Raw genomic sequence first — 72,089 nt, 5'->3', positions numbered from 1 at the left:
AATGAGAGAAGGGATAGAAGTAGAAGAAAATACAACAAACTTTTTATCATAATGCAGTAGGTGAGTGTTAAATGATACTGGAGGAAAAAATGCATAGACCAGAGAGTAAAGTTAAGAAAACAGGTGGTTCAGGATGATTTTAAGAAAGCATTAAACGTGACCAAAAACATGTCTTAATGATAAAAGCCAAAACTCACAATGAAGATATAACCCTTAGGAATATTTATGAACCAATAACAAACAAACACCTTTATAAAGCGAAAATGCAAGGAGAGGTAGATAAAATAATAATAATAACAGGAAACAGTAACACTAGGAGATTTAATACACCAAACTCAGTCTAAGGCTGATCAAGTTATATAAAAAAGAGAAAGCTAATCAATAATGTTATATAGGGAATATATTCTTGTCAAAAATGGATCATAATTATCTCACAGAGATTAGATAATTAATTTCTATAAAGTAGAAATAGTACAAACAATCCTCTCTAACTCCAATGCTATAAAAGTTAGTAACAAAAATTGAAAACAGAAAGGCCTTTCCACCTGAAAAAAATTTTTAAAGCTTCTCTTAAAAACTGTTGAATATAAGAAGAGATGCAAACTGAAGTTGTAAAGAAATTTTTTAAAAGATTGACTGAAAAACTACATATTGGCATCTATGGGATACATTTAGAGCAGTGATCTGAGGCAAATTCACACAGTAGGCGCTTTTATGAGTAAAAATGGAAGAATGAAGATTAATTAAAGTATGGCCTCAAAAAATGAAAAAACAAAAGCAACTAGGTAAAAAAGAACAATTAAAGAAAGCAAAACATAAAAGCAGAAATGAATGAGATACAAAATAGAAAAATGAAATCTTGTTTTTCAAAATGGACAAACCCCTAGCTGGCTCGATGAAGGAAGAAAGGGAGAGATCACACATACACAAAATAATAGACAAAGGAGAAATAATCATTGAAACAGAAAAAAGAGGAGATTACTTTGCCAACATCTATGCAAATAAACTTGAAAATCTATATGAAATAGGTAACTTCCTAGATAAATACAAATTACCAAAATTCTGATTCTAGTGTTAGAAGCTTAAATTAGGCAATTTTCATAGAAGAAATAAAGTTATTACAGCAATACCCCCAAGAAGCACCTTGCTCAGATGGTTTTACAGGTGAATCCTAGTAAACCATCAAAGATCAAATAGTACCAAAGCTCTATGAGTTATTAAGAACATTAGAAAGGAAGGAAACTTCCCTAACTTCTTATATGAAGCCAGTAGGATGCTCACAGGTAAAAGGTAGATACCAAAATACTAAATAGAATATTAGCAAACATCCAACAATACATTTAGAAACTAATATACTGTGATCAAGTGCAATTTATTCCATTAATACAAGGCTGGCTCTATATTAGGAATTCCATTGATATCATTCACCATCGTCATATAATTAAGGACAAATATCATATGATTAAAACCACAGATGCCAAACAAATCTCTGGGAAACTTCAACACCCATTCATGTTAAGAAAAGAAAAACCTCAAGAAGTGGGAAAGAGGGACGCATTCTTAACATGATAAAAGATATATAATTAATTCCTCATGCAAGTATTTTATTTAGTGGGGGACTACCAGAGGTTTTCCAATAAGCTCAGGAATAAGAAAAGTATGCCCATTATATCATTCCTGTTCAGTCTTCAACTACAAGCATTAGTCAGTTGACTAGAGAAATCAATTAGATTTCTGAGAATGAATAACAAGAAGTAAAGCCACCTCTGTGTGCAGATGATATTACCGTACACCTGAAAAGCCCTATAGAAACAATGACAGATTGAGTAAAACAATAAGAGAAATCATCAAGGTAGTAGGATATAGTTACATACAAAAGTCAATGGTCTTTGTGTGCGCACACACACACAGCTGGAGGACACTTTAGTAGAGAAAATTCCATATACAATAGCAAAAACAAAGCTTAAATGCATAGAAATAAACGTAATAAGAGCAGCTATGCAAGGACAATTTTTAGACACTCCTGAACGACATAGAAGGAAACTTGAATAAGTACAAAGACATTGGTCAATGTTCTTGGATAGAATAACACAACATTAAGAAGATGTCAGTTCTCCCTAAACTAATGTATAAATTTAATATAATCTCAAAAATACCAGCAAATGTTTCTATGGAGTTAGATCAATGGATACTAAAATTAATATATTTTTTAAAAATCATGCAAGAATAGCCAGGATATAAGTGAAAAAGAAAACCTGTAAATGGGGAGTAATGATACCAGACATTAAAGCATGCTATAAAGCCTCGGTAATTATAACACTGTGGTACTGGTACATGAGTAGACAAATAGTCCAGTGAAACAGAATAGAAAACCCAGAAAAACGAGAATAATATATGGAAATTTCAGTATATGATGAAAGGGCATTTAAAAGCACTGAGGCAAAGATGGACGTTCAATAAATGATGCTGGAACAAATGAGACATCTGGGAAAAGAATCAATGTAGATCCATACCACACACCATACACAGAAATAAACTGTAAACGGGTTAGGAATCTAAACAAATGAAACCATAACAAAATCTTTAAGAAAATATGGCAGGACTCTGCTTTAACCTCAGCGTAGGGAAAGGCTTTCTAACTGTGACTCAAATTTCCAGAGGCAATGAAAGAAAACAATGATCTATGTGACTACGAAGGATTTTTTTAATGTACGGCAAACACATCATAACTAAGTCAAAAGGCAATTGACAAACTGAGATAAAGTATTTGCACATGCCTCACGGACAAATGAATAATAGTCCAGGTATATACAGAACTCTCAAGTATTGAAGGACAAAAGGCTAATATTTCTACAGAAAAATGGGAAAAGATATGAACAGATAATTCACAAAAAATATATAAAACAGTCCTCAAAATATAGTCACACTTTCTCATAATTAGACAAGTGCATACTAAGACAATGCCGAGATATCATTTCTCACCTACCACATCAACAAAGGTCACAAAAGTAGGGCAACATGTTCGGTTAGTGAGTCTGTGGGGAAACAGTCACAGTAGCTAGTGGGAGTGAAAACCAGTACAACCCTTCTGGAGAGAAATTTGGAAATACCTAACAGAAATACACATGCACTTAACTTTTGGCCCAACAATACTACTGCTGGGAATAAAACTTGAAGATCCATTTCCACCAACACAAAAATACTTATGCCTAAGGTTATTCACTGCAGCATTGTTTGTAGTTGCAGAATGTTGAAAACCAGTTAAATGCCCCTACATATGTCAGCCGAGTCCAATGCAGCTGTATAAAAAGAGAAACAAAAACAAAAACAAAAAAACAGTGAAGCCCTCTATGGCATAAAGAGTTTTTTTATGGGATGCTGTTAACTGAAAAAGGAAAAGTGCAAAGGAGCATTATAAAATGCCGTCCTTCATTTAATAAACAAGGGAATATAAGAACACATATATGTATCAGTTCATTTGTGCAGAGTAAATACAGGAAAGATTAAACCAGAAGCTAACGAGATTGGTTATCTACAGGGGGAGTGTGGGAAATAAGTGGCGAATGGGAGGGGCTTAGAAGGCATGAGGAAAGAGTGACACTTGTCTAATAGATGTTTCTGTGCAGCCCTGACTCTTTGAATCACAGTAATATTTCACATACCCCAGAATTAAATAAAAAATTAAAATCAACTAAGATGTGGGGAGGAGGCAAAGTCAAATACAAACACCAACAAATTAACCTAACTATATTACAAATGAATGTCTTAACCACAGCTGAAGAGGTGAGAAAGAAAATAGCTAAGCTAAGCAACTTAGGGAAATAGTAGTTCTTTGACTGCATCCTCTGAGGCCTAAGACATAAAGAACTGTACACAAACACAAGTTATCAAATCTGTTTCTAACAGGCGTATTGGGTAGCCTTTCTGCAAGTACTTCATGTATATATCAGGAATGAACAAGTAAGTAAATATTGAAGATAAGGAGAGCCAGGTGAGACAAAGAAGTTACAAACAAGGCTACAATGGATTAAAATAAGAAGTATCAGTATGAGCTCCTGGCTTTCAGTATCTATACATATAGGTAGAGAAATTGAGAAGTATCTGTAAGCATGAGTATATACATACAATATATTTCCTTCATTTGTGGACGGAGAGGGAGGACTTAGCAGCAATGAAACCGCAATAGCAATGAACACACACTGAGATATTGGTTTCCAAATGTCATTTTCCAAGAAAAGGAAACATGGCTCTTTGCAGAAGTGTTTTGATTTCAGGGCCGTGGTGGGGACAAAAACACAAGATGAACAGGAATACCTTACAATGCCAGCAAGGAAGTACACAAAAAAGGATCAGGTCATGCTGAAAGAACACAGACCCCACCAAAAGGAGCTTGCAGTCACCAAAGCTGGAACAATTCAAGAAACTAAATAATGATTTAATTTGATTATAAGTCACAATATAACATAGTTATTCATGATTCAATACTGACAAATAATTTGATTAGCTATTTGATTCAATAATTTGAAATAAAACAAGTTTTATAAACAACTTGAAAATTTATAAATAAATAAATGGGGGAGAAAAGACAGCTCCTCAGAATTCCAATGAACCAATGTAGTAGGAATAAGGAAATAGAAAGTCACCATTAAGTCATAATTGTTGTAGGCAAGATCAACAGATGGATTTTAAAAGTCGTGAATAACAGTCTGAGAAGAAATAGGATATTTTCATGGTCTGAAAGTATTTCCTACACGATATTTAGTACTTACAAATAGGAAAACAGTACTATTACAATGGAGCAACACAGTTGTCCCTACCTTAATCAAGTGTTGCAAATGAATATCATCATTAATACAACATATGGACATCATGTAACCCCTCACATGATGCTTGGAGCAAGGAACAGAATTGCTTTTGCAGCGCCGTGGTATAAGACCGAAAATTAAGGCACAGTGACACGTATGCCTTGACATTTGGGGGAAACCCAGAGGGTCTCAAATGGACTAACCACAAGTTCCCATTCCCCTTTTGTGCTGCCGGGAGGAAGGTCCCCTAGCCAAAGAACCAGCCTTATCATGGGAACTAGCCACAGTGCCTGCTCGCCCCTGACTATCAGGTTTCAGTTCCCTACCAGCTCACAGAAGTATTCAAACAAGCCAATCACATCCTCCCATGTGAACCAAGGGTCACCTCGTCCTCTTGCTACTACAGACTGCCCCCCACAGCCCCTGCTTGTTCACTCTCTTCCAGAGAATGACTCCTGTGGGGCTCTACCTGGCCAGTGGTGTCCTCCTCCCCAGGCTGTGAGTAAACGTTACTAATAAGCTGCCATGGGTAGTATCTGTCCAGTGTCAGGTGTCGTGTGTTCAGCCACCCCCATAACACAAGGGTGGAAATTCCTCCATCACCAATGGGATGAAGGGGAGGAGAATAAAACAGGTACTGTTGCCAAAAATGTATAAGTTCAACCAAATCACAAGAACACATCAGACAAACCCAAGTTGACACACATTCTATAAAATACCTGACCAGTATCTTCAAAAGCGTCAAGATTGGGAAACACCCAGAAAGCTTAAGGAACTGTCAGCCTGGAGGAGACGAAGGAGAAATGATGGCCAAATGCAATGTGGTATCCAGAATGGGATGCTGGAATAGAAAAATGAGATTACTGGGACAAATGGTGAAATTCAAATAAAGTATGTAGATTAGTTAATAGTACTGCATCAATGTTAATTTCCTAATTTTGATAGTTTTTCTTTGGCTGTATAAGATGTTAACATTAGGGAAATCTGGGTGAAGGCTTTCTATACTACTTGCAAAGTTTCTGTGAGCCTAAAATTATTTTAAAATAAAGAATTAAAAAAATCACTGGTTAAAGGAATGGTTATTGTATAAACGACATTGTTTAATAAGAGTTTAACTAATTGAAATACAGTTAGGAGGATGGATAAATGCTCATGCCGCATCATCCATTAAAAAACTATTTAAAACTGCTTTAGAGAGCCCATTAAAATAAATAAAAGTGCAGTCATCTCCAAGATGTAGATGAGTATTTATCTGCTCTTCAGAAGGTAACCATTTTAAGTATAAAAGAAATGAAATACCATATATATATATATATAGAGAGAGAGAGAGAGAGAGAGATAGAGAGAGAGAGAGAGAGAGAGACCAGAGAGAGACAGAGAGGTGGGGGAGGGGGCAGAGAGAGACATACATTTCAATACTTACAATTTAAAGTCTGGGATATCAAAACAAACCGCAAACAAAACTGAGGTGCAAAGGAGAAATACAATTTTTTTTTTTCCCGGTACGCGGGCCTCTCACTGTTGTGGCCTCTCTAGTCACAGAGTACAGGCTCCGGACGTGCCGGCTCAGCGGTCATGGCTCACGGGCCCAGCCGCTCCATGGCATGTGGGATCTTCCCTGACCGGGACACGAACCCCTGTGCCCTGCATCGGCAGGCGGACTCTCAACCACTGCGCCACCAGGGAAGCCCCAACTTTTTTTTAAGAAGCAGAAGGCTGATCGAGGGATTTTAAACAGAGAGCAGGAAATGATTAGCCACACAACTGAAGCGAATCACAGCTGAGGAAAGAGAAACGCATGGAGCATGGACAGGACAGTGGACCCAGCAATCCGTTCGATTGCCTGTCTTATTAACCCCCAAACCTTGATCCTGGGTAATTTAATTTAGGTCAATAGAGGCGTAATTTATAGAAAGAATGCTGTTGTAATTTACCTGATTGGAACAAGAGTTGGAAAAAACTTGAGCTGTCCAAGACCCCAGCAGTAGGAGCAGGTTCCTCCCTCTCCAGAGCTCGGAGCGGAGAAGCCTCAGTGTTTCCGGAACTGGGCGTCTTAACGGGTCCCTCTCAACGTTAAGCTCACCGGAAGAGGACTTTGATTGGTGCAGCTCAGGTCACATGACCCTCTATCACTCAATCTACTCTGTACTGGGAGGAGGGGCCAGATTCCCGACCCCACCCAGAGAGCCGAGGGGAGAGAGCCTTATGCAGGAGAGGGTTCTTCTCAGGCGCCAGCGCCACTCTCCTACATCTCCTTGGCACAGTGTCTCTCCTTGTCACCTGGGCACCGCCTGGCCAGGGTTACTGCCAGGCCGGGTCTCAAACCTAGAGAACTGACGTCCAAATTGATAGTCTACACAACAGAGGGTGTGAACTTAAAAACGAGTGGCGGGCTTCCCTTGTGGCGCAGTGGTTGAGAGTCCACAGCCAATGCAGGGGACACGGGTTCATGCCCTGGTCCGGGAAGATCCCACGTGCCGTGGAGCGGCTGGGCGTGTGAGCCATGGCCGCTGAGCCTGCGCATCCCGAGCCTGTGCTCCGCAGCGGGAGAGGCCACACCACCGAGAGGCCTGCATACCGCAAAAAAAAAAAAAAGAAAAGAAAAAGAAAAAAACACGAGTGGCCAATGATGACAAAAAGCCATCAGACTTTAGTGTCCCTGGGGCTCCACTATATTAAACAAGCAGTCGAGTCCCCCACCAAAACATAGGAAAAATGTATTCTTGCCTCTGTGCAGTAAAGCCGGCATAGCATTTACATTGATATTTGACAAAAGCAACGTAATGGAGAAAACTGCCACCCACTAATAACTCTACTATCAATTGCAAGGATAGCTAATAGTATTTGTTTCCAACCCTCTCCCTGGACTCCTGCTTCCACTTCTTCCCTGTCTGCTTCCTTTTCTGATCCCAATTGTTTACCACCTTTTGGAATACAATACACTTTATCCATATGCAATTTTGTAAATTGGCCATCTCCCTTGATGGAAAAATATAAATTCCAGGAGGGCAGGAATCTTTGTTCATTAACATATGCTAAGTGCCTATAGTAATGCCTGGTTCAGTGGATACTTGAATATTTGTTGAATGAATTTTTCTCCAGCCACACTAGCCTCTTTTCTGTGCCTCTAACCCTAACTCACCAAACATGTTCTCCTACAATTATGTGTTTTCCTGTAACAGCCTGCCCCAGATAGCCCTATAACACCTTCCTTACTAAACTCACATCTCTGTCAACTTATCAGACAAGCCTTACTTTTCTTCATGACACTTAGCATTTGATCATAGCTTTTCTGGGTTTTTCGTTTGTTTATTTGTTTTCTTTTTTGTTTTTATTTTGCTTTTGTTTACTTTTGTTTTTCCTGTTTCCTTTCTTCAACACTTTTTCTTTTTGTTTTAATTTATTTTTGGCTGTGTTGGGTCTTTGGTGCTGCGCGTGGACTCTCTCTAGTTGCAGCAAGTGGGGGCTACTCTGCATTGCGGTGAACAGGTTTATCATTGCAGTGGCTTCTCTTGTTGCGGAGCATGGGCACTAGGTGTGCGGGCTTCAGTAGCTGTGGCACACGGGCTCAGTAATTGTGGCTCATGTGCTCTAGAGCACAGGCTCAGTAGTTGTGTCGCATGGGTTTAGTTGCTCCGTGGCTTTGGGATATTCTCAGACCAGGGCTTGAACATGTGTCCCCTGCATTGGCAGGCAGATTCTTAACACTTGCCCCACCAGGGAAGACCAACATTTTTTCTTATACTCTTATTGTAGATAAAGAATTAGACCAGCCATGGCCATTTTAATTTTTGCAGTACAATGTCATCTGTCAGTAGATGGGGTAATGACATCAAATAACTTAAGACTGGATCCCTGGTTTTATGGCTCTACCACTTAGTGGTACCACAAGTTGCATGACCTTGGCCAGGCACATCAACTCTTCCAAGATTTCATTATCCATATTCAAAAGGGGAACGGCAATATATTTTTAAAAATTTATTTATTTTCAGCAGGTCCTTATTACTTATCTATTTTATACATATCAGTGTATACATGTCAATCCCGATCTCCCAATTCACCCCACGACCACCCACAACGCCCAACCGCACTTTCTCCCTTTGGCGTCCATACATTTGTTCTCTACATCAGTGTCTCTATTTCTGCCTTGCAAACCAGTTCATCTGCATTATTTTTCTAGATTCCGCATATATGTGTTAATCTATGATATTTGTTTTTCACTTTCTGACTTACTTCACTTTGTATGACAGTCTCTAAGTCCATGTACGTCTCTACAAATGACCCAATTTTGTTCCTTTTTATGGCTGAGTAATATTGCATTGTATATGTGTACCACGTCTTCTTTATCCATTCATCTGTCGATGGGCATTTACGTTGCTTCCATGACCTGGCTGTTGTAAATAGTGCTGCATTGGTGTGCGTGTGTCTTTTTGAATTATGGTTTTCTCTGGGTATATGCCCAGTAGTGGGATTGTGGGGTCATATGGTAATTCTATTTTTAGTTTTTTAAGGAACCTCCATACTGTTCTCCCTAGTGGCTATACCAATTTACATTCGCACCAGCAGTGCAAGAGGGTTCCCTTTTCTCCACACCGTCTCCAGCATTTGTTGTTTGTAGATTTTCTGATGATGCCCATTCTAACTGGTGTGAGGTGATACCTCATTGAAGTTTTGATTTGCATTTCTCTAATAATTAGTGATGTTCAGCAGATTTTCATGTGCCTCTTGGCCATCTGTATGTCTTCTTTGGAGAAATGTCTATTTAGGTCTTCTGCCCATTTCTTAATTGGGTTGTTCCTTTTTTTAATATTGAGCTGCATATGCTGTTTATATATATTGGAGATTGATCCTTTGTTGATTCGCTTGCAAATACTCTCTCCTATTCTGAGGGTTGTCTTTTTGTCTGGTTTATAGTTTCCTTTGCTGTGCAAAAGCTTTTAGGTTTCATTAGGTCCCATTTGTTTATTTTTGTTTTTATTTCCATTACTGTAGGAGGTGGATAAAAAAGAGCTTGTTGTGATTTATGTCAAAGAGTGTTCCTCTGATGCTTTCCTTTAAGAGTTTTATAGTGTTCGGTCTTACATCTAGGTCTCTAATCCATTTTGAGTTTATTTTTGTGTATGGTGTTAGGGAGTGTTCTAATTTCATTCTTTTACATGTAGCTGTCCGGTTCTCCCAGCACAACTTATTGAAGAGACTGTCTTTTCTCCATTGTATATCCTTGCCTCCTTTGGCATACATTAGTTGACCATAGGTGTATGGGTTTATCTCTGGGCTTTCTATCCTCTTCCATCGATCTATATTTCTGTTTTTGTGCCAGTATCATATTGTCTTGACTACTGTAGATTTGTAGTATAGTCTGAAGTCAGGGAGTCTGATTCCTCCAGCTCCGGTTTTTTTTCCTCAGGATTGCACTGACTATTCAGGGTCTTTTTTGTCTCCATATAACTTTTAAGACTTTTTGTTCTAGTTCTGTAAAAAATGCCATTGGTAATTTGTTAGGCATTTCATTGAATCTGTAGATTGCTTACGGTTGTATAATCATTTTCACAATGTTGATTCTTCCAGTCCAAGAACATGGTACATCTCTCCATCTGTTTTTGTTATCTTTGATTTCTTTCATCAATGACTTATAGTCTCTTGAGTATAGGACTTTTACGTCCTTAGGTAGGTTATTCCTAGGTATTTTATTCTTTTTGTTGCAGCAGTAAATGGGAATGTTTCCTTAATTTCTCTTTCTGATTTTTGTTGTTAGTGTATAGGAATGCAAGAGATTTCTGTGCATTAATTTTGTATCCTGCTACTTTACCAAATTCATTGATTAGCTCTGGTAGATTTCTGGTGGCATCTCTACGATTATCTATGTAGAGTATCATTTCATCTGCAGACAGTGACAGTTTTACTTCTTCTTTTCGAATTTAGGTTCCATTTATTTCTTTTTCTTCTCTGATTGCCTTGGCTAGGACTTCCAAAACTATGTTGAATAATAGTGGTGAGACTGGACATCCTTGTCTTCTTCCTGATCTTAGAGGAAATGCTTTCAGTTTTTCACCATTGAGAATGATGTTTGTGGTGGGTTTGTCGTATATGGCCTTTATTGTGTTGAGCACATGCCACAGAGCAACTAAGCCCGTGCACCACAACTACTGGGCCTGCATGACACAACTAATGAAACTCGTGCATCTGGAGCCCATGCTCCGCAAAAAGAAAAGCCACCGCAAGGAGAAGTCCATGCACTGCAATGAAGAGTAGCCCCCGCTAGCCGCAAGTAGAGAAAGCCCGTGTGCAGCAACGAAGACCCAACGCAGCCATAAATAAAGAAATAAATATATTAAAAAAAATAAAAATAGGGGCTTCCCTGGTGGCCCAGTGGTTGAGAGTCCGCCTGCCGATGCAGGGGACTTGGGTTCGTGCCCCAGTCCAGGAAGATCCCACATGCCGTGGACCAGCTGGGCCCGTGAACCATGGCCGCTGAACCTGCACATCCGGTGCCTGTGCTCCGCAACGGGAGAGGCCACAACAGTGAGAGGCCCGCGTACCGCAAAAAAAAAAAAAAAAAAAAAAAATTAAAAATAAAAAAAAGTAATTAATTAAATAAATAAAAAAAGAAGAATTGAAATCTTGCAGAGTGTGTTTCCTGGCCACGATGGAATCAAATTAGAAACCAGTAATAGAAAGCAAAAAGAAGAATCCCTAAACACTTCTTCAAGGGCTCTTTAAAAGTCAAGACTCAGTAGCAGGGGCTGGCTGAGCCTTAGGGCTAAGGCAGGCACTGTGGAAAGGTGTTTTTCATTCTTTCTCCTAATGAGAATATACATATCTTTATGAAGGAAGCAAATCTCTCTCTGGTATGCCTTGAGTTCAAAGTTTTAAAGACAGATTTTGCCATTTTACACGCACTCATTTGTGTGTTAGAACACCTGTGCATAATACTTATATATATCATTCCATGCACTTTTACCAGCAGTGTAGGTGTTCTAACTATCACCACAAACAAGATCAAAAACTGTTTCATCACCACACGTTTCCCTCATGTTAGCCTTTATAGCCACACCCACCTTCTTCCTGATCCCACATCCCTAAACTCTGTCAAACACTCTTATAATTTCCTAAATGTCATAGAAATGGAATCATATAGTACACTACCTTTAGGAATGGATTCCTTTCACTCAGCATAATTCTCCTGAGATCCATTCAAGTTGTAAAGTGTGTCTATCGTCTGTTCCTTTTCATTGCTGAATAGGATTCCACGGTGTGAATGCACCACAGTTTGCTTACCCATTCCCCTGATGAAAGACATCTGGGCTACTTCCACTTTTTAACCATTGTGAGTAAAACTGTGATGAACTTCATGTAAAGGTTTTTGTGTAAACATAAATTTTCATTTCTCTGGGTAAATTGCCCAGAGTGCAACTGCTGTATCATTTGGTAATTGCATGTTTCGTTTTGAAAAACCTGCCAAATTGTTTTCCAGACGGCCTGTACCACTTTGCATTCCCTTTGGCAATGTGTGAGTGACTCAATTTATCCAGTGTTGCCTGCATTTGGTTTTGTCACTTTTTTTCAGCCATTCTAATAGGTGGGTTTAAAATTTCATTGTGCTTTCAATTTGCATTTGCATGATGGCTAAAGATGTTGAATAGCTTTTCCTAAGCCTATTTGCCCTCTGTTCATGTCTTTCATCCATTTTATAATTGGATTAAGAGGCAAGAAGTTACCTCTAGAGAGCTGCCCTGGCTCTGGCTAACAGGCAGAGTAAGAGAATGTGAGGCCCCTCGAGACTCACTTTTCTTGACAGGGAGGGCAGAAGTGGGGCTGAAGCTATTAAATGTTCCTTAAATTAGGACTGAACTTGGATATGGAACAGGATTAAGAGATGGGGGCATCTCTGGGTCCATCTGTGGAGATCTGGATAGGGCAGAAAAAGAAGGAGGATATGGGGTAGAGGAAAAACAGTGGAAGGAGGGAGATACCGGGGGATGCCTTCTAAATGATGCTAGATTCACCACTCTCAGCCTGCTCAATGGAGTGCAAAAAACTATTCTCCTAGACATGTGGTTTTCAACTCTGGATATCCATTAGGATCCCCTCGAATGCTCAGATTCAACCAGCTGAATCAGAGCCTCTAGGGATAAGCCTAGTCATCAGTATCTTTAAGGTTCACCCCAGTTGATTCTAATGAGCTGTCAAAATTGAAAACCTTATCGGATGGTGTATTAGGTTGCTATGGCTGCCATAACAAGGCACCACAGGCTGAGTAGCTTAAACAACAGAAATTTATTTCTCACAGTTTTAAAGGTTGGAAGTCCAAGATCCAGGTGTCCACAGGTTCGGTTTCTTCTGAGGCCTCTCTCCTTGGCTTGCAAATGGCCTCCTTCTTACTCCTTCTTCACATGGCTGTCCCTCTGTGCATACACACCCTGGTTATCTCTTTATGTGTCCTAAACTCCTCTTATAAAGAAACCAATCATATTGTATTAGTGTCTACCCTAATGGCCTCATTTTAATTTAATCACCCCTTAATGGCCCTATCTTCAAACACAGTCACATTCTGAGGTACTGGGGGTTAAAGCTTCAACATATGAATTTGGGTAGGACACAGTTCAGTCCACAACAGATGGTATGAGAAACACCATGGTCTGAGACATTCATCTCCCTTTTAGCTACCTTCCTGGAACTACTATACAACACTTCTGCCATCACCTCATTAGGTAGAAGTTGGTCATGTGACCATTCTTGGCTGCAAAGGAGGCTATAAATGTGGTCTTTTACTGGAAACATTACTGTTGCAAATAAATTTAGGATTCTTTTATTAGGAAAGAAGGAGAATAGGTATAGAACATATGCTACACTTTCATACCCAAGGCAGCTAGAAGCACTACCTCCATTATCCTGTTCTTTCTACCCAGTTTTCCAACCACAGTTTTCATGGGTTCAAACAAAACTGCTGCTTCAGAGACACCTGAGCTCACTCTCCCATCCTCCCAAATCCCATGTCCCAGACTATGCCTGAGTCCTCACAACTTAGCATGCTTAATCTACGTCATTCACTCAGTCAGTCATTCATTCAACAAATATTTATTGGTTACCAGTGATATGTGAGGCACTGTGATAGGCACTGGAGATAAATCAGAGAACCTGACAGACAGGGTCATGGTTCTCATGGAGCTCACATTCTACAGGGGTTGATACACTCAAGATTTGAGAGCCATTAAGAAAATAATATGGGAAAATGTGACAGAGAATGACTAGGGTGGGGAAGGCAAGGAAGGATTTTCAGAAGACGTAACTTAGATTTAATATTCAAATAACAAGAAGTACACAGTCAGCAGTGGGAAGATATAGGATCTGAGCCCTCGAGGCAGAGGGAAGAGCAAGACGAAAGGCCCTAAGATATGGGCAAGCTTGGCAGTTTTAGGGAACAGCTTGTATGCCAGTGTGTATTGGGAGGACAGTGTTAGAAAATGATGTGAGAATGGTAGGAGGGGCCCAATAACAGAAGGTCCTGTGGGCCATGGGAAGGACTCTGGGTTTTGTTCTTATTATGATGGAGCCATTGGGTGCTTTCTGAAAGGAAGGGAATTATTATTATAATCTACCTTATTAAAGCTCATTCTAAATGTTCCTTGGAGGACAGACTGAAATAGAGCAACTGTACGATCAAGAGACAAGATTAGGAGGCTACTAAACACATGACAGTGAGAGGTTACAGTCTCGTAGACCACAGCCGTAGCAATGGAAGGCGAGATATGGGGTTTGAGATGAGCTGTATCTTGGAAGTACTGAACTTGTTGATGAAGTCCACGTTTGTGGTAAGGGATATTGAGGAATTAAGTGTGTCTCTTGGAATTTGGATTTTTGCAGCTGGGTTAGGGTGGTTTTCTTCGATGAGGAAATGAATGGAAGACCAGCTTCGGTGCAATGCCAGGAAACTGACCGTTGTGTTTTGACCATGTCGTTTGTGGAGCCTATGAAAAATCTGGGTGGGGAGCATGTGGTTGGATGTATAAGTCAGGAGATCCTGAGAATATTCTTGGCTGTGGCAAAAAAAAAACCCAAAACAAACAAACAAACAAAAAATACAAGCATGCAAGCAAACACAGAAAAAGCCAAACTGTACAGTTCAATCTGAAAATACAGGTTGATTCCACATATGAGCATGACACAGCTCTAGATTCTGGAAGGGATACAAAGACATATTAAAAACCAACTTCACTGAGCTATGATTTGTGTTCAACATAATGCATCCATTTTTTTTTTTTTTTTTAGCTGTGCTGCGTGGCTTGCAGGATCTTAGATCCCCAACCGGGGATCGAACCTGGGCTGCCAGGGGCTACTAACTGTCAGAGAAGAAAGATATATGTGTGGAATATAACTATCATTCATCCACTTATTCATCCATTCATGCACCTAGTGCATGTCAAGCTTAGTGCTAAGAAGGGAAGATAGGACCATGAAAAAATTCAGACAATGTCTCTGCCTTCCTGAAGATTAGGAGTCGAAATAGTGGCTCTGGTTGCTAAATAGTAAGGGAGGTATTTGGTGAGATAATTGGGCCCCCAAAAGGTCTAACCCCAGTGCACAGACTCAACTCTTCCCCTTCTGCATGTCTCATTGACAATGCTGTGGCATAACCTAGAACATAGAGCTGTTAGAATAGAATAAGCCTGAACATTCTGTGCATAAATGGCTGAGGAAACACCTTTCCAAACTTTCCATCCAGCAATCAGCCCTGATTATGTGCAGAAGTAGATCTCAATTTCATTTAATTCTCACAGTTGGAGTTGTATGACTAATTATTTTGTCTCTGTATCTAATTAAGAAGCTGAGGTTAAGAAGGGTCAAGTGTCTTGGAAGAAAATAGCAGATCTATTGATAATAGGCAAGTGTTAGATTTTAAGCTGTGCGCTATTAACTAGTGTGGAATACTAGTTCCCATCCTTTAGGTCCAGGCTGAGGTAGTAGCAATGCAAATTTCTCAGTCAAATGCCTGGGATTCATTGGCCATTCGAGAAATTTAGGAACTGGAGAAGCTATAGGAAAATGAAAGCCTAACATATCATCCTCCTGACTGCTCCGCATCATTGCTCCTGCCTCTGCTCTCTTGTTTTCTATGGTAACGTCATCTTAACATTAGGTTCTGTTATTGACTGAACTGTGTTCTCCCAAAATTCATATCCTGAAGCCCTAATTACCAGTGCCTCAGAATGTGACTGGATTTGGAGATAGGGCCTTTAAAAGGTGATTAAGTGAATTTAAGGCTGTTAGGGGATACGTTAATCCCATCTGACTGGTGTGCTTATAAGAAGTGGGGTTTAGGACACACAGAGAGACAGCAGAAGTGTGTATACAAAGAGGGACAACCATGTGAAAAAGCAGCAAGAAGATGGCCATCTTCAAGCCAAGGAGAGAGGCCCTAGAAGAAATCACCCCTGCTCACACCTTGATCTTGTACTTCCAGCCTCCAGCACTGTGAGAAACAAATTTCTGTTGTTAAGCCTCGTAGTCTGTGGTATTTTTGTTTTGGCAGTCTGAACAGTCTAATGCAGGCATTATGAACATGTTTCAGTAGCTCATATAGCAGGTAGAGTAGACTGTCAGAAAGGATGAAAATAAAGTGATGGTAAAAAATACCAATGGTCAGTAAAACTGAAAGAAAGATGGTTAATTTGTATTACTATCAGGCAAAATAGACATCAAGCAATTGCAACCAAGAAGTCTACTATCAAACCATAAAAGAAAATGTGTTGAGAAGATTACAAATTCTGAACTTACATTCACCCGATAACATATCTTCAAAAACATATATAGCAGTAAGTAACAAAGCTACAAGTAACAGAAAGTAAAATCCACTTCTGTGTATACGATAAGGAAAGATACTGGCTTATATAACTGAGAGCCCAGAGGTAGAGGAGACTTTAGGTTAGTTGATCTAGTGGCTCAAAGATATAAAGACTCAGGCCCAATCTTGAACCAATGACTGTGGCTAGGGACATAGGATTATTGCATGAGATCTAGAGTAACTCTGGTCTCACTCTTGGAACTAGCAGGCAAATTTCCCCCAAACATGTGACTGTATGAGGGAGGAAATGCACTAATGAAAATTTGAGACCACTTAGGAAGATGAGGAATGTATATTGTGTAGGTAAACAAAAATATTCACCTTCAGGCACCATTTGAAAGCACAATTATCAATATGAGCATAATACCCACAGTACTCAAGCTCAAATGGTTTTCAACTACTATGCCTTTCCAGGTAACAAATACTTCTATTCAGGAAATACCTACATTGAATTAGTGAATGGGTAGCTACAGAGCACTAGAGCTCTCACCCCTGCAGTAAGTTTAGGAAGGACCACAAAGGCATCCATGGTAGCGTACTTAAATCTCTTTTTCTTTCTCAAATTTTTGGCAAAGCTTTTTCTTTACTATCGTACTTTGATATTATTGTGTCAGGATAGTTTGACTAGAAGGGAATGGATTCTTTATAGTTACAATTTCATCAAGTATTACCATTCTGTACACATACAACACAGAGTTCATAAAGGTATGAAAGGTGAGAAGCAAGAAAATTGTCAACATTTATGATCAGCAACAATTTTCTTTAAAGAGCACCATTAAATTTCAATATGGAATATCTTTAAAAGCTTCAAGCTTTTAGAAGAAATTCAGTCTCATGAAAATGTAATAAAATTAAAGAACATCTTCTGTTAATGTACATATTTGTAAATATGCAAAAAGGAATATTCCTCTGGGAACACTAGCCCAGGAACCACCAGAGCCCTGCCGCCTGGCATACCAGGACCCAGCCCATACACCAACAGGCTGGCACCAGCTCTGGGACACATTGGGCCCCTCAACAAGCTGCTCCTGGATCTGGCCCCACTCACCAGTGGGATGATGCCATCTTTAGGACACCCCCGACCCTATACCCAGCCATGTCAGGAACTGGCCCCACACACCAGCAAACAGGCACTAGCCTCAGGAATCCAAGGCCCTGCAGCCAGAGACCCAGGGACCTGGCTCTGCCCACCAGCAAGCCAGCACTAGCTCCAGGACTCCCTGGGCCACAGCCCCACCCACCAGCAGGCCAACACCAGTTCCAAGACACCCTTCAGCCAGCTGCCCTGGGATCCAGCCCCACTCAACAGTGAGCCAACACCAGCTTTTGGACACCCCCAAACCCGGCAGCCAGCCATGTGGAACTGGCTCTGCCCACCAGCAGGCTGACACTAGATACAGGACCTCTAGCCCCACCACCACCCACTGCAGAGCCTAGCACCACCCACCAGTGGGCCAGCGCTAATCCCGGGACTTCCTGGGGCACTGCAGCCAGCAGCCTCATGACCCAGCCTCACTCGCCAGTGGCCACCAGCCTCTGCACAAGGCAGGGCCTGGCAACCCACTGGACCAGGGGCCAGCCACACCTACCACACCACCCACAGTAGTGTGCTGGTCACAGCAGAAGGACACATGCAGCCCTAACAGGGGGCACCCTTAGAGCATATAGCTTTGGTGACCAGAGGGGAGAGCTCGGCTGGGTCACACAGGACGTCTCCTACAAAAAGCCACTTCTCTATGGTTCGGAAATGGAGCCAACCTACCAGACACAGAGAAATAAAACAGCAAATTGGACAAAATGAGGCAACAGAGGAATCTATTCCAAACAAAGGAACACGATAAAACCCCAGAAGAAAAACAAAGTGAAGAGGAGATAGGCGATCTACCTGATAAAGAGTTCAGGGTAATGATCATAAAGATGTTCAAAGAACTCAGGAGAAGATTGGATGAACAGAGTGAGAAGTTTTTTTTTTTTTCACAGTGAGAAGTTTTTAACAAAGATTTAGAAAATATGAAGAAGAACCACACAGAGAAGAATACAATAACTGAAATGAAAAATACACTACATGGAATCAACAGTAAATGAAATGATGCAGAGGAATGGACGAGCAAGCTGGAAGACTGAGTAGTAGATATAACTAAAGCAGAATAGAAAAAAGAAAAAAGAGAAAAAGAAATAGGACAGTTTAAGAGACCTCTGGGACAACAGCAAGTGTACTAACATTTGCATTATAGGGGTCTGAGAAGGAGAAGAGAAAGAGAAAGTGAAAGGGGCAGCGAACATATTTGAAGACATGATAGCTGAAAACATCCCTAACCTGGGAAAGGAAAGAGATATCCAGGTTTAGTAAGCACAGAGAGTCCCAAACAGGGTCAAGCCAAAGGAGACCATACCAAGACACACTGTAGTTAAAATGGCAAAATTTAAAGATAAAGAGAGAATATTAAAAGCAGCAAGGGAAAAGCAACAAATAACATACAAGGGAACTTCCATAAGGCTATCAGAGCAACTGGAATGAATCCAACTGGATCACGGTGTATGATCCTTTTTAATGTAGCATTGGATTTGGTTTGCTAATATGAGGTTGAGGATTTTTGCATCTATATTCTTCACAAATTTTGGTCTGTAATTATCTCTTTTGGTAGTGTCTTTGTCTGCTTTTGGTATCAGGGTGATGGTGGCTTCATGGGATTAATTTGGGACTGTTCCCTCCTCTTCAGTCTTTTGGAATAGTTTGAGGAGTATAGGTATAAGTTCTATATATGTTTGGTAGAATTCACTGGTGAAGCTGTCTGGTACTGGACTTTTGTTTGCAGACAGTTTTTGTTTTGTTTTAATTACAGATTCTATTTCACTTCTGGTGATTGATCTGTTCAAATTATCTGTTTCTTTTTGACTCAAATTTGGCAGGCTGTATATTTCTAGACACTTGTTCATTTCTTCTTGGTTGTCTAATTTGTTGGCATATCACTGTTCATAGTATTCTCTTATGTGTTTTGGTTTTTGTGGCTTTTTTTTGGTTTGTTGTGGTATTGGTTGTTGCTTCTGTTTCATTTCTTAGTTTGTTTATTTGGGCCCTTTCTCTTATTTTCTTGGTGAGCCTGGCTAGAAGTTTGTCGATATTCTTTGTCTTTTCAAAAATCTAGTCCTTGGTTTTATTGATCTTTTCTATTTTTATCTCGATTTTATTTCTTTCCTCTGATCTTTCCCAAAGAAGTGACTTTGGGATTTTTTTGGTACTTCCTTTTCTAATTCTTTTTCTCTTTCTGTTTATTTGAGATTTTTCTTGTTCCTTGAGGAAGGCCTGAATCGCCATGTACTTCCCTATGAGAACTGCTTTTGCTGCATCACATAGATTTTGTATGGTTGTGTTTTCATTGTCATTTGTTTTGAGGTATTTCCTGATTTCTTCTTTGATTTCATCATTGACCCACTGGTTTTTTGGTAGCATGTTATGCAGTCTCCATGTATTCGTTGTTTTCCCATTTGTCTTTCTGTGGTTGATTTCTAGTTTCATAACACTGTGGTTATAAAAGATGCTTGAAGTCATTTCCGTCCTCTTAATTGTGTTGAGGTTTGTTTTTTGACCTAGTATGTGGCCTCTCCTAGAGATCGTTCCTTGAATGCTTGAAAAGAATGTGTATTCTGTTTATGGGGGTGATGTAGTTTCCTGTAGATATAAATTAAGTCCAAGTGGTCTACTGTGTCATTTAGGGCCTCTCTTGCTGTGTTGATTTTCTGTCTGGAAGATGTGTCCATTAATGTCAGTGAGGTGTTAAAGTCTCCTAGTATCATAGTATTCCTGTTAATTTCTCCCTTTATGTTTACAACTATTTGTTTTATATATTTAGGTGCTCCTATATGGGCTGTATATATGCCAACTAGTGTAATATCCTCTTCTTTATTGATCCCTTTATCATTATATAATGTCCTACTTTGTCTTTATGGACTTTGTTTTAAGTCTATTTTGTCTGATATCTGTATTGCTAAGCCCACTTTCTTGTTGTTTCCATTTGCATGAAATAGCTTTCCATCTCCTCACTTTCAATCTGTCTGTGTCTTGTGCCCTGAAGTGAGTCTCTTATAGGCAGCATATTGTACATTCTTGTTTTTTTTTTTATCCATTCAGCCACTCTGTCTTTTGATGGGAGCATTTAGTCCACTGATATTTAAAGTAATTATTGATAAGTATGTACTTACTGCCATTTTAAACCTTGTTTCCCAGTTGACTTTGTAGTTCTCTATATCTTTCACTTTGGCCATTTTAATTATGCTACGTCTTGGTGTCACTCTATTTGGGTTCTTCTTGTGTGGGACCCTCTGCGCTTCCTGTACCTGGATATCAGTTTTCTTCTTTAGGTTTGGGAAGTTTTCAGCCATAATTTCTTCAAATACATTTTCTATCCCCTTTGCTCTCTCCTCTTCTTCTGGTACCCCTATTATGCATATGACTGTGCACATTATGCATATGATTATGCATATTACGCATGCTTTATATTATCCTATAGATCTCATATGTTTTCTTCATTTTTTAAAATTTGTCTTTCTGTCTGCTGTTCTGATTTGGTGATTTCCATTATTCTATCTTCCAGATCACTTATTTATTCTTCTGCTTTGGTTAGTCTGCTATTTATTGCTTTTAGTTTGTTTTTTATCTCGGCAATTGAGTTGTCTAGTTTTGATTGATTTCTCTTTAGAGTTTCTAGTTCCTTGTTGCAGGGATCTGCATTTCTATCAATAATCTTTCTTAATTTATGTAGCCTTTTTTTTACCTCCTTTCTGAATCTGGGGACTAGTAGACTGGTGAGGTCTCTTTCATTATTTGTTCCTTCAGGGGATTTCTCTTGTTCTTTTTGTTGGGAAGAGTTCCTCTGTTTTTCATTCCACTCAACTTTCTTTCTCTCTGAATTTAGGAGAAGCATGAATCTACTGTGTTCTTGAAGGGGTGTTTTGAGGTTGGAGGATCCCTGTGTAGACGGTATGAGTCCAATATTTTTGGTGCAAGGGCTGGTTTTGGTGTGGGTGCTTGCCATGTATTTCCTTAAAGTGTGCTGGCTCTTGTTCCCTTGATAGGAGGTGTGTTTGAAGTTGTGTTGACCAGAGCCTGCACTGGTTGTTGGCTGGGGCCTCCTCTTTGCTCTATGGCTGTCACAGCCCTGTTGGGGCTGGGGCCTGCTTCCCAGCTGTTGGAGTAGAAGCCCTGAGGGTCAGGTTCAGTCAGGTTCCATTGCCCCTGAGCACACGCCCTAATGCAAAGGAGGTGACCACTGAAGCTAATGAGGTCCGTGTGGTCACCACAAACCTATGTGCCTCCCGTGCAGACATCCATGGTTCTGCCCAGAAGCAGCCCAAGGTTGCATCCCTTTCTCTGTTGTGTTCATCCCAGACCTAGTGCTGGGCTGTGGTGTGGAGTAGGCTGGTGCTGGCGGCCGGGGCCCTGTGGCTGCAGGAATTGAGGTGGTTGTGCCGCTGCCTGGAACCTGGGCTGCCTCTGTGGCAGACCTCTCCCAGGACCTGTCAGCTCCAGATCTGGCTCCAAGCTATGGTGTAGTGTGAGCGGAGCAAGTGTGCTCCCACCGTGAAATGAACGGCTGCATACTCCTGCACAGAGCCCGTCCAACCGAGATGCAGTGCCCAGCTGCTGTGCCTTTCCGTGGTGCCATCTGGTGCATGTGCTGGCAAAGTCCACCACGGCCAGACCTGCCCCCACTGTGTGCACACTGACAATGGGCACTGTGGCAGGACCTGCCCCCACTATGTGCGGGCTCACTATGGGCTCCTTGGTTTGGCCCAGACCGTACCCCAGGCCCTCCGGGCTGTCTCCACACATCTAGATCAAGTCCTCTCCCCGGACCTGTGTACCTAAGATTCAATGCTCAGCTGCTGTGTGCATCTGAGGCCCCGCCACCTTGTGTGTGCTTTGGGTTGGGAAGTGCAGCAAGGCAACAGCCGCCAGAGCCGGTCTCTCTCTGCCCTGATTGTTAGCAAGCCAGCACGCATGGACTCCTTGTGAGTAGATTTTAGGCTTTTGCAGCCCCTCCAACTATCCCAGCGGCTATTCCAGCAGGCAAGGGGGATCCCCTGGGCAAGTGTCTGTCTATGTGTAACTTTCCTCCTTTACAGATCTCTCCCAGGGGTGCCAGGACCGTCCTCATGCCTTTAAAATTTTTTTCTGTCCCTCCTGGATACGTAGAGACATTCCTTGCAGCTTTGGTTCTGTAGGAGATCTTCTGCCAGTTTCCAGTTGGTTTTCTGTGAGAATTGCCTCATATGTAGGGGTATTTTTGATGTGTTTGTGGGGAGAGGTGAGCTCCACATACTCCTCCTCCACCATCTTGATCCCCCTCCCCATTTGGGAGACTTTGAACTGCATCAAAGTGTCCCATATAAAAACAGATACACTAGACTAAATTAGAATTTCAGAATCCAGTGATAATCAACTATTGCAAGTGCCTGTCAGTTTTTAGAGAGCACAGTATATGACATGTTTTTCCAGATTTTGTGGGGAAAAAAAATGTGGAGCATCATGTACATTTTAGATTATCATTGGACCCAAAGAGGCTACATGAAGTAGATAATTAAAAATCATCTGGTGATGTTATGGAAATGCAAAGTTCATTGATAGAACTTAGTCCTCAAAGCCTGCTTTTATTCTAAAGAAAACTGGCAAAGGTCACTCATTTACATCATATGGGAACATACCCACCAGCAGTAGATGGCAGTGTGATATCGTAACAAGAAAACAATGTGGCTGTTTACGTAGAAACCCATCTCACAATACTTTCAAAGACTATAGTTAGAATTTTTGGGGGGGGTGTGGCAAAATATTACTTACAATGAGTGGATAACAAGAGCCAAGCTAGGACCACTTCAATTCTCCCTGTCTACTAATTTTTAAAGCCTTGAAACTGTAGTATGCATGTGGCCTTCACTGTGGCATCTCCCTCCTCTCTCGTTGCCTCGGATGGTACAGGAAGAGCTGTAGGGGCAATGTGGAGAGAAGAACCACAAGCTAAGACACTATCCTATTCTTTGAGATTCAAGTGGCATATTATTTTAAAAATATGACAATTTTTTTTTGTATTGCTTACATGTTGAAGTGATAAACTGCATTTCAAAAACAGAGAAAATAATGTAAAACTTAATTAATAATTAATAAAAATAGTTAATAACTTGTTGTTACCTCCATTTTGCTACTGCATTTCTGTCTTAGAAAGATAAACATGTTAAATGAATTGTATATGTTGTTGCTTTTTTGAAATGATAACACATGGCATTTCAAAGACATCATAAAATAAGAATGCAACAAGGCCACCGATACCCTGACACCAAAGCCAGACAAAGACACTACAGAAAAAGGAAATGAGAGGACAATATCTTTGATTAATACAAATGAAAAGGTCCTGGACAAAATATTAGCAAAACAAATCCAACAATATATCAAAAGGACCATACACCATAAATCACATAGGATTTATTCCAGGGTCACAAGGATGATTCAACATTTGCAAATCAATCAGTGTGAGACACCACATCAACAAAATGAAAGATAAAAATCACATGATTATCTCAATAGATGCAGGAAACTCTTTTGACACAATTGAACATCCATTCATGACAACAACTCTCAACAAAGTGTGTATAGAGGGAACATGTCTCAACATGATAAGGGCATTTACGACAAACCCACAGCCAACATCATAGTGAATGGCGAAAAGCTGAAAGACTTTCCACTAAATTCAGGAACAAGGTAAGGATGCCCACTCTCACCACTTATATTTAACATAGTATTGGAAGTCCTAACCACAGCAATCAGACAAAAAAAGAAATAAAAGGTACCCACACTGGAAGGGACAAGGTAAAACCGTTACTCTTTGCGGATAACATGATACTTTGTATAGAAAGTTCTAAAGCCCACCCAAAAACTATTAGAACTAATGAATGAATTAAGCAAACTTTCAGTATCCAAGATTAACATACAGAAATCTGTTGCATTTCTATACACTAATAATGAAATATCACAAAATGAAAGTTTTCCTTTTTCATCTTTATTGGAGTATAATTGCTTTACAATGGTGTGTTACTTTCTGCTTTCTAACAAAGTGAATCCGTTATACATATACATATGTTCCCATATCTCTTCCCTCTTGCGTCTCCCTCCCTCCCACCCTCCCTATCCCACCCTTCTAGGTGGTCACCAGGCACCGAGCTGATCTCCCTGTGCTATGCGGCTGCTTCCCACCAGCTATCTATTTTACGTTTGGTAGTGTATATATGTCCATGCCACTCTCTCGCTTTGTCACAGCTTACCCTTCCCCTTCCTCATATCCTCAAGTCTAAACTCAGTTTAAAATCACATTGAAAAGAATAAAACACCTAAGAGTAAACCTAACCAGGGACGTGAAAGCCCTATCTGAAAACTATGAAACACTGATGCAGGAAACTGAAGATGAACAAAGAAATGGAAAGATATCCCATGCTGTGGGATTGGAAGAATTAATATTGTTAAAATGTCCATACTTCCCAAAGTAATCTACAGATTTAATGCAATCACTATCATATACCCATGCCATTTTTCACAGAACTAGAACCAAGAATCCAAAAATTCATATGGAACCACAAAAGACCCCAAATTGCCAAAGCAATCTTGAGAAAAAAAAGGAATGAAGCTGGAGGTATAACCCTCCCAGACTTCGGACTATGAAACAAAGCTAATCAAAACAGCATGGGCCTGGCGCAAAAACAGACACATCGATCAATGGAATAGAATAGACAGTCCAGAAATAAACCCATGCACGTATGGTCAATTAATCTACAGAAAAGGAGGCAAGAATATACAATGGAGAAAAGGCAGTTTCTTCAATCAGTGGTGTTGGGAAAACTGGTCATCTACATGTAAAACAAAGATTAGAACATTCCCTCACACCATACACAAAAATAAAATGGTTTAAACACCTAAATGAAAGACCTCAAAACATAAAACTCCTAGAAGAGAACATAAGCAGAACACTCTTTGATAAAAATCATACCAATATTCCTTTGGATAAATCTCCTAAAGCAAAAGGAATAAAAACAAAAATAATCTAACGAGACCTAATTAAACTTAAAAGCATTTGCACAGGAAAGGAAACCATCAACAAAAATGAAAAGAAAACCCAAGGATTGGGATAAAATATTTGCAAATGATGTGACCAACAAGGGGTTAATATCCAAAATATATAAACAGTTCATAGAACTCAATGTCAAAACAACAAACAACCCAATGATAAATGGGCAGAAGACCTGAATAGACATTTTTCCAAAGATGTACACATGGTTAACAGGCACATGAAAAGATGCTCAGCATTGCTAATATTTAGAGAAATGCAAATCACAACAACAATGACATATCACCTCGCACCTGTCAGAATGGCAATCATCAAAAAGTCTACAAATAACAAATATTGGAGAGGATGTGGAGAAAAGGGAATCTTTGTATGCTGTTGGTGGGAATGTAAATTGGTGCAGCCACTATGGAAAACAATATGGAGCTCCCTTAAAAACTAAAAATAAAACTACCATATGATCCAGCAATTCCACTCCTGGATACATTTACAGAAAAATAACAAAAGTGTTGATTTGAAAACATACACACACCCCAAGGTTCATAGCAACACTATTTACAATAACAAAGATATGGAAGCAACCCAAGTGCCCATCAACAGATGAACTGATAGAAAAATATGGCATATATACACACACAATGGAATATTACTCAGCCACAAAAAGAATGAAATTCTGCTCTTTGCTGCAACATGGATGGACCTAGACAATATTATGCTTAGTGAAATGTCAGATATAGAAAGACAAATACTGTATGATACCACTTGTATGTGGAATCTAAAAAATAATACAAGTGAATGCATATGCACAATGGAAACAGACTCACGGATATAGAAAACAAATTTTTGGTTACCAAAAGGGAGAGGGAAGGTAGAAGGGACAAATCAAATTAGGGGCATGGGATTAAGAGATACAACTATTATGTATAAAATGGGAAAGCAACAATGATATACTGTATAGCACAGGGAATTATAGGCATTATCTGATAATAACTTGTAGTGGCGTATAATCTGAAAAAATGCTGGATCACTCTGCTGTACACCTAAAACTAATATAGTATTGTAAATCAACCATATTCCAATTAAAAGAAGAGAAAGGATACAAAATTATTTAATAATATGTTCATATTGCTTACATATTGAGATAATGCACTGCATTTCAAAGACTTACCAAAAAAAAAAAACCCTACAATTAATTAACCATGGTGGTTAGCACCATGCTTACATAAAACATCTCTAGTTACGTCAGTCTGCTTTAAGATGATAACAACTTAACTTTGATCATATGCAAAATCGCTACACTTTTACCTCTTCCCATCTCATTTTATGTTATTGATGTCCCAGTTTGTATCTTTTATATTGTGAGCACTAATGAATTAGTGCAACTGTATTTATTTTTAATACTTTTGTCTTTCCGTTTTTATACTAAAGTTAAAAGTGTTTTATCCACCACCATTACAATGTTGGAGTGTTCTGAATTTGACTATATGCTTACTTTTACGTATGAGTTATATGCTTTCGTAGGTTTTCATGTTGTTAATTTTTTGTTTTCACTCAAAGAACTCCCTTTAGCATTTTTGTAAGGCAGGTCGAGTGGTGAATAACTCCCTCAGCTTTTGCTTGTCTGGGAATGTCATCATCTATCTTTCATTTCTGAAGGACGGCTTTTCTGAATAGAGTATTCTTGGTTGTCGGTTGTTTTCTTTTAGCATTTTAAATATATAATCCCACTCTTTCCTGGACTGCAAGGTTTCTTTTCAGAAATCCGATAGCCTTATGCTGTTCCCTTGTATATGACAAGTGGCATTTCTCTCACAAACTTTACAATTCTCTACTTGAAAAGGGAACCCTCTTACACTGTTGGTGGGAATGAAAATTGATACAGCCACTATGGAGAAAAGTATGGAGGTTCCTTAAAAAATTAAAAATAGAACTACCATATGACACAGCAACACCACACCTGGGCATATACCCTGAGAAAACCATAATTCAAAAAGCACATGCACCCCAATGTTCATTGTAGCACTATTTACAAGAGCCAGGACATGGAAGCAACCTAAATGTCCATCAACAGAAGAATGGATAAAGAAGGTGTGGTACACATATACAATAGAACATTACTCAGACATAAAAAGGAACGAAATTGTGCCATTTGCACAGACGTGGATGGACCTAGAGACTGTCATGCAGAGTGAAGTAATTCAGAAAGAGAAAAACAAATATCATAATATATACCTTATATGTGGAATCTAGAAAAATGATACAGATGAACTTATTTGCAAAGCAGAAATAGAGACACGGATGTAGAGGACAGTCATATGGATACCAGGGTGGGAAGGGGGGGTGGGTTGAAATGGGAGATTGGGATTGACATATATACACTACTATATATAAAATAGATAACGAATGAGAACCTACTGTATAGCTCAGGGAACTCTACTCAATGCTCTGTGGTGACCCAAATAGGAAAGACATCCACAAGAGAGGGGATATGTGTATGTGTGTATATATATATATATATATGGCTGATTCACTTTGCTGTTGAGCAGAAATTAACACAATATTGTAAAGCAACTATGCTCCAATAAAAATTAACTTTTAATAGAGATGACAAATTAAGGAAACTAAGATTAATAATAGACATTAATAAGTTTGTTGAGTATAAGACTAATATACACAAAATAATTGTAACAAATAGAAAGTACCGTTTTCATTCGGAATATACCATTTACAGAAGCAAAAATTATAACGTTCTATAAAATCAACTATGAATCGGATTCCATTGGCAACTCTTCTGACATACATGAACACTCATGAGCATTCCTGTTCTTTAGTGACCAAAAAACTAAAAACATGAAACCAGTGTGTGTGTGTGTGTGTGTGTGTGTACACATTAACCAGAACCCATTGCAGTTTCCTGCATCAGTGTTTCATAGTTTTCAGATAGGGCTTTCACCTCCCTGGTTAGGTTTACTCCTAGGTGTTTTATTCTTTTCAATGCGATTTTAAACTGAGTTTAGACTTGAGGATATGGGGAGAGGGAAGGGTAAGCTGTGACAAAGCGAGAGAGTGGCATGGACATATATACACTACCAAACATAAAATAGATAGCTGGTGGGAAGCAGCCGCATAGCACAGGGAGATCAGCTCGGTGCCTGGTGACCACCTAGAAGGGTGGGATAGAGACGGTGGGAGGGAGGGAGACGCAAGAGGGAAGAGATATGGGAACATATGTATATGTATAACGGATTCACTTTGTTAGAAAGCAGAAAGTAACACACCATTGTAAAGCAATTATACTCCAATAAAGATGAAAAAGGAAAACTTTCATTTTGTGATATTTCATTATTAGTGTATAGAAATGCAACAGATTTCTGTATGTTAATCTTGGATACTGAAAGTTTGCTTAATTCATTCATTAGTTCTAATAGTTTTTGGGTGGAGGCTTTAGAACTTTCTATACAAATTATCATGTAATCTGCAAAGAATAACGGTTTTACCTTGTCCCTTCCAGTGTGGGTACCTTTTATTTCTTTTTTTGTCTGATTGCTGTGGTTAGGACTTCCAATACTATGTTAAATATAAGTGGTGAGAGTGGGCATCCTTACCTTGTTCCTGAATTTAGTGGAAAGTCTTTCAGCTTTTCGCCATTCACTATGATGTTGGCTGTGGGTTTGTCGTAAATGCCCTTATCATGTTGAGACATGTTCCCTCTATACACACTTTGTTGAGAGTTGTTGTCATGAACGGATGTTCAATTGTGTCAAAAGAGTTTCCTGCCTCTATTGAGATAATCATGTGATTTTTATCTTTCATTTTGTTGATGTGGTGTCTCACACTGATTGATTTGCAAATGTTGAATCTTTCTTGTGACCCTGGAATAAATCCTACGTGATTTATGGTGTATGGTCCTTTTGATATATTGTTGGATTTGCTTTGCTAATATTTTGTCCAGGACCTTTTCATTTGTATTAATCGAAGATATTGCCCTCTCATTTCCTTTTTCTGTAGTGTCTTTGTCTGACTTTGGTGTCAGGGTATCGGTGGCCTTGTTGCATTCTTATTTTATGATGTCTTTGAAATGCCATGTGTTATCATTTCAACAAAGCAACAACATATACAATTCATTTAACACGTTTATCTTTCTAAGTCAGAAATGCAGTAGCAAAATGGAGGTAACAACAAGTTATTAACTATTTTTATTAATTATTAATTAAGTTTTACATTATTTTCTGTTTTTGAAATGCAGTTTATCACTTCAACATGTAAGCAATAAGAAAAAATAATTGTAAAAAATTTTTTACTGAGTCTTTAAAATGTGTGTGCTATCATTTCAACAAGGAAACAATGTAAACAACACTCATTACTTTTACATTCTTCTTTCTTACTAAGTCTTTAAACTACAATCTGTTTTCACATCAACAATGAAAATGCAATCTGTTTTCATTTCAACAAGGAAACACTATACACAAAATACTGATTATTTTTTCCATTCTTTTCTGTTATCGTTGACATTTTCTATGTTACCATTTCAACATATAAACAGTAGGAACAACCTATTAACTTTATTTTCTCTCAATTAGTCTTTGGAATGCAATGTTTTATCATGTTGATATGTAAACATATAAACACGTAATTATTATAACATTTTTCTTACTAAGTCTTTGAAATACAATGCTATCATTCTAACATGTAACTATATAAAGAATTTAATTTACATTCTTTTATCTTTACTGTCTTTGATATGGAGTATGTTATCATTTCATCATGTAAACAATACACGTAAATTATCAATTAGTCTACATCCTTTGTTTCTTACTAATTCTTGGATACACAGAGAACATTCAACACCTAGGGTACATCACATTTGAGATTAGCCAAATTTCTAGAGTTCAGAAGCCACATATGGTTAGTGGGCACCATACTGAGCAGTGCAACTCTAGTGGAGGGGCAGAGGGAGCAAATACATATGTAACAATGTGTACCATGAAGGAAATATGCATGGTACCTTAAGCAAAAGCAGCAGCAGAATAAATCTGCTTAAATGGGGAAGTAAGAGAAAACCTATCTGAGGAGGTAACATTTAAGCCATGACCTGAGGCCTGAGCAGCTACCCAACAGCACAAAAAGACCAGTATCATTTGAGCAGACTATGTGAGGGGAAAAAGTGAGAAAAATACTGTGTTATGGGGGAATAAATAATTTCCCAAGTCTTCCACGAAAGAGTAGAGAAACTGATAAATCATAGGAATGTCTACACTCTGAGTGAGATCAGGGACTTTATCTTTCTTAGCACCTGGAAAAGTACCTAAATCATAACAGATACTTGGTGAATGTGTGTGGAATAAGGAATAACTGAGCCAGGGGTCTGAGACCTGGGAAATCAGGTAGCAATATGCTGATGAAGATACCAGTAGGTAGTTGACATTTGTTTGTTTGTTTCCTTTTAGTTGCATACGGTTTCTCATAAGCCACCTGAGGAAATCAGAAATACAAGAAGTTTGCAGGTCCCTAGAGGGTAAAATTATTCAACAACTACCACCTCTAGGAAGAGTTTCAATTGATCTGACTTGTGTCAAGTGCCCATAAATGGATAAGTGAACCAATCAGTGTGGATAAGGAAATGATGTACCATGACTGGGTCAGCTTACGTCACATACCCAACACTGTGGATAGTAACCAGAAAATGTAGAGGGCAGTGGGCAAGAGATCCAGCGGACATTTCAAATTCCTCTATTTCCTTTTTAAAGTTCTTCTTTTATAGAGATCAGTTTACATATCCAGTGTTCCTAACCCCAGTTTCCTAGAACAGTAGAACTTTATATATGTGTCTCTACAAACTTGGGTTTCAGGCAAGAAAAAAAAAAAAGTGAACACTTTCATGGCCACACATCGTGTTGAAACACCTCCCTGTGCTGTGGAAATCACTCTAAACAACTGACCCATTTCATGTCATTCCTCTGTGCCCCGTGCAGCATCGCTTCCAACTGAGCCTGAACTTCAGCAAGTTTCTGTCGGTCCAAACGGTCATGAAAAATCCATTCCTCGTAGCAATGGACAGGGACAGGATAAATCACATACTTCAGCTTCATCAAGGAAGTCAAGTGCTGCAGAAGGCTCTTGAGCACAGGCATTGTAATGGGATTGAAGGCAAAGCTAAGGACATGGAGCTGAGTACAGTGGCTCAGGGCTGGGATGACGGCAGAGAGAGTAGAATCAGTTATCATACAATTGCTTATCACCAGATGTTGCAGGGTGCTTGAGACCTTCTCCAGCAGAGCCTGGAAGGGCTCATAAACTTCTGAGAAGATGTGGTTGTTACTGAGACTCAATACCCTTAGGTGGGTGGCCTGAGAGCTCTGGGACAGGACAGTGACATCTCTGTGAGAAAGCTGACAGTGAGGTAGATACAGTGAATCCAACTGAGGTGGCACAACTCTACAGAGAGAAAAATGTAAGGTTATTTCAGAAGAATGAGGGCAATGAGCCCCAAATTTTAGGTACCTAAGGCTCTAGAGTAAACTACTGTGTTCATGGTTTGCAATAAGTGGTTAACAATGTGGACTTTGGGATCAGACCTTATAGATTTGTGACCCTGAGAAAGTTACTTTACCACTCTGAGGTACAGGGTTTTAATCTTGAAAACGTGCACAGCAGTCATTATTATACAGAATTGCGGGAAAGATTAAGTGAAGAAATTGCATGCACTTAGTATATACGACATAATCAGTGTTGGATCTGATTCACTTATTTGGCGAGGATGGGTCTGGGAAAACAGCCAACTGAGGGTTTCCTTTGACTAGTACCCAGATGACAAGCTCTCCATTCAGGGTGTAAGCCTGGGGGGAAATACAGGAGCAAAATTATCTGGCAGTGTTAACTATTGGGGCCCATCCATGGGCATGTGCATTAGTCCTATAGCTTAATGTTTCTCCATCTGAATGCCTCCCCTTCCTCTCTAGAGAGCTGTAAAATCCAATAGGAGAAGAATTGAGTCTTCTTCACCAATATATTTACAGACTTCTTTTAGGGTCTGCCCACAGTCACTGAATGAATGAATGAGCACAGCTTCCTTTTCTAACCTCATCTTCTGCTCAACATAAGGTACCCCTCTCTCCCCCAGCTATGTTCAAACTCCCAGCAGTGCCTATGCTGAGGCAAAGAGAGAAATGGATTACAAGGAGCTTAGGAAGATCCAAGCATGGTCTCTTCTGTGTTAACAATGAGGTGATCAGGGAACCCAGGTTCCTCCCCACCCCCTCACCTGAGCAGTTTGTGCAGTTGATCTGTGAGGCAGAAGAAAGACAAGCTGAGCTCCTGGAGATGGTCCAGCCGCTCAAGGCAGAGGAGAAAAGATCTGAAGTTCCTTCTCTTAAAAGATTTAAAGGGGATGTTACACAGAGTAAGGCTGTTCAGGTGGATCACCTGAGCCAAAAGGGTGACGACTTCACTCAGATTAGCCTGATCCATTTCCAGGTTCTCAATGCACCCCAGATCCAGAAACTGCAGGATACTTTTGTGCCCAGACATTCTATCGATTTGCAAATCTCTGCAGCAGACGTGCAAGGACCCAACGTTCTGCTGAATCTTACTACAAAGGAAAGAAAGAAATTGCTCTGTTCTCAAGGTACTATTGAGGGAAATATCCACTAGTAATTCCATGGGTTCCTGAGCTGACTGAGGCTCAGACCCAGAATTACCAATCCCGAGGCACCTGACTCTATGCTGAGCTTCTTCTATCTTAAGGATAGAGTGCTGAGAGTAAATGCATGACTTAAAACAGAAAGGGAATGCGGTCTCAATCTCAGAGCATATTGTCTCACAGTCCAGGTCACGTCTTAATCTAGGATCCTCAGTTTGGGCCCCCTGTAAGGAAAGGAAGAGACAGAACACATGAGAGATAGCTGATTTTAATATAACCCAGCAAGATCAATGATGAGAAGCAGGGACAGAACACTTTAACCCCGGTTTTCACTTCATTGCCATTCACCAAGAAGTTCTTTCCACACAAATGCAGCGTCTTTCATCCTTTCCTCACCCCCTCCTTCACCTCCGGTCTTTCCCTGTCTCAATGCCCATATTCCACTTCTGTGTAATCACACTCAAATCCATTCATAGTATCCTCAAACACCTCTATTCTATAATCAACACTCTAAGGCAATAGAGTCCCAAAGGTGACCCCAAGTGCTGACCGACAGCTCTGCAAAGACTGCAGTATTCACCATTGGCTACTGTTGGGAGACCGTTAAGTATTCCCCTGCCCCAGGATACAGCATACACTCCTGCTTACTCCCTGTGTCTCTACTGGTCATAGTCTTACCAAGAGGAAGAGTTCTGGGCAGGGAGGATCTGCAGACCATCAATCATGGCTTCCAAGATGTCATAATATGACTCCTGTGTGTTCAATGACCCATTATGGAGAAAGCGAAAAGGCCAAACCCTAACCGTTGCCTTTATATCATCCTATGCCCACCCAAGAAGGCAGCGTTGAACAATGGAACAAAGAGGTCTTTTGGGATTTTGTCCAGGGCATGGATAGCTGCAGGCTCATTATTCAGCAGACTCTTTGCAGCAAGCTCAAGGAGGGTGACTGTGGTCTTTTGGTCCATCTTCAAAAACCTGCTTCAGAGTGGAGAATTTTTAGAAATCCTGAGAAGGTATCTATAGGCACTTGTTTGCTTCCAGGGTTAGCTATGGACAAAATAATTATTGAATAAGAATGTGGTGAATCATAGGGCCAACTCAAGTGACCTCTACTATAGGATTAGAATGAAAATGGACTTCTGTGTATATTTCATTAAATCTGTGTAGACACACACACACACGCACATGCACACACACACACACACACACACATACACAGACACACACTTACATGAGATAAAGTGCCATTAGAAATCAGAGGTAAGTTAGCAGAAGACAATGCTGACCACCTAGCTGCCTTCCTCAAATTATTTCCTCCTGAGGAGCTTCAAGATGGCAGAAGAGTAAGACGTGGTGATCACCTTCCTCCCCACAAATATAGCAGAAATACATCTACATGTGGAACAACTCCTACAGAACACCTACTGAATGTTGCCAGAAGTCCTCAGACCTCCCAAAAGGCAAGAAACTCCCCAAGGACCTGGGTAGGGTAAAAGAAAAAATAAAAAACAGAGACAAAAGGATAGGGATGGGACCTGCACCAGTGGGAGGGAATTCTGAAGGAGGAAAGGTTTCCACACACTAGGAAGCCCCTTTGTGGGCAGAGACTGCAGGTGGTGGAGCGGGGAAGCTTCAGAGCCACGGAGGAGAGTGCAGCAACAGGGGTGCGGAGGGCAGAGCTGGGGGATTCCCGCACAGGGGATCGGTGCTGACCAGCACTCACCAGCCTGAGAGACTTGTCTGCTCACCCGCCTGGGCGGGCGGAGGCTGGGACCTGAGGCTCGGGCTTTTTAGGTCGGACCCCAGGGAAAAAACTGGGGTTGACTACATGACCACAGCCTGAAGGGGGGTAGTGTGCCACGGCTAGCAGAGAGGGGCTCTGGGAAAACGTCTGGAGCTGCCGAAGAGACAAGAGACTTTTTCTTGCCTCTTTGTTTCGTGGTGTGCCAGGAGAGGGGATTAAGAGCGCTGCTTAAAGGAGCTCCAGAGAAGGACACGAAGAAATAGTTAATCAAGTCCAGGAAGCACAGAGAGTCCCATACAGGATAAATCCAAGGAGAAACACGCCAAGACACATATTAAGCAAACTATCAAAAATTAAACACAAAGAACAAATATTAAAAGCAGCAAGGGAAAAACGACAAGTAACACATAAGGGAATTCCCATAAGATAAATAGCTGATCTTCCAGCAGAAACTCTGCAAGCCAGAAGGGAGTGGCAGGACATATTTAAAGTGATGAAAGAGAAAAACTACAACCAAGATTACTCTACCCAACAAGGATCTCATTCAGATGTGAAGGAGAAATTAAAAACTTTACAGACAAGCAAAAGCTAAGAGAATTCAGCAGCACCAAACCAGCTTTACAACAAATGTTAAAGGAACTTCCCTAGGCAAGAATCACAAGAGAAGGAAAAGACATACAATAAAAAAAAAAGAACCCAAAAGAATTAACAAAATGGCAACAGGAACATACATATCGATAATTACCTTAAATGTAAATGGATTAAATGCTCCAACCAAAAGACATAGATTGGCTGAATGGATGTAAAAACAAGACCCATATATATGCTGTCTACAAGAGACCCTCTTCAGACCTAGGGACACATACAGACTGAAAGTGAGAGGATGGAAAAAGATACTCCATGCAAATGTAAATAAAAAGAAAGCTGGAGTAGCAATTCTCATATCAGACAAAATAGACTTTAAAACAAAGACTATTACAAGAGACAAAGAAGGACACTACATACTGATCAAGGGATCTATCCAAGAAGAAGATATAACAATTGTAAATATTTACGCACCCAACATAGGAGCTTGTCACTACATAAGGCAAATACTAACAGCCATAAAAGGGGAAATCAACAGTAACCCAAGCATAGTAGGGGACTTTAACACCCCACTTTCACCAATAGACAGATCATCCAAAATGAAAATAAATAAAGAAAAACAAGCTTTAAATTATACATTAAACAAGATGGACTTAATTGATATTTATAGGACATCCCATCCAAAAAGAACAAAATACACATTCTTCTCAAGTGCTCATGGAACATTCTCCAGGATAGATCATATCTTAGGTCACAAATCAAGCCTTGGTAAATTTAAGAAATTTATAATCGCATCAAGTATCTTTTCCGACCACAATGCTACGAGACTAGATAGCAATTACAGAAAAATATGTGTAAGAAATACAAACACATGGAGGCTAAACAATACACTACTAAATAACCAAGAGATCACTGAAGAAATCAAAGAGGAAATCAAAAAATACCTAGAAACAAATGACAATGAAAACACGACTACCCAAACCTATGGTATGCACCATAAGCACTTCTAGGAGGGAAGCTTATAGCAATACAATCCTACCTCAAGAAACAAGAAACATCTCAAATAAACAAACTAATATTACACATAAAGCAACAGAGAAAGAAGAACAACAACAAAAATAAAACCCACACTTAGCAGAAGGAAAAAAATCATAAAAATCAGATCAGAAATAAATGAAAAAGAAATGAAGGAAACGATAACAAAGATCAATAAAACTAAAAGCTGGTTCTTTGAGAAGATAAACAAAATTGCTAAACCATTAGCCAGACCCATCAAGAAAAAATGGGAGAAGACTCAAATCAATAGAATTAGAAATGAAAAAGGAGAAGTAACAACTGACACTGCAGAAATACAAAGGATCATGCGAGATTACTACAAGCAACTCTATGCCGATAAAATGGACAACCTGGAAGAAATGGACAAATTCTTAGAAATGCACAACGTTCCGAGACTGAACCAGGAAGAAATAGAAAATATGAACAGACCAATCACAATCACTGAAATTGAAACTGTGATTAAAAATCTTCCAAAAAACAAAAACCCAGGACCAGATGGATTCCCAGGCAAATTATATCAAACATTTAGAGAAGAGCTAACGCCTATCCGTCTCAAACTCTTCCAAAATATAGCAGTGGGAGGAACACTCCCACACTCATTCTACGAGGCCACCATCACTCTGATACTAAAAACAGACAAAGATGTCACAAAGAAAGAAAACTACAGGCCAATATCACTGATGAACATAGATGAAAAATCCTAAAGAAAATCCTAGCTAACAGAATCTAACAGCACATTAAAAGGATCATACACCATGATCAAGTGGGGTTTATCTCAGGAATGCAAGGATTCTTCAGTATATGCAAATTAATTAACGTGATACACCATATTAACAAACTGAAGGAGAAAGCCCATATGATCATCTCAATAGATGCAGAGAAAGCTTTCGAGAAAATTCAACACCTATTTATGAAAAACACCCTCCAGAAAGTAGGCATAGAAGGAACTTTCCTCAACATAACGAAGGCCATATATGACAAATCCACAGCCAACATCGTCCTCAATGGTGAAAAACTGAAAGCATTTCCACTAAGATCAGGAACAAGACAAGGTTGCCCACTCACACCACTATTTTTCAACATAGCTTTGGAAGTTTTAGCCATAGCAATCAGAGAAGAAAAAGAAATAAAAGGAATCCAAATTGGAAAAGAAGAAGTAAAGCTGTCACTGTTGCAGATGACATGATACTATACATAGAGAATCCTAAAGATGCTACCAGAAAACTACTAGAGCTAATCAATGGATTTGGTAAAGTATGAGGATACAAAATGAATGAACAGAAATCTCTGGCATTCCTATACACTAATGATGAAAAATCTAAAAGAGAAATTAATGAAACACTCCTATTTACCATTGCCACAAAAAGAATAAAATATCTAGGAAAAAACCTACCTAAGAAGACAAAAGACCTGTATGCAGAAAATTATAAGACACTGATGAAAGCAATTAAAGATGATATAAATAGATGGAGAGATATACCATGTTCTTGGATTGGAAGAATCAACATTGTGAAAATGACTCTACTACCCAAAGTTATCTACAGAATCAATGCAATTCCTATCAAACTACCATTGGCATTTTTCACAGAACTAGAACAAAAAATTTCGCCATTTGTATGGAAACACAAAAGACACCGAATAGGCATAGCAATCTTGAGAATGAAAATTGGAGCTGGAGGAATCAGGATCCCTGACTTCAGACTACACTACAAAGCTACAGTAATCAAGACAGTATGGTACTGGCACAAAAACAGAAATATAGATCAATGGAACAGGATAGAAAGTCCAGAGATAAACCCATGCACATATGGTCACAGTATCTTTGATAAAGGAGACAGGAATGTACAGTGGAGAAAGGATAGCCTCTTCAATATGTGGTGCTGGGAAAATTGGACAGGTACATGTAAAAGTATGAAATTAGAACACTCCCTAACACCATACACAAAAATAAACTCAAAAGGGATTAAAGACTTAAATGTAAGGCCAGAAACTATAAAACCCTTGAAAGAAAACAGGCAGAACGCTCTATGACATACATCACAGCAAGATCCGTTTTGACCCATCTCCTAGAGAAATGGAAATAAAAACAAAAATAAACAAATGGGACCTAATGAAACTTAAAAGCTTTTGCACAGCAAAGGAAACCACAAACAAGACAAAAAGAGAACCCTCAGAATGGTAGAAAGTATTTGCAAATGAAGCAATTGACAAAGGATTAATCTCCAAAATTTACATGCAGCTCATGCAGCTCAATAACAACAACAACAACAAAAAAACCATTCCAATGCAAAAATGGGCAGAAGACCTAAATAGACATTTCTCCAAAGAAGATATACAGATTGCCAACAAACACATGAAAGAATGCTCAACATTATTAATCATTAGAGAAATGCAAATCAAAACTACAACGTGATATCATCTCACACTGGTCAGAATGGCCATCATCAAAAAATCTACAAGCAATAAATGCTGGAGAGGGTGTGGAGAAAAGGGAAAACTTGCACTATTGGTGGGAATGAAAAATGATACAGCCACTATGGAGAACAGTATGGAGGTTCTTTAAAAAATTAAAAATAGAACTACCATACAACCCAGCAATCCCACTACTGGGCATATATCCTGAGAAAAGGTCATGAAGTACCTAGGGGTAAGACGGGAATAAAGACACAGACCTACGAGAGCATGGAGTTTAGGATATAGGGAAGGGGAATGGTAAGCTGTGACAAAGTGAGAGAATGGCATGGACATATATACTCTACCAAACGTAAAATAGGTAGCTAGTGGGAAGCAGCCGCGTAGCACAGGGAGATCAGCTAGGTGGTCTGTGACCACCTAGAGGGGTGGGAACGGGAGGCTGGGAGGGAGGGAGATGCAAGAGGGTAGAGATATGGGAACATATGTATATGTATAACTGATTCACTTTGTTAGAAAGCAGAAAGTAACACACCATTGTAAAGCAATTATCCTCCAATAAAGATGTTAAAATAAATAAATAAATAAATAAAAATTTACAAATAGGGGCAAAACCAGATTTGACACACACAGAAAAGGAAATGTCAATGTGACCACACAGGCAGAGGTTGTTTTGATGTGACCACAAGCCAAAGGATGCTGGCAGCCACAAGAAGCTGAAAGAAGCAAGAATGGATTCTCTCCTGGAGCCTCCAGAAGGAAAACAGCCCTGCCAACACATTGATTTCAGCTCAGTGATATTGATTTCAGACTTGGCTTCCAGAACTATGAAAGAATAAATTTCTGTCATTTCAAGCCACCAAAAATAATACAATAAAATAGACAAAGAAAAAAGAAAAAAAAAGAAAATGGTCGGAAGAACCTAGGGGTAAGACGGGAATAAAGATGCAGACCTACTAGAGGCTGGACTTGAGGATACGGGGAGGGGGAAGGGCGAGCTGGGATAAAGTGAATGTCAGGGACATATATACACTACCAAACGTAAAATAGATCGCTAGTGAGAAGCAGCTGCATAACACAGAGAGATCAGCTCGGTGCTTTGTGACCATCTAGAGGGGTGGGATAGGGAGGATGGGAGGGAGGGAGATGTAAGAGGGAAGAGATATGGGGACATATGTGTATGTATAGCTGATTCACTTCGTTATAAGGCAGAAACTGACAAACCATTGTAAAGCAATTATACTCTAATAAAGATGTTAAAAAAATTATTTTCTCCCAAAAGGATACAAACCAATAAGAAGGAAAATGTACATCTACACAAAAGCCACACCCTCATCAGTATTTTAAAATGGAGAAGGCCAAAAATTCAAAAGAATTGTGAGTAAAAAAAGAAAAATGAATCCTGGCATAAGATTTGTCACACTCCCATTGCTAGGCTTTGTGGAAAACAAAATGACAGACCAAGAAAAGCTGCCAAGAGAGAGGAAAGAAGATGGAAAAGGGCTGAAAGCTGATCTAAAACTACAGCAGAAGGACTAAGCCCAGAATAAATCTAAAAATACCAAAAAGGTGTCCTAGAATATGAGAGCCCGGACTACAGGGAAGGCACTCCAAAATCGGAGCTTATGAAGGGACAGGGATGATTTAAAGTGCAGTCTTTGAAAGATATAACTCTTAGGGAAGAATAAAGGCAAAGAGTTAGGGAGAAGCATCCGTTGGCGCTTGGGTAATGATGGAGAAAATAAACAAAAGGGGAAAATTAAGGATCTTGCAAGACATAAGAGAACCGCAAAATCAGAGCACTCAGGACTTCTCCCTTCATCACCAAAACAAACAAACAAAATAAAAAGGATCTGGTCTTTGCTATACTAAGAAAATTTCACATTATTAAATTAGGAATCTTGTCGAAAAAACCAATATCATACAGATGAACAGAATGAAGGGAATTCCATACAAAACTTTGTAAAAAAAATAGATGAGGGAACAAAAGTGCATAGATATTAAACAACCATGAAGGAGAAAAAGACTGGAAGTCAACACTCCAAACAAAATTAATTATACTCAAGCAAGCATTGGAGGATATGAAACCCACCTTAAATAGAATATTTAAAAAAATCAAAAGACAGAGATTGACTAAAAAGAAAGGCTGAAGCATAGATTTCATAACCAACTTGGGTGTCCTTTAAATATCACAGCCTACAGAAAAAGTTTTGAACTTGCAGAAACAGGAAATTCTGCACCCCTCAGCCCTTGCTAAGGAAGCAGTCTGCAAACTGGCCCACTGAACCAAACCCAGCCCACTGCTTGATGTTGTAAATAAAGTTTTATTGGAACAAAGCCATGATCATTCATTTATGTATTGACTATGAATGCTTTTGCACTACAGTAGCAAAGTTGAGTAGAGAGACAGTGACACTGTGACCCAGGAACTTACAATATTTCCTATACTTCTCTTTACAGAATGTTTGCCAAGTAATCTAAAAGAGGAACTGGGATTGTGATCCCACTGAGATGAGATGGAAAACTTCACCAAAATACCTAATGGTGAGTATTTTACATACAATAGTAAAATGAAGGTGGGGGAAAGGGGAGAAGGCTAATGTACAAAAGTTTTATGCTGTGAAAAAAAACACACAGAAACTGTGCAACTAAAAATGAGAGAAGGGATAGAAGTAGAAGAAAATACAACAAACTTTTTATCATAATGCAGTAGGTGAGTGTTAAATGATACTGGAGGAAAAAATGCATAGGCCAGAGAGTAAAGTGTTAAGAAAACAGGTGGTTCAGGATGATTTTAAGAAAGCATTAAACGGGACCAAAACACGTCTTAATGATAAAAGCCAAAACTCACAATGAAGATAAAACCCATAGGAATACTTATGCACCAATAACAAACAAACACCTTTATAAAGGAAAAATGCAATGAGACGTAGATAAAATAATAATAATAACAGGAAACAGTAACAGTAGGAAATTTAATACACCAAACTCAGTCTAAGGCTGATCAAGTCATATAAAAAAAGAGAAAGCTAATCAATAATGTTATATAATGAATATATTCTTGTCAAAAATGGATCATAATTATCTCACAGAGATTAGATAATTGATTTCTATAAAGTAGAAATGGTACAAACAATCCTCTCTAACCCCAATGCAATAAAAGTTAATAACAAAAGTTGAAAACAGAAAGGCCACTCCACCTGAAAAAATTTTTTACAGCTTCTCTTAAAAACTGTTGAATATAAGAGGAGATGCAAACTGAAGTTGTAAAGAAATGTTTTAAAAGAATGACTATGAAAAACTACATATCGGCATCTATGGGATACATTTAGAGTGGTGATCCGAGGCAAATTCACACAGTATGCACTTTTATGAGTAAAAATGGAAGAATGAAGATAAATTAATTAAAGTATGGCCTCAAAAAACGAAAAAAAAAAAACTAGGAAAAAAAGAACAACTAAAGAAAGCAAAACATAAAAGCAGAAATGAATATGATACAAAATAGAAAAACGAAATCTTGTTTTTCAAAACAGACAAACCCCTAGCTGGCTTGATGAAGGAGGAAAGGGAGAGATCACACATAGACAAAATAATAAAAGACAAAGGAGAAATAATCATTGAAACAGAAAAAGGAAGAGATTACTTTGCCAACATCTATGCAAATAAACTTGAAAATCTATATGAAATAGGTAACTTCCTAGATAAATACAAATTACCAAAATTCTGATTCTAGTGTTAGAAAGCTTAAATTAGGCAATTTTCATAGAAGAAATAAAGTTATTACAGCAATACCCCCAAGAAGCACCTTGCTCAGATGGTTTTACAGGAGAATCCTAGTAAACCATCAAAGATCAAATAGTACCAAAGCTCTATGAGTTATGTAAGAACATTAGAAAGGAAGGAAACTTCCCTAACTTCTTATATGAAGCCAGTAGGATGCTAACAGGTAAAAGGTAGATACCAAAATACTAAATAGAATATTAGCAAACATCCAACAATACATTTAGAAACTAATATACTGTGATCAAGTGCAATTTATTCCATTAATACACGGCTGGCTCTATATTAGGAATTCCATTGATATCATTCACCATCGTCATATAATTAAGGACAAATATCATATGATTAAAACCACAGATGCCAAACAAATCTTTGGGAAACTTCAACACCCATTCATGTTAAGAAAAGAAAAACCTCAAGAAGTGGGAAAGAGGGATGCATTCTTAAGATGATAAAAGATATATAATTAATTCCTCATGCAAGTATTTTATTTAGTGGGGGACTACCAGAGGTTTTCCAATAAGCTCAGGAACAAGAAAAGTATGCCCATTATATCATTCCTGTTCAGTCTTCAACTACAAGCATTAGTCAGTTGACTAGAGAAATCAATTAGATTTCTGAGAATGAATAACAAGAAGTAAAGCCACCTCTGTGTGCAGATGATATTACCGTACACCTGAAAAGCCCTATAGAAACAATGACAGATTGAGTAAAACAATAAGAGAAATCATCAAGGTAGTAGGATATAGAGCTACATACAAAAGTCAATGGTCTTTGTGTGCGCACACACACACAGCTGGAGGACACTTTAGTAGAGAAAATTCCATACACAATAGCAAAAACAAAGCTTAAATGCATAGGAATAAACTTAATGAGAGCAGCTATGCAAGGACAATTTTTAGACACTCCTGAACGACATAGAAGGAAACTTGAATAAGCACAAGGACATTGGTCAATGTTCTTGGATAGAATAACACAACATTAAGAAGATGTCAGTTCTCCCTAAACTAATGTATAAATTTAATATAATCTCAAAAATATCAGCAAATGTTTCTATGGAGTTAGATCAATGGATAATAAAATTAATATTTTTTTAAAAAATCATGCAAGAATAGCCAGGATATAAGTGAAAAAGAAAACCTGTAAGTGGGGAGTAACGATACCAGACATTAAAGCATGCTATAAAGCCTCGGTAATTATAACACTGTGGTACTGGTACATGAGTAGACAAACAGTCCAGTGAAAAAGAATAGAAAACCCAGAAAAACAAGAATAATATATGGAAATTTCAGTATATGATGAAAGGGCATTTAAAAGCACTGAGGCAAATATGGACGTTCAACAAATGATGCTGGAACAAATGAGACATTTGGGAAAAGAATCAGTGTAGATCCATACCACACACCATACACAGAAATAAACTGTAAACGGGTTAGGAATCTAAACAAATGAAACCATAACAAAATCTTTGAGAAAATATGGCAGGACTCTGCTTTAACCTCAGCATAGGGAAAGGCTTTCTAACTGTGACTCAAATTTCCAGAGGCAATGAAAGAAAACAATGATCTATGTGACTACGAAGGATTTTTTTAATGTACGGCAAACACATCATAACTAAGTCAAAAGGTAATTGACAAACTGACATAAAGTATTTGCAGCATGCCTCACGGACAAATGAATAATAGTCCAAGTATATACAGAACTCTCAAGTATTGAAGGACAAAAGGCTAATATTTCTACAGAAAAATGGGAAAAGATATGAACAGATAATACACAAAAATATATAAAACAGTCCTCAAAATATAGAGTCACACTTTCTCATAATTAGACAAGTGCATACTAAGACAATGCCGAGATACCATTTCTCACCTACCACATCAACAAAGGTCACAAAAGTAGGGCAACATGTTCTGTTAGTGAGTCTGTGGGGAAACAGTCAGAGTAGCTAGTGGGAGTGAAAACCAGTACAACCCTTCTGGAGAGAAATTTGGAAATGCCTAACAGAAATACACATGCACTCAACTTTTGGCCCAACAGTACTACTGCTGGGAATAGAGCTTGAAGATCCATTTCCACCAACACAAAAATACTTATGCCTAAGGTTATTCACTGCAGCATTGTTTGTAGTTGCAGAATGTTGAAAACAAGTTAAATGCCCCTACATATGTCAGCCGAGTCCAATGCAGTTGTATAAGAAGAGAAACAAAAACGAAAACAAAAAAACAATGAAGCCCTCTATGGCATAAAGAGTTTTTTTATGGGATGCTGTTAACTGAAAAAGGAAAAGTGCAAAGGAGCATTATAAAATGCCGTCCTTCATTTAATAAACAAGGGAATATAAGAACACATATATGTATCAGTTCATTTGTGCAGAGTAAATACAGGAAAGATTAAACCAGAAACTAACGAGATTGGTTATCTACAGGGGGAGTGTGGGAAATAAGTGGTGAATGGGAGGGGCTTAGAAGGCATGAGGAAAGAGTGACACTTGTCTAATAGATGTTTCTGTGCAGCCCTGACTCTTTGAATCACAGTAATATTTCACATACCCCAGAATTAAATAAAAAATTAAAATCAACTAAGATGTGGGGAGGAGGCAAAGTCAAATACAAACACCAACAAATTAACCTAACTATATTACAAATGAATGTCTTAACCACAGCTGAAGAGGTGAGAAAGAAAATAGCTAAGCTAAGCAACTTAGGGAAATAGTAGTTCTTTGACTGCATCCTCTGAGGCCTAAGACATAAAGAACTGTACACAAACACAAGTTATCAAATCTGTTTCTAACAGGTGTATTGGGTAGCCTTTCTGCAAGTACTTCATGTATATATCAGGAATGAACAAGTAAATAAATATTGAAGATAAGGAGAGCCAGGTGAGACAAAGAAGTTACAAACAAGGCTACAATGGATTAAAATAAGAAGTATCAGTATGAGCTCCTGGCTTTCAATATCTATACATATAGGTAGAGAAATTGAGAAGTATCTGTAAGCATGAGTATATACATACAATATATTTCCTTCATTTGTGGACGGAGAGGGAGGACTTAGCAGCAATGAAACCGCAATAGCAATGAACACACACTGAGATATTGGTTTCCAAATGTCATTTTCCAAGAAAAGGAAACATGGCTCTTTGCAGAAGTGTTTTGATTTCAGGGCCGTGGTGGGGACAAAAACACAAGATGAACAGGAATACCTTACAATGCCAGCAAGGAAGTACACAAAAAAGGATCAGGTCATGCTGAAAGAACACAGACCCCACCAAAAGGAGCTTGCAGTCACCAAAGCTGGAACAATTCAAGAAACTAAATAATGATTTAATTTGATTATAAGTCACAATATAACATAGTTATTCATGATTCAATACTGACAAATAATTTGATTAGCTATTTGATTCATTAATTTGAAATAAAAAAAGTTTTATAAACAACTTGAAAATTTATAAATAAATAAATGGGGGAGAAAAGACAGTTCTTCAGAATTCCAATGAACCAATGTAGTAGGAAAAAGGAAATAGAAAGTCACCATTAAGTCATAATTGTTGTAGGCAAGATCAACAGATGGATTTTAAAAGTCGTGAATAACAGTCTGAGAAGAAATAGGATATTTTCATGGTCTGAAAGTATTTCCTACACGATATTTAGTACTTACAAATAGGAAAACAGTACTATTACAATGGAGCAACACAGTTGTCCCTACCTTAATCAAGTGTTGCAATTGAATATCATCATTAATACAACATATGGACATCATGTACCCCCCCACATGATGCTTGGAGCAAGGAACAGAATTGCTTTTGCAGCGCCGCGGTATAAGACCTAAAGTTAAGGCACAGTGACATGTATGCCTTGACATTTGGGGAAAACCCAGAGGGTCTCAAATGGACGAACCACAAGTACCCATTCCCCTTTTGTGCTCCCGGGAGGAAGGTCCCCTAGCCAAAGAACCAGCCTTATCATGGGAAATAGCCACAGTGCCTGCTCGCCCCTGACTATCAGGTTTCAGTTCCCTACCAGCTCACAGAAGCATTCAAACAAGCCAATCACATCCTCCCATGTGAACCAAGGGTCACCTCGTCCTCTTGCTACTACAGACTGCCCCCCACAGCCCCTGCTTGTTCACTCTCTTCCAGAGAATGTCTCCTGTGGGGCTCTACCTGGCCAGTGGTGTCCTCCTCCCCAGGCTGTGAGTAAACGTTACTAATAAGCTGCCATGGGTAGTATCTGTCCAGTGTCAGGTGTCGTGTGTTCAGCCACCCCCATAACACTAGGGTGGAAATTCCTCCATCACCAATGGGGTGAAGGGGAGGAGAATAAAACAGGTATTGTTGCCAAAAATGTATAAGTTCAATCAAATCACAAGAACACATCAGACAAACCCAAGTTGACACACATTCTATAAAATACCTGACCAGTATCTTCAAAAGCGTCAAGATTGGGAAACACCCAGAAAGCTTAAGGAACTGTCAGCCTGGAGGAGACTAAGGAGAAATGATGGCCAAATGCAATGGGGGATCCAGAACGGGATGCTGGAATAGAAAAATGAGATTACTGGGACAAATGGTGAAATTCAAATAAAGTATGTAGATTAGTTAATAGTACTGCATCTATGTTAATTTTTTAATTTTGATACGTTTTTCTATGGCTATATAAGATGTTAACATTAGGGAAATCTGGGTGAAGGCTTTCTATACTATTTGCAAAGTTTCTGTGAGCCTAAAATTATTTCAAAATAAAGAATTAAAAAAAAATTCAGGGCTTTCCTGGTGGCACAGTGGCTTAGAGTCCGCCTGCTGATGCAGGGGACACGGGTTCATGCCCCGGTCTGGGAAGATCCCACATGCCATGGAGCAGCTAGGCCAGTGAGTCATGGCCACTGAGCCTGCGCGTCCAGAGCCTGTGCTCCACAACGGGAGAGGCCACAACAGTGAGAGGCCCGCGTACCGCAAAAAAAAAAAAAGAAAAAGAATTCAATGGTTAAAGGAATGGTTATTGTATAAACGACACTGTTTAATAATAGTTTAATTGAAATATGGTTAGGAGGATGGATATATGCTCGTGCTGCATCATACATTAAAAAGCTATTTCAAACTGCTTTAGAGAGCCCATTAAAATAAATGAAAGTGCAGTTATCTCCAAGATGTAGATGAGTATTTATCTGCTTTTCAGAAGATAAACATTTTAAGTATGAAAGCAATGAAATACCATATATATATATATATAGAGAGAGAGAGAGAGAGAGAGAGAGACACCAGAGAGAGAGACAGGGAGAGGTGGGGGAGGGAGGAGAGAGAGACATACATTTCAATCCTTACAATTTAAAGTCTGAGATATCAAAACTAACCACAAACAAAACTGAGGTGCAAAGGTGAAATACAATTTTTTTTTTAAGAAGCGGAAGGCTGATTGAGGGATTTTAAAGAGAGAGCAGGAAATGATTAGCCACACAACTGAAGCGAACCTCAGCTGAGGAAAGAGGAACCCACGGAGCGTGGACAGTGGACCCAGCAATCCGTTCCATTGCCTTTCTTATTAACCCCCAAACCTTGATCCTGGGTAATTTAATTTAGGTCAATAGAGGCGTAATTTACAGGAAGAATGCTGTTGTAATTTACCTGATTGGAACAAGAGTTGGAAAAAACTTCAGCTGTCCAAGACCCCAGCAGTAGGAGCAGGTTCCTCCCTCTCCAGAGCTCGGAGCGGAGAAGCCTCAGTGTTTCCAGAACTGGGCGTCTTAACGGTTCCCTCTCAAAGTTAAGCTCGCCGGAAAAGGACTTGGATTGGTGCAGCTCAGGTCATGTGACCCTCTATCACTCAATCTACTCTGTACTGGGAGGAGGGGCCGGATTCCCGACCCCACCCAGAGGGACCAAGGGGAGAGAGCCTTATGTGTGAGAGGGTTCTTCTCAGGCGCCAGCGCCACCCTCTGACATCTCCTTGTCACAGTGTCTTTCCTTGTCGCCTGGGCACTGCCTGGCCAGGGTTTCTGCCAGGCCGGGTCTCAAACCTAGAGAATTGATGTCCAAATTGATAGTCTACACAACAGAGGGTGTGAACTTAAAAATGAGTGGCGGGCTTCCCTGGTGGCGCAGTGGTTGAGAGTCCGCCTGCTGATGCAGGGGACCCGGGTTCGTGCCCTGGTCCGGGAAGACCCCACGTGCCGTGGAGCGGCTGGGCGTGTGAGCCATGGCTGCTGAGCCTGCGCATCCCGAGCCTGTGCTCCGCAACGGGAGAGGTCACGACAGTGAGAGGCCCGTGTAGCGCAAAAAAAAAAAAAAAAAAGAAAGAAAAGAAAAAGAAAAAACACGAGTGGCCAATGACGACATAAAGCCATCAGACTTTAGTTTCCCTGGGGCTCCGCTATATTAAACAAGCAGTCGAGTCCCCACCAAAACATAGGAAAAATGTATTCTTGCCTCTGTGCAGTAAAGCCAGCATAGCATTTACATTGATATTTGACAAAAGCAACATAATGGAGAAAACTGCCGCCCACTAATAACTCTACTATCAATTGCAAGAATAGCTAATAGTATTTGTTTCCAACCCTCTCCCTGGACTCCTGCTTCCACTTCTTCCCTGTCTGCTTCCTTTTCTGGTCCCAATTGTTTACCACATTTTGGACTACAATACACTTTATTCATATGCAATTTTGTAAATTGGCCATCTCCCTTCGTGGAAAAATATAAATTCCAGGAGGGCAGGAACCTTTGTTGGTTTGTTCATTAACATATGCTAAGTGCCTATAGTAATGCCTGGTTCACTGGATACTTGAATATTTGTTGAATGAATTTTTCTCCAGCCTCACTAGCCTCTTTTCTGTGCCTCTAACCCTAACTCACCAAACATGTTCCCCTACAATTATATGTTTTCCTGTAACAGCCTGCCCCAGATAGCCCTACAACCACCTTCCTTACTAAACTCACATCTCTGTCAACTTATCAGACAAGGCTTACTTTTCTTCATGACACTTAGCATTTGATCATCGCTTTTCTGGGTTGTTTCCTTTGTTTGTTCGTTTGTTTTCTTTTTTGTTTTTGTTTTGCTTTAGTTTACTTTTGTTTTTTTCTGTTTTCTTTCTTCAACACTTTTGCTTTTCCTTTTTGAATTTTAATTTTAGTTTATTTTTGGCTGCGTTGGGTCTTTGTTGGTGCGCGCGGGCTCTCTCAAGTTGCAGCCAGTGGGGACTACTCTTCGTTGCGGTGCACAGGTTTCTCATTGCAGTGGCTTCTCTTGTTGCGGAGCACGGGCTCTAGGTGCGCGGACTTCCCTAGCTGTGGCACACGGGCTCAGTAATTTTGGCTCACGCACTCCAGAGCACAGGCTCAGTAGTTGTGTCACATGGGTTTAGTTGCTCCGTGGTTGTGGGATATTCCTGGACCAGGGCTCGAACCTGTGTCCCCTGCATTGGCAGGCAGATTCTTAACCCCTGTGCCACCAGGGAAGACCAACATTTTTTCTTACACTCTAATTGAAGATAAAGAAGTAGACCAGCCACAGCCATTTTAATTTTTGTAGTACAATGTCATCTGTCAGTAGATGGGGTAATGGCATCAAATATCTTAAGACTGGATCCCTGGTTTTATGGCTTTACCACTTAGTGGTACCACAAGCTACATGACCTTGGCCAGGCACATCAACTTTTCCAAGATTTCATTATCCATATTCAAAAGGAGAATGGCAATTTTTTTGAATTTTATTTATTTACTGATTGATTTTCAGCAGGTTCTTATTACTTATCTATTTTATACATATTAGTGTATACATGTCAATCCCAAGCTCCCAATTCATCCCAGCACCACCCACAACCCACCCGCCCGCACTTTCTCCCCTTGGTGTCCACACATTTGTTCTCTATATCTGTGTCTCCATTTCTGCTTTGCAAACTGGTGCATCTGCACTATTTTTCTAGATTACACATATATGTGTTATTCTACGATATTTGTTTTTCTTTTTCTGACTTAATTCAGTCTGTATGACAGTCTCTAGGCCCACACACATCTCTATAAATGACCCAATTTTTTTTCTTTTTATGGCTGAGTAATATTCCATTGTATATATGTACCACATCTTCTTTATCCATTCATCTGATGATGGGCATTTACGTTGCTTCCATGACCTGGCTGTTGTAAATAGTGCTGCATTGGTGTACCTGTGTCTTTTTGAATTATGGTTTTCTCTGGGTATATGCCCAGTAGTGGGATTGCTGGGTCATACGGTAATTCTATTTTTAGTTTTTTAAGGAACCTCCATACTACTCTCCCTAGTGGCTATACTAATTTACATTCCCACCAACATTGCAAGAGTTTTCCCTTTTCTCTACACTATCTTTAGCATTTGTTGTTTGTAGATTTTCTGATGATGCCCATTCTAATTGGTGTGAGGTGATACCTCACTGTAGTTTTGATTTGCATTTCTCTAATAATTAGTGATGTTCAGCAGCTTTTCATGTGCCTCTTGGCCATCTGTATATCTTCTTTGGAGAAATGTCTATTTAGGTCTTCTGCCCAGTTTTTAATTGGGTTTTCCCTTTTTTTAATATTGAGCTGCATGTGCTGTTTATATATACTTGAGATAGTTCCTTTGTCCATTGATTCGCTTGCAAATACTCTCTCCCATTCTGAGGGTTGTCTTTTTGTCTTTTTTATAGTTTCCTTTGCTGTGCAAAAGCTTTTAAGTTTCATTAGGTCCCATTTGTTTATTTTTGTTTTTATTTCCATTACTCTAGGAGGTGGATAAAAAAGATCTTGCTGTGATTTATGTCAAAGAGTGTTCTTCCGAAGTTTTCCTTTAAGAGTTTTATAGTGTTCGGTCTTACATTTAGATCTCTAATCCATTTTGAGTTTATTTTTGTGTATGGTGTTAGGGAGTGTTCTAATCTCATTCTTTTACTTGTAGCTGTCCAGTTTTCCCAGAACCACTTATTGAAGAGACTGTCTTTTCTCCATTGTATATCCTTGCCTCCTTTGGCATACATTAGTCAACCATGGGTGCATGGGTTTATCTCTGAGCTTTCTACCCTGTTCCATCGATCTGTATTTCTGTTTTTGTGCCAATATCATATTGTCTTGACTACTGTAGATTTGTAGCATAGTCTGAAGTCAGGGAGTCTGATTCCTCCAACTCTGTTTTTCTTCCTCAGGATTGCACTGGCTATTCAGGGTTTTTTGTGTCTCCATATAACTTTTAAGACATTTTGTTCTAGTTCTGTAAAAAAATGCCTTTAGTAATTTGTTAGGGATTGCACTGAATCTGTAGATTGCTTACGGTTGTATAGTCATTTTCACAATGTTGATTCTTCCAGTCCAAGAACATGGTACATCTCTCCATCTGTTTTTGTCATCTTTGATTTCTTTCATCAGTGTCTTATAGTTTTCTGAGCCCAGGTTTTTTACCTCCTTAGGTAGGTTATTCCTAGTTATTTTATTCTTTTTGTTGCAGTGGTAAATGGGAGTGTTTCCTTACTTTCTCTTTCTAATCTTTTGTTGTTAGTCTATAGGAATGCAAGAGATTTCTGTGCATTCATTCTGTATCCTGCTATTTTACCAAATTCATTGATTAGCTCTGGTAGATTTCTGGTGGCGTCTTTACGATTATCTATGTATAGTATCATGTCATCTGCAGACAGTGACACTTTTACTTCTTCTTTTCCAATTTAAGTTCCATTTATTTCTTTTCCTTCTCTGATTGCCGTGGCTAGGACTTCCAAAACTATGTTAAATAATAGTGGTGGGAGTGGACATCCTTGTCTTCTTCCTGATCTTAGAGGAAATGCTTTCAGTTTTTCACCATTGAGAATGATGTTTGCTGTGGGTTTGTCGTATATGGTCTTTATTATGTTGAGGTAGTTTCCCTCTATGCCCACTTTCTGGAGAATTTTTATCATAAATGGGTGTTGAATTTGGTTGAAAGCTCTTTCTGCCTCTGTTGAGATTATCATACAGTTTTTATCCTTCAATTTGTTAATATGGTGTTTCACATTGATTGATTTACATATATTGAAGAATCCTTGCATTCCTGGTATAAATCCCACTTGATCCTGGTGTATGATCCTTTTGATGTGTTGGTGGATTCTGTTTGCTAGTATTTTGTTGAGGATTTTTGCATCTATATTTATCAGTGATATTGGTCTGTAATTTTCTTTTTTTCGTAGTGTCTTTTTCTGGTTCTGGTATCAGGGTGATGGTGGCCTAGTAAAATGACTTTGGGAGTGTTCCTTCCTTTGCAATTTTTTGGAAGAGTTTGACAAGGATGGGTGTTAGCTCTTCTCTAAATGTTTGATAGAAGTCACCTCTGAAACCATCAGGTCCTGGACTTTTGTTTGTTGGAAGATTTTTAATCACAGTTTCAACTTTATTACTTCTGATTGGTCTGTTCATATTTTCTATTTCTTCCTGTTCAGTCTTGGAAGGTTATACCTTTCTAAGAATTTGTCCATTTCTTCCAGGTTGTCCATTTTATTGGCATATAGTTGCTTGTAGTAGTCTCTTATGATCCTTTGTATTTCTGCTGTGTCTGTTGTACCTTCTCCTTTTTCATTTCTAATTTTATTGATTTGAGCCCTCTCCCTCTTTTTCTTGATGAGTCTGGCTAAAGGTTTATCAGTTTTGATAATCTTCTGAAAGAACCAGCTTTTAGTTTCATTGACCTTTGCTATTCTCTTCTTTGTTTCTTTTTCATTTATTTGTGCTCTGGTCTTTACGAATTCTTTCCTTCTACTAACTTGGGGTTTGTTTGTTCTTCTTTCTCTAGTTCCTTTAGGTGTAAGGTTAGATTGCTTATTTGGGATTTTTCTTGTTTCTTGAGGTAGGATTGTATTGCTATTAACTTCATTCTTAGAATTGCTTTTGCTGCATCCCATAGGTTTGGGGTCGTCATGCTTTCATTGTCATTTTTTTAACATCTTTATTGGAGTATAATTTCTTTACAGTGGTGTGTTAGTTTCTGCTTTATAACAAAGTGACTCAACTATACATATTCATATAGCCCCATATCTCCTCCTTCCCTCTTGTGTTCATTGTCATTTGTCTCTAGGTATTTTTCGATTTCCTCTTTGATTTCTTCTTGATCTCTTGGTTATTTTGTAACATATTGTTTAGCCTCCAGGAGTTTGTGTTTTTTACGTTTTTTTCCTATAATTTATTTTTAGTCTCATAGCTTTGGGGTCCGAAAACCTTCTTGATATGATTTCAATTTTCTTAAATTTACTGAGGCTTGACTTGTGACACAAGGTGTGATCTATCCTGGAGAATGTTCCGTGTGCACTTGCGAAGAAAGTGTAACCTGCTGTTTTTGGATGGAATGTCCTATAAATATCAATTAAAGCTATCCGGTCTATTGTGTCATTTAAAGCTTGTGTTTCCTTGTTAATTTTCTGTCTGGATGATCTGTCCATTGCTCTAAGTGAGGTGTTAAAGTCCCCCACTATTATTGTGTTACTGTCAATTTCCCTGTTTATAGCTGTTATCATTTGCTTTATGTATTGAGGTGCTCCTATGTTGGGTACATATATATTTATAATTTTTATATCTTTTTCTTGGATTGATCCCTTGATCGTTATGTAGTGTCCTTCCTTGTCTGTTGTAACATTCTTTATTTTAAAGTCTATTTTGTCTTGTATGAGTATTGCTACTCCAGCTTTCTTTCGATTTCCATTTACATGGAATATCTTTTTTCCATCCCCTCACTTTCATTCTGTATGTGTCCCTAGTTCTGAAGTGGGTCTCTTGTAGACAGCATATATATGGGTCTTGCTTTTGTATCCATTCAGCAAGCCCATGTCTTTTGGTTGGAGCATTTATGCATTCACATTTAAGGTAATTATCAACATGTATGTTCCTATTACCATTTTCTTAATTGTTTTGGCTTTGTTTTTGTTGGTCCTTTTCTTCTCTTGTGTTTCCCACTTAGAGAAGTTCCTTTAGCATTTGTTGTAGAGCTGGTTTGGTGGTGGTGAATTCTGTTAGCTTTTGCTTGCCTGTAAAGCTTTTGATTTCTCTGTCGAATCTATCCTTGCTGGGTAGAGTAATCTTGGTTTAAGGTTCTTCCCTTTCATCACTTTAAATGTACCGTGCCACTCCCTTCTGGCTTGTAGAATTTCTGTTGAGAAATCAGAGGTTAACCTCTGCAAGTTCCCTTGTATGTTGTCATTTTTCCTTTGTTGCTTTTAATGATTTTTCTTTGCCTTTAAATTTTGTCCGTTTGATTACTATGTGCCTTTGTGTGTTTCTCCTTGGGTTTATCCTGCCTCGTACTCTCTGTGCTTCCTGGACTGGGTGGCTATTTCCTTTCCCATGTTAGGGAATTTTTCGACTATAATCTCTTCATATATTTTCTTGGGTCCTTTCTCTCTCTCTTCTCCTTCTGGGACTCCTATAATGCAAATGTTGGTGCCTTTATTGTTGTCCCAGATGTCTCTTAAGCTGTCTTCATTTGTTTTCATTCTTTTTTCTTTATTCTGTTCCACAACAGTGAATTCCACCACTCTGTCTTCCAGGTCCCTTATCCGTTCTTCTGCCTCAGTTACTCTCCTGTTGGTTCCTTCTAGTGTATTTTTCATTTCAGTTATTGTATTGTTCATCTCTGTTTGTTTGTTCTTTAATTCGTCTATGTCTTTGTTAAAGATGTCTTGCATCTTCTCGATCTTTGCCTCCATTCTTTTTCTGAGGTCCTGGATCATCTTCACTATCATTATTCTGAATTCTTTTTCTGGAAGGTTGCCTATCTCCACTTCATTTAGTTGTTTTTCTGGGGTTTTATCTTGTTCCTTCATTTGGTACAAAGTCCTCTGCCTTTTCATTTTGTCTATCTTTCTGTGAATGTGGTTTTTCTTCCACAGCCTGCAGGAATGTAGTTCTTGCTTCTGCTGTCTGCCCTCTGGTGGATGAGGCTATCCAAGAGTGGCAATTGATGTGACTTCTTAAGACTGTTGATTGTGTTCCATTCAGATAATGCATATATAGGGCTTAGCAGAACACTTGACAGTGATGGTAAATGGATAATTATTATCATTATCATTGACTTATGTTATCAGGATTGAGCATCAAGAGATCTAGGGTTCTTCCTAGTCTCTATTGCTTAAAAATATATTTTGCAATTTCCAAGAAGTCACTTTAAACCACACTGTGCTTTAGATTGTGTTTCAGTCCAAGGGAATAATAACCCCTGTCAATACTATTTACCATAAGTGGTTTAAGGAAAATGTAATGATTTAATGAATCTCAAACCCAGTATCACTTTTTTAATGGGTAATCGCCAGTTGAAGTGCTTAGGGTGTCCAGAAAAATTTCTAAAGATCCCCAGGCAAGGATAATGAAAAGCCAGTTCTCCCTCCATCAAAGGACAAGACATTAGCCCAGCCTAATGTCAGGTTCTGCCCAGACCATCCTGAAGAGAAAACAACTGATAGGTTGAATTGGTGCACCACTTATACAGACAGCAACTGGGCAGGGTGCAATGATAATGCACTTAACATCTTCCTCTAGGTCGACCATTGCTGGGTGAAGATCCAGAATAGCAGAAACTTTTCAAAAGAAGAATTTTAAGGTAATATTTTCCTTCTCATACCCCTACAAGAATCTTGAAAACAGGCTTCTCATATTTTTAATTTGCAAAGGATGTAATTTCTGGTATATTGTAGATATACCTGATGAATATGTTTTAGATATCCTTTTTCCAAATCTTGGCACTACAAGTATAGTTCACTCAGTTTATGGAAAATGTTTAGCATATGACTGAACAATTGGAAATATAGTTCTCACTGAAAAAAATTTCAAATATGAAGAGAATTACCATTTATAAGTAAAAGTCTGACTTCATTTGTCAATTTCAGTAAATGTGTAAATGACACTCTATTGTATCTTCCTTCTGAATTCCAAATCTAATATTAATTAGTGGATAGTAAGATAGAAAGCAAGGTAGAAGAAGCCCACTTTGTGGTCTCAGAACTATCTCCCAGGATCCATGCAGTTTCAATAAGAGATACACTATTTTTGAGTTCTATAGTTTCCACTTGTTTCTTTCTTTTAAATCCCACTGCTTTGCTGAGATTTTCATTTGTTTTAAGAGAATCTGTAACTGCTTCATAATTACTTTAGGATGGTCACTTCAAAATTCTTGTCATTATTCCAACATTATTCACTTCAGCGTTGGCATCTGTATGTTGTCTTTTATTATTCAAGATGTGATTTTCTTGATTCTTGGTATTTTGATCTCTGTCATATCCTGGGCATTTTGAATACCACATTATCAGACTCTGGACCCTATTTATCTTTATTATTTGCGTGATATTTCGGTGTAACACAGAGTTGTATGGGTTATATGTTCAGATTCCTGTTCTGATTCCACCCTAGCAAAAGTGGATTACTCTGTCACACTGCCTCAGTGGTAGCTGAACTCCCACCCCAGCGCTGCCTACCTTTCCAATGAACGAGAGACACCAATTCACAACATTTTGTTGCCTCAGAATGGGAGTATAAGCTCAGTTCCCCTCTGGGCATTGGTGACACTATGGAAGGGGGATGGGAATGGCAGACTGAATAATTTGTGGCTGCCTGCAGGGCTGGGGGAAGAAGCTTGGCTAGCTTGCCACTGGTCTCTGAGACTTCAAGGGAAAAAGAGGGAAAGCTGAGTGCGAAGCAACCCTGCCTCCCACTACCGGGTTTTGTCTTGATGATGAGTGGAGGAGAGGCTCAGCTCTCAAAAGGGCCCAGCACACAAAGACGGGTGAGGGAGAAAGTGGAGTGTTGAGTAGTCCCACCTGATACCACCTCATTAATGCCGGGTGGACGTGGAGGTTCAGCTAACCACTGGCATCACTGACACCAGAAATGGGGATAATGGAATGCTTACTAGTCCCAATCTGCACTGCCTCCTTCAGTGTCATTGTTGTTGAATGGGGGTGGAGCCTTAGGTTGCTGATGGACCCCTCTGACATTACCCTGATGGGTGAATTGAATGATCATCACCTGCTTCAGAGAGGCAGGGTAGCAGATTAGCCCCCAACCCCAGCCTCTGAAACCTCAGGGGTTGGGGTAAAGTTTTTCCATTGGTGTTTGTCTGGAGAGGAGGTGCATTATTACCAAACAGGTCTTCTGTGTTTAGACCACACTTTTCATGATCCTTTGGCTAGAGGAATAGACTTTTCTTAGAGCTTTGTGTGTATCATTGTTGGTGGTTCTGAGTTGGAGGCTTCTGCAGTGCCCTATCTGGGACGTTTTGGAGGAAATAAGAAAACTGAGGGAACTTTATTCTTGTGTCCTTGTTCAAGTCCCAAGGACAGTAAGCAGTTCATCTTCTGCTTTCTACCCTTTACATTTTCCTTTGCTTTTTTGCTATGCTATAGCCACGTTGTTGTTATTATGTTCTCAAGCTTAGCTGGTACTGGAAGTTTCAAGGAAATTGATTTTAATCAGTATTTTTTTTATGTGAACCATTTTTAAAGTCTTTATTGAATTTGTTACAATATTGCTTCTGTTTTACGCTTTTGGGTTTTTTGTCTGCAAGGCATGTGGGATCTTAGCTCCCCGACCAGGGACCAAACCCGCCCCCCCTGCATTGGAAGGCAAAGTCTTAACCACTGGACCATGAGGGAAGTCCCTATTCATTATATTTTGATGATTCTGGTGAGCTTACCAGAATCTGCTCATCTTTTGATCACCCACTGGATTGGAGAGCAGTTCCTCAATAAGAAAATGTAACATCAAGCTTGCCTTTTCAGTACTTTGCTTCTCCTTGAACTTCCTGATGCCTGAGCTGCCATGGCCCGTGATGGGCTCTTCCTGAAATGTGGCAGATCAAATTCATTTTCTGTGTTTTCAGGTTTCCAAGTATGATGCTCATTTAACTCTCTAAGTTATACATTATTTTAAAAATATGTTTCTCTGAGTAGTAAAGCAATACTAGTTGCAAACCACTGAGTCTTGCTTATTCAAAAGTATTCTTTACCAGTGGGAGTCTAAATGATATGGTCTGGTTTGCCAATGGAATTCATGAATGAAAATTTCAGCTACAGAGAAGAGACTGGTAAACTTTTCTCTCAGTTTAGAGACTGGTGTCCTAGTTTTGATAACTAGGTTCAAGACTGGAAGCCTGTGAAACCTTCAAAATGTGGAAAAGAGTATTATGGGTTTTTGTTTAATGAATTCCATGGGTTGGGAAGGGGGTCATGAAATTCTTGAGTGAATGTGAAAGAATGGCGAGAATATTATATGAAGAACACATAAAGTTCCTATACGAATGAGTAAAAAGGCCAAGTATCCATTCTCTGTCATCTCCTTGTAATGATTATTTTTTTTTCCTGCAGAACTTGTTTGCATATGTATTTGTGTTTGATTTAGCATTAGACTCATTGGTCAGGTTGTGGAGCTGAAGCTGTGAGCTCTCTGTCTGTGAATCTGTAAATGAAAAGCTTTTCTTCCTAAGATTGTAAGGGTTTAATATTTTTTATACTAAAGGATTTAATAAGTCTTATTATTTTCTTAAAATTATCATATCTTAGTTTGTTTGGCTTATTGCATCTGAAAAATGTTTAAATAGTTTTAATAAAAAGAAATACGATAAGTCCCAGAGAAGAAACTAATCTTCCACTACTTTCAATTTGCTGTCCTTTCAATATACGATCAATATACAGAAGTCACTTGTCTTTCCACACACTTGCAATGAGCAATCTAAAATGAAATTTAGAAAACATTTCCTTTTACAATGGTATCAAAAAAATAAAATACTTATGAGTTAATTTAACAAAAAAATTACAGAATCCACATCTGAAAAATACAAAATATTGTTAAAAGTTATTAAACAAGATCTAAATAAATGGGAAAATATCCCATGATCGTGGATCAGAACACTTAATATTATTAGGATGGCAATAATCTCCAAATTGATCTACAGATGTAATGCAATGTCTGTCAGAAACACAGCAGATTGCTTTGTAGAATTTAACAAGCTGACTTTTAAGTGCATACATATGGAATTGCAAGAAACTCAGAAGAGTCAAAACAAACTTGAAAAAGGATAAAGCAAGAGGACTCCCAGTTCTCTATTTCAAGGCTTACCACAAAGCAATGGTAATCAAGATACTGTGATACTGGCACAGGGATATACATACAGCTTAACAGAATGGAATGGAGAGTCCAGAAACAACACCAAGCATCTTTGGTTAAGCAATTTTTGACAAGGGTTTCAAGGCCATTCAATGGGAAATAAGAATAGCCTTTTCTGCAAATGCTGCTGGGACAACTAGAGAGCCACATGCAAAAGAATGGAGCTGGAACTTTAATCTCACATGATATACAAAAATTAACACCAAATGGATCAAAAACCTAAATGTGAGATCTAAATCCATAAAATCCTTAGAAGAAAATATAGTGGTAAATCTTGATGACCTTGGATTTTGCAAAGAATTATTAGACATGTCAACAAAAGCATGAGCAAGAAAATATAGACATTAGGGACTTTATCAAAAGTGAGACTTTTCTTCAAAGGACATCATCCAGAAAGTGAAAATAGCACCCACAGAATTGAGGGAACTATTTGTAAATCATATATCTGATAAGAGACTTGTATCCTTAATATGTAAGGAACACTTACAACTCACTAATAATAAGACAACTAACCCAATTTTTAAAACTGGGCAAGTGATCTTAATAGACATTTCTCCAAGCAACATATAAAAATGCGCAATGAGATACTCAACATCATTAGTCATTGGGGAAATTCAAATCAAAACCACAATGAGATACCACTTCAAACCCACTAAAGTAGCTGGAATGAAAAAGGCAGGTAACACCGAACATTAGTGAGGATACGGAGAAATCAGAACCCTCATACACTCCTGGTGGGAATGTAAAATGGCACAGCCACTTTGTAAAACAGTCTGCAATTTCCTGAAATGAACGAACAGAGTTACCATACAACCCAATAATTCCACTCTAGGTATATATCCAAGAGAAATGAATACATATTCACACAAAAATTAGTGGGAAGCAGCCGCATATCACAGGGAGATCAGCTTGGTGCTATGTGACCACCTAGAAGGGTGGGATAGGTAGGGTGGGAGGGAGGGAGACGCAAGAGGGAAGAGATATGGGAACATATATATATGTATAACTGATTCATTTTGTTATAAAGCAGAAACTAACACACCATTGTAAAGCAATTATACTCCAATAAAGATGTTAAGAAAATTACAGAGTAAAGTTTATAGCAGCATTATTCATAATGGCCCAAAGTGGAAACAATCCAATTGCCCATCAACTGACTGACAGTTAAACAAAGTGAGGTATATCCACACTACAGACTATTATTCAGAAATGAAAAGGAGTGATTTACTGATATATCCTACAACATGGATCAACATTGAAAATATATACTAAGTGAAAGAAGCCAGTCACAAAAGGCCACATATTATATAATTTCATTCACGTAAAATGTCCAAAATAGGCAAATCTTTAAAGACAAAGTAGATTATTAGTTGCTTAAGGCTTAAGGGATAGGAGTATAAGCAGTGACAACTCAAGGGTTGGGTGCGTCTTTTAGAAGTGATGAAAACGTTCTAAAATTGACTATGGTGGTGGTGGCTGTGAATATCCTAAAGACAACTGAATCGTACAGTTTGGGTGAATTGTATGATATGTGAATTATATCTCACTAAAGCAGTTAAATACACAAACAAAACAAAAAAACCCCAAGAGACATAAATCTATATATTTCAAACTTAAAATATATTTCAAATAGACAATTTTTATAAGCCTATATCTGTTAAAGAAATTGAATCAATAACTAATAACTTTCTAAAACAGAAAGAATCAACCCAGATGGCTTAATTGGTGATTTATACCAATACATTTATGTAAGAAATTAGAATAAGTCTCTATAATCTCTTCCAGAAGATAGAAGCAGAGAGAGTACTTCCTAACTCAGTCTATGAGGCCAACATTAACCCAACACAAAAACCAGACAATCACCGTTACAAAAATAGAAATCTACAGACCAATATTTCTCATGAAGATAGATGCAAAAATCCTCAACAACATGTTAGCAAATAGAATCTTACAATATATTTAAAAATTATACACCATGACCATGTGGGATTCATTACAAGTATGTAAGGTTGATTCAACATTTGAAAATCAATTAATGTAATCCTTCAAATCAACAGCATAAGGAAGAAAGCTCCCATGCTTATATTAACGATGCAGAAGTATTTGACACAATCCAATACCCATTAATGATAAAAGCTGTCAACAGACTGAGAATAGGGTGTAATTTCCTCAACTTAAAGGGCTTGAGGACAGGTTCAGAGGTCACCAATGTTAGTAAGAGACAATGATGAATGTAGGCAGTCACTGGCTATCAACTTGGGGAAACAATTCCTATGGCACTGTCTGAAAACAAAAATAGAAAGAAGTAATTAACAGTTCAGGGTTGTGAAGCCTCTCTCTCTCTGCCTCTCCATCTTTCTCTCCTTCCTCTCCTTCCCCTGGGTAGCTCCCACCCAGACTACCCAGACTCCCTTCTCCAGTGGCACAAGGGCCAGCATTTCAAACCCATGCTGCAGGGCTTTCTTACACCCTCTTCCTTCCTCTAGGGCCCCACTGAAGGCTGTGGAGAGAAGAGGGAATGAGGTGGGAGCCCAGGGCTCTGCTACCTCGCTGGGGGTCCAGCACTCTGACAAGACCTGGACACCCCCCAGGGATGGCCCAGGATGCTGGGGCAGAGAGGAGAGTGAGGTGGGGTTCAGGAGGCAGGGAGGGAGACGGAGGGGGATGAAGACAGAAAGGGAGTGAAGGTAGGAGGGGAGAGATGAGAGAGACATAGGGGCACAGAGACGAGGGAGAGAGAGAAAACAAAGGGAAGGGAAAGAAGCTCTCCCGTGGTGGGGGTCAGTGAAGAAGAGGAAAGAAAGGGGAAATGGTGCCTCTGCTGCAGCCCTTCCCTTCACCTGCCCCTGAATGGCCCTGGTACCCCAGGTAGGAATGGAAAATATGCACAATTTGGGCTGGTGACCCATTGGATGCTGGTTGAAACTTTGTCACCTGTGTGAGCTCAACCAGACTTGGGCATGGAAAACAGAGCAGCCATGGGGGCAGACCTTCCCCAGAAGGAGGAAAGGGTCAGGTCCCAGGTCAGCATGGGGCTGAGGATCTGTGGCCCCCTCTTATGATCACCGTCCTCTCTCCTGATGGCCCCTTCACCTGTCTGAGTTGGTTCTTTATCTGAGAGCTCATACCTGTCTCAGGATGCCCAGGGTTCCTGTGAAGGACCAGGCAGGATGATGTGACATGTGCATACTGGCACAGGGATATACATACAGCTTAACAGAATGGAATGGAGAGTCCAGAAACAACAGGAGGGAGGAGAAGTGCTCCTGAGAGACCTGTCCTGCTGTCTTTTCTACCACCTCTGCCCTCTGCCTTCCACTCCTGCCTCAGGAAGCCCTCTGCTCACTGGGGGGGTGGGGCCCACGTCTGGCCCCTTGACTCAAAGAACACTGCTTTTTCCCAAGGAGGGCCCAGCTCCTGGTATTTGGCCAGAGAAATGAATGTCATGATGGTAGCTAAATAGAACCTCAGACCTTAGCCTGGGGAAGTAAAGCCCCCATGCCAACCTAGGATTGAAAGGGAGACCCTTTAGGAGCAAGGCAAGGACAGAGGAGGAAACCTCTATGTCTGTATGGATTAGGCAGGCCTGCCTCAATATTAGACTGCAAGAAGGACCGCAGAACCTCCAGCCCCCATACTGTCAACTTGAGGCAAACTGAGGTACTGGTGAGGAGTTGCTGCATCTCCTTAGCAGGAGTTTCCTCCTTTGCCTTTAGACAATCTCCCTGGTCCTTCTGTAGTCAGCCTGTTCCATGTTGTCACTTCTCTGAACCTGCCCTTAGAAGACTGAGACTATTAACTCCTAGTAATGAAAAGGACAGATCATCAACTTTTCCTGGCTCCAGCAAAGTACCTAGCATTTCTACATAAGACTAATACAACTCCTTCTGAGCTATCTCACCTATATATTCTCTGTACTTTGCCAAAGTACTCACTGTGATCTCAAACCACCTCCCTGAAGTTCCATCCTTCCAATTCTACATCTCTTTCTTTGGAGGAATTATTCCTCTCCACATGTTAACATGGATATGGTCTTGATAATGCCTTTGGTTCACTGAAAAGAATTTTCCTGAGATGAGGCCATAGGCTCAGAGCTGGTATTATGGTATGGGGTAGAACAGATGGAATAGAGGGCAGATTTGTCTCCCTGACCCTAAACAGTAACACTCTAATTCTTCTTTCATCACTCTAAACCCTTGAACTTGGGCAGCAACGAACTGTACGCGCTGGATGGCCTGTCTCCCATTATACAGACGGTCCCCATAGTAAAGATCCTGAACCTCTGCCAAACTGAGGTGAGAAGAGGGAGCCAGATCAAAGTTGTGTTGAGAGTGGAGGTGGGTAGTGGTCCTCACAGTGATGACAGGAGGAAGGTGAGGGTACCTGTGGGGGAGGGTGGGGATTTGGGAAGTGGAGAGAAGGAAGGAGTTCATGAATTCTAAGAAAGTCCTCTACACATGTTCACTCCACTGATACCACCACTATAATAAAGCAATTAATTAATCCTTGTATTCCTCAGGCTGCCAAGAGGGAGAAAGGAGAAGAATGAAAGTGTTAAATGTTTGGCCATCTATTCTGCTTGCTGACACATTGCACTCATACTGACTACACAGGGGCCCATTTGGGAATCACTCATTGCTCTGTCTCCATCTTGCTCCTGGTAGGATGAAAGATGTATACCAAAACTGTTGTGTTCAGGACAATTGCCATACCTCCCTGGGTAAACATCCTCGGATTTGCTCTTCTTTGAAATGAACTAACTTGGTCATTGTAATCTGATTTGGGAACAATACATCAATGCTCCAAATGCCAGAACAAAGTCCTAGGAAAATATCATAACCAATGAAGCAAAATCACTGACTTTTATAATCTAAAAAGAAGTATTTCACAGCTCTAAAAACGTTGGAAACCTCACTATGGTTTTATTTCCTGGGATATGAGAGATTGGGAGTATCCACAGCCCAGGAGAAAGCAAGCACAGTTGGAAAGACTTCGGCTGAGGGACTAATCTATGATGTTAGTTTGGGCTCTGTGTTTTTCATGCTGGGTCACCTGGGAATATTCATTTAACATCTCTAAACCTTACCTCCCTTTAATACGCTAGGGGCATCATAAAATATGCCCTGAATGTTTGGTGCTGTGGTTCAAAGGTCAAAGGTAAATTTTCTACTTGAAAGAAGAATTAGAAAAATGAAAAAGAGGTCTGAAGAAAATATACAGAATGTAACATGAAGAGACAGAATGATGGAAAGTACCAAAAGAGAGTGGGTGAGAGTTAAAGGGAATATGGTGAATAAATCTAATACATGTTTAATCAGAGTCCAAGAAAGAAAGAGTGGAGAATTATTTGAAGAGATTATGATTGAGAAATATCCAAAGTAACCAAAGACATCAAACTGTTATAACCATATTAATAAGAGAAAAATACATTAAGAAAAATATTACTGTAGAAGAGTACTTCAGGCGCCAAATTCAGAGCAAGACATGTTTGAAGAGTCCTTGGTTTTGGTAGAATGACTTTGATTCATTCTACCAAATAATATTCCTGAACTGAGGAGACTGCGGTTCATTTCCACAACTAGTCTTAGTGCTCCAGCTGTGTGTCAGACATGAGCCTCTGAGGTGGGAGAGCCGAGTTCAGGACATTGGTCCACCAGAGACCTCCTGGCCCCATGCAATATCAAATGGTGAAAGATCTCTCAGATATCTCCACCTCAATGCTAAGACGCAGCACTACTCAATGACCAGCAAGCTACAGTGATGGACACCCTATGTGAAACAACTAGCAAGACAGGAACATAAACCACCAATTAGCAGAGAGGCTGCTTAAAATCATAATAAGGTCACAGACACCCCGTAACGCACCACCAGACACAGTCCTGCTCACCAAAAAGACAAGATCCAGCCTCATGCACCAGAACACAGGCACCATTCTCCTCCACCAGGAAGCCTACACAACCCACTAAACCAACCTTACCCACTGGGGGCAGATACCAAAAAAATGGGAACTACAAACCAGCAGCCTGCAGAAAGGAGACCCCAAACACAAAGAGTTAAGCAAAATGATAAGACAGAGAAACACACAACAGATAAAGGAACAAGGTAAAACAAATGAAGAGGAAATAGGAAGCATACCTGAAAAAGAATTCAGAGTTATGATAGTAAAGATGATACAAAATCTTGAAAATAGAATGGAGAAAATACAAGAAACGTTTAACAAGGACCTAGAAGAATGAAAGAGCAAACAAACAATGATGAATAACACAATAAACAAAATTTTAAATTCTCTAGAAGGAATCAATAGCAAAATAACTGAGGCAGAAGAACGGACAAGTGAACAGGAAGATAAAATAGTGGAAATAACTACTGCAGAGCAGAATAAAGAAAAAGAATGAAAAGAATTGAGGACAGTCTCAGGGACCTTTGGGACAACATTAAATGCACCAACATTTGAATTATAGGAGTGCCAGAAGAAAAAGAGAAAAAGAAAGGGACTGAGAAAGTATTTGAACAGATTATGGTCAAAAACTTCCCTAATATGGGAAAGGAAACAGTTAATCAAGTCCAGGAAGCACAGAGAGTCCCATACAGAATAAATCCAAGGAGAAACACGCCAAGACACATATTAATCAAACTGTCAAAAATTAAATACAAAGAACAAATATTAAAAGCAGCAAGGGAAAAACAACAAGTAATAGATAAGTGAATAGCCGTAAGTTTAACAGCTGATCTTTCAACAGAAACTCTGAAAGACAGAAGGGACTGGCAGGACATATTTAAAGGGATGAAAGAAAAAACCTACAACCAAGATTATTCTAACCAGCAAGGATCTCATTCAGATTTGACAGAGAAATTAAAAGCTTTACAGACAAGGAAAAGCTGAGAGAGTTCAGCACCACCAAACCAGCATTACAACAAATGCTAAAGGAACTTCTCTAGTCAGGAAACAAAAGAGAAGGAAAACACCTACAATAATAAACCCAAAACAATTAAGAAAATGGGAATAGGAACATACATATTGATAATTACCTTAAATGTAAATGGATTAAATGCTCCCACCAAAAGATACAGATTGGCTGAATGGATACAAAAACAAGACCCATATATATGCTGTCTACAAGAGATCCACTTCAGACCTAGAGACAAGTACAGACTGAAAGTAAGGGGATGGAAAAAGATATTCCATGCAAATGGAAACCAAAAGAAAGCTGGAGTAGCAATTCTCATATCAGACAAAATAGACTTTAAAACAAACACTATTAAAAGAGACAAAGAAGGACACTAGATAATGATCAAGGGATCAATCCAAGAAGAAAATAAAACAATTGTAAATATTTATGAACCAAACATAGGACCATCTCAATACATAAGGCAAATACTAACAGCCATAAAAGGGGAACTCGACAGTAACACATTCATAGTAGGGGACTTTAACACCCTGCTTTCATCAATGGACAGATCATCCAAAATGAAAATAAATAAGGAAACACAGGCTTTAAATGATACATTAAAAAAAGATGGACTTAACTGATATTTACAGGTCATTCCATCCAAAAACAACAGAATACACATTCTTCTCAAGTGCTCATGGAACATTCTCCAGGAGAGCTCATATCTAGGGTCATAATCAAGCCATGGTAAATTTAAGAAAATTGAAATCAATGAAGTATCTTTTCCGACCACAACGCTATGAGACTACATATCAATTAGAGGAAAAAAATCTGTAAGAAATACAAACACATGGAGGATAAAAAACACACTAACCAAGAGATCACTGAAGATACCAAAGAGGAAATCAAAAAATACATAGAAACAAATGACAATGAAAACACAATGACCAAAACACTATGGGATGCAGCAAAAGCAGTTCTAAGAGGGAAGTTTATATCTTTACAAGCCTACCTTAAGAAATAAGAAATATCTCTAATAAACAACCTAACCTTACACCTAAAGCAATTACAGAAAGAAGAACAAAAAAGCCCCAAAGTTAGCAGAAGGAAAGAAACCATAAAGATCACATCAGAAAGAAATGAAAAATAAATGAAGGAAATGATAGCAAAGATCAATAAAACTAAAAGCTGGTTCTCTGAGAAGATAAAATTGATAAACCATTAGCGAACTTATCAACAAAATAAGGGACAAGGCTCAAATCAATAGAATTAGAAATGAAAAAGGAGAAGTAACAACTGACACTGCAAAGGATATACAAAGGATACACTGAAATACAAAGGATCATCAGAGATTACTACAAGCAAATATATGCCAATAAAATGGATGACCTGGAAAAATGGAAAAATTCTTAGAAATGCACAACCTTCTGAGACTAAACCAGGAAGAAATAGAAAATATGAACAGACCAATCACAAGCACTGAAATTGAAACTGTGGTTAAAAATCTTCCAACAAACAAAAGCCCAGGAACAGATGGCTTCACAGGCGAATTCTATCAAACATTTCAAGACAAGCTAACACCTGTACTTCTCAAACTCTTCCAAAATATAGCAGAGGGAGGAACACTCCCAACTCACTCACCACAATGACAACAAAAGCAGACAAATATGTCACAAGGAAAAAAAACTACAGGCCACTATCACTGATGAACATAGATGCAAAAATCCTCAACAAAATACTAACAAACAGAATCCAACAGCACATTAAAAGGCTCATACATTATGATCAAGTGGGGTTTATCCCAGGAATGCAAGGATTCTTCCATATATGCAAATCAATCAACGTGATATACCAATTTAACAAATTGAAGGGGGAAAACCATATGATCATCTCAATAGATGCAGAGAAAGCTTTCGACAAAATTTAACACCGATTTATTAAAAAATGCCCTCCAGAAAGTAGGCATAGAGGGAACTTTATTCAACATAATAAAGGCCATATATGACAAATGCACAGCCAACATCATCCTCAATGGTGAAAAACTGAAAGCATTTCCACTAAGATCAGGAACAAGACAAGGTTGCCCACTCTCACCACTATTATTCAACATAGTTACGGAAGTTTTAGCCACAACAACCAGAGAAGAAAAAGAAATAAACAGAATCCAAATTGGAAAAGAAGTAGTAAAGATGTCACTGTTTGCAGATGACATGATACTATACATAAAGAATTCTAAAAATGCTACCAGAAAACTAGTAGAGCTAATCAATGAATTTGCTAAAGTATCAGGATACAAAATGGATGCTCAGAAATCTCTTGTATTCCTATACACTAATGATGAAAATCTGAAAGCTAAAGTAAGTAAACACTCCCATTTACCACTGCAACAAAAAGAATAAAATATCTAGGAATAAACCTACCTAGGAGACAAAAGAACTGTATGCAGAACATTATAAGATACTGATGAAAGAAATTAAAGATGATACAAATAGATGGAGAGATATACCATGTCCTTGGATTGGAAGAATCAAAGTTGTGAAAATGACTCTATTACCCAAAGCAATCTACAGATTCAAAGCAATCCCTATAAAACTACCACTAGCATTTTCCACAGAACTAGAACAAAAAATTTCACAATTTGTATGGAAACACAAAAGACCCCAATTAGCCAAAGCAATCTTGAGAACGAAAGAAGGAACTGGAGGAATCAGGCTCTCTGACTTCAGACTATACTACAAAGCTACAGTAAACAAGACAGTCTGTTACTGGCATAAAACAGAAATATATATCAATGGAACAGGATAGAAAGCCCAGAGATAAACCCATGCACATATGGTTACTGTATCTTTGATAAAGGAGGCAAGAATATACAGTGGAGAAAAGACAGCCTCTTCAATAAGTGGTGCTGGGAAAACTGGACAGGTACATGTAAAAGTATGAGATTAAAACACTCTCTAACACCACACACAAAAATAAGCTCAAAATGGATTAAAGACCTAAATGTAAGGCCAGAAACTCTCAAACTCTTAGAGGAAAACATAGGCAGAACACTCTATGACATATATCACAGCAAGATCCGTTTTGACCCACCACCTAGAGAAATGGAAATAAAAACAAAAATAAACAAATGGGGCCTAATGAAACTTCAAAGCTTTTGCACAGCAAAGGAAACCATAAACAAGACGAAAAGAGAACCCTCAGAACGGGAGAAAATATTTGCAAATGAAGCAACTGACAAAGGATTAATCTCCAAAGTATACAAGCAGCTCATGCAGCTCAATATCAAAAAAACAAACAACCCAGTGCAAAAATGGGCAGAAAACCTAAATAGTCATTTCTCCAAAGAAGATATACAGATTTCCAACAAAGACATGAAAGGATGCTCAATATCATTAATCATTAGAGAAATGCAAATCAAAACTACAATGAGATATCATCTCACACCGGTCAGAAGGGCCATCATCAAAAAACCTACAAACAATAAATGCTGGAGAGGGTGTGGAGAGAAGGGAACACTCTTGCACTGCTGGTGGGAATGTGAATTGATACAGCCACTGTGGAGAACAGTATGGAGGTTCCTTAAATAAATAAAAATAGAAATACCATAAGACGCTTCAATCCCACTACCTGGCATATACCCTGAGAAAACCATAATTCAAAAAGAGTCATGTACCAAAATATTCATTGCAGCTCTATTTACAATAGCCAGGACATGGAAGCAACCTAAGTGTCCATCAACAGATGAATGGATAAAGAAGATGTGGCACATATATACAATGGAATATTACTCAGCCATAAAAGAAACGAAATTGAGTTATTTGTAGTGAGGTGGATGGACCTAGAGTCTGTCATACAAAGTGAAGTAAGTCAGAAAGAGAAAGACAAATACCGTATGGTAACACATATATATGGAATCTAAGAAAAAAAATGTCATGAAGAACCTAGGGTAAGACAGGAATAAAGACACAGACCTACTAGAGAATGGACTTGAGGATATGGGGAGGAGGAAGGGTAAGCTGTAACAAAGTGAGAGAGTGGCATGGACATATATACACTACCAAACGTAAAATAGATAGCTAGTGGGAAGCAGCCAGATAGCACAGGGAGATCAGCTCAGTGGTTTGTGACCACCTAGAGAGGTGGGATAGGTAGAGTGAGAGGGAGGGAGACACAAGAGGGAAGAGATAAGGGAAGATATGTATATGTAAAACTGATTCACTTTGTTATAAAGCAGAAACTAACACACCATTGTAAAGCAATTAAACTCCAATAAAGATGTTTAAAAAAAAAAGAAAAAAGGGAGGAACCGAAAACAACACTTTGCCTAAATAACTAGAAAATGTTAATACCTTTTACAGAAAACAAAAGAGATAAACACAAAAACAAGAAAAAGTTGTGTTTGGGGCGGGCAAACAAACAAGCCAAAACAAAGAATTCAGACGGAAAGCTCTCACGGTCAGGAAGAAAAAAAAACAGAAGAAGATGTGGCACATATATACAGTGGAATATTACTCAGCCATAAAAAGGAATGAAACTGTGTTATTTGTAGTGAGGTGGATGGACCTAGAGACCATCATACAGAGTGAAGTAAGTCAGAAAGAGAAAAGCAAATACTGTATGCTCACATATGTATATGGAATCTAAAAAAAAAAGAAAAAGAAAAAGGTCAGAAGAACCTAGGAGCATTACAGGAATAAAGATACAGACCTACTAGAGAATGGACTTGAGGATACGGGGAGGGGGAAGGGTAAGCTGGGACAAAGTGAGAGAGTGGCATGTACATATATACACTACCAAAGGTAAAATAGGTAGCTAGTGGGAAGCAGCCGCATAGCACAGGGAGAACAGCTCAGTGCTTTGTGACCACCTAGAGGGGTGGGATAGCGAGGGTGGGAGGGAGGGAGATGCAAGCGGGAAGAGATATGGGGACATATGTATATGTACAACTGATTCACTTTGTTATGAAGCAGAAACTGACACACCATTGTAAAGCAATTATACTCCAATAAAGATGTTTTTAAAAAAAGACATATTAATCAAACTATCAAAAATTAAATACAAAGAAAATATATTAAAAGCAGCAAGGGAAAAGCAACAAATATCACACAAGGAAATCCCAATAAGGAT

General features: G+C 39.0%; 1 protein-coding gene and 1 pseudogene across 4 annotated transcripts in view; both read right to left on the bottom strand.

Annotated features, from left to right (window-relative positions):
* The window catches only part of LOC307180882 (melanoma antigen preferentially expressed in tumors-like), an 18,440-nt gene extending 11,628 nt beyond the window's left edge, over nucleotides 1–6,812 (bottom strand). For 2 of the 3 annotated variants that reach the window (XM_079911428.1, XM_079911430.1), the window contains exon 1: nucleotides 6,740–6,804. The gene's annotated coding sequence lies outside the window, so the exon portion shown is untranslated. Of the gene's footprint in view, nucleotides 1–6,739 lie in introns of all 3 variants that reach the window. The other variant, XM_079911429.1, reaches the window with a different exon arrangement.
* A 23,803-nt stretch (nucleotides 6,813–30,615) lies between these two features.
* LOC307180883 (melanoma antigen preferentially expressed in tumors-like) lies at nucleotides 30,616–48,694 on the bottom strand (annotated as a pseudogene). The gene is made up of 4 exons (XR_013831750.1): nucleotides 48,589–48,694; nucleotides 34,069–34,367; nucleotides 33,013–33,614; nucleotides 30,616–32,186 (listed from the first exon to the last, which is right to left on the bottom strand). The product of XR_013831750.1 is annotated as a melanoma antigen preferentially expressed in tumors-like (transcript).
* Nucleotides 48,695–72,089: the final 23,395 nt, after the last annotated feature.

The sequence above is a fragment of the Stenella coeruleoalba genome (genome assembly GCF_951394435.1).
Source record: "Stenella coeruleoalba genome assembly, chromosome: X".
NCBI lineage: Eukaryota > Metazoa > Chordata > Mammalia > Artiodactyla > Delphinidae > Stenella > Stenella coeruleoalba.
This window is presented reverse-complemented; position numbering and strand designations above follow the sequence as displayed.